The sequence below is a fragment of the Dryas octopetala genome, chromosome 2, assembly GCF_963921425.1.
Source record: "Dryas octopetala chromosome 2, drDryOcto1.1, whole genome shotgun sequence".
NCBI classification, from domain to species: Eukaryota; Viridiplantae; Streptophyta; class Magnoliopsida; order Rosales; family Rosaceae; genus Dryas; species Dryas octopetala.
The window spans coordinates 2,988,047-3,060,135 of record NC_141367.1 but is presented as its reverse complement, the minus strand read 5'-3'; the positions used below and the strand labels follow the sequence as shown (position 1 = coordinate 3,060,135).

Here is a 72,089-nt window from a genome sequence, read left to right as displayed (position 1 = left end):
TTCAAATCATACAAATTCAAATATTTGATTTTCTTATATAATTTTTTAATTACCGCTCAAACAAAATTGTTATGCATTAAGCAAGCATACATCAAAATTAGCACAAATACATAATATAGGTTTACTTTCAAACAAATACATAGTCATTCAACCAAAATAACACAAATACATTACTCTTAAAAAATCATTGACATTTAAATTTTTTAGTGAGAGAGAGAGAGAGAGAGAGAGAGAGAGAGAGAGAGAGTTAAATACGCCAATTCTTTTTTTCTGAGAATAAGTTATTTATTCACCAAAATAATTACATAGCTACACTAGCAGTTACAAAGGAACCCAACATCTACCAAGTAGAATAAAACAACAAAATATATTGTACCAAACTAGAAGACCCAGAAACAACTAAAGGAAAACTACAACTAACAAAAAGCATACACAACCAAGCAAAACTACAACTAACAATGACCAGAAACAATTACATTAGTTATTCTGAGAAATGGCTTTGAGCCTTAATGATACTTTCCACTAGAGCACACCCCAGGGTAAATTAATAACCAATTTAGAACTGCAACATATCTCTTGTTGTTGGCTAACCAAGTGCCCACCTCTTCCCAGAAGGAGAAATGGTAATTGGTAGAGCAATTTGTAAGAAATATGTGCATTATGTAAATTCTCTTATAGTTCACCAGTGCTCAAATGAAAACGAAATCAGAAAACTCATTAAGGATGCCAAAAAAAAACTAAAAAGAAAAACCAATGCAATAAGCAATACTTAATCAAATACCATTGGAGTACAATGAAAACAAAGTACAATTCCTCACAACTCACAAGCAACAAAACCCATTTTTGTTTGTTGAAGAAGAAAACAAGAGGAAGTAATCTCATCATCTACAAACTCTCTATTTTTGAAACTTCTCTCTAATTGTCTACCCACTGCTCATCTCACCCAAAAAAACTTAAAAACCACCCAACCAGAGTGATAGAAATACCAAGCATCATCACCAACTAAAGAGAAAAAATAGAGAAAACCTATAGCTTCAAATCAGATCTGACAACCCAATTCATACAAAAATTCATGTGTGCAGCCAAGTAAAGGGTGACACTCATCTCTGCCACCCCCAAATCCACCATCAGAAAACCCTTAGCCTCCAGCACAAGAAAATAGTGACGACTCCTTTACTAAATAGCATGAAAATAGTGATGACCCTTAGTTCAAGGTCACAGATCACAGAAGGGGGTTTTTCACAGAACACAGTGAGCAGAAATGGACAAGGAAAATGAAGAGGGAGAAATTTGTCCGGTATAATCTAACCAACCTCTCAGAGTAGGTTTGTTGTCCTTGCTTATTTGGGACTAGATCCTTCTAAAGAAATGTTAGTCCGGTTCATAATTATGGCACCAAACAGATTAGAGATTATTGTCAAATTTAATTGTCTAGTCTCACTGTTATCTGGTGTCCCAAACAAGGCCTAGACGGTCAATGATTGGACCAGTGACTTCCCAAAGTCGAATAGTGTCATAATTATCTTATTAATTTATTTCATTAAAAAAGAAACGACAAAAAAATATGATTAAATCTTCAATTATTTTACATAAATCGTCAAAGCCCTTTGCTTATAAGTAACAAATCTTCAAAAATTATTCATAATTATTTTTTCTTACATAGAATACAAACAAACCAATGATTTTGTGCGAAGTAAACCAGTTCATTCACTGATAATATCCAAATCTGATTTGATCTTTATTATTGTTGAAAAACTTTTTAGTACTATACTATATATTTATATATTATTATTAGTTCTTACAATAACTATACCGTATTTATATATTATCTTTATTAAATGATTTTGAATAAAGATAACAATTGAATGCTTTCATTGCACGTTGTTCTTACATTGGCATTCTAATAGCTTTCAAGGCCAATGTAGGATCACTAGCAGAATCCCATGTAGATCATACAAATTATAGAAGTAATATTTCGTGAGACCAACCCTATTTAGTTTTGTGTTTTCAAGATTAAAAGAAATCTGAAAATTCTATTCCAGAGATAATATGGTGATGTTTTCAATGACTTGTCTGGATTTGGTTATTTGTTGTATAGTTCTGAGTTAGCCTATAATATTCTCATTTGCATTTATTTAAATTGAAACTTCAACAGTTCAGTATGAAAAATGGAATCCGCAAGCACTCAAATTGCAATTATTTATTTAATCTAATTATAAAAATTTAAAGACCTCTCCCTCTCTCTTGTTTATGTTAGTCCTTTTCCTCTTACATATTTTCTCACTCTACCATTATATTTGCATTGACATTTAATAAGTATATTAATTATATATAAATCCCTTCTTTTAACATAATTTTTTAGTTATTTTAGCTGTACAAAATATTTTTAATTCTTAAAACTTTAATAAGATTTGTAACAAAATCTTTATATTTTAATCCCAAAAGTAAAATATATACATATATGTATTTCTCACTTTAGCAAGAAATTTCGTATCTAAATATAAATGTTTTTTTCATAAAATAAAAGTTTTTTATGGAACTTTTGGCCAATATAAATTATTAAAGAAAGCTGGTAATTCCCTAAACCCTAAAATCACACGGGTTGGACGTTACTTCATGTATGTTCTTTTTTGGATACCCAGAAATCCCCCAAACCCACTTCGCGGACCCGGGCTCGAAACGGGGGCCTCCTGCCAAACCCTACAATCTTTAGGAGGCAAGAAACTCTAACAAGTAGCTAGGTAGGTACCTTGAGGGGATTTGAACCCCATACCCCAGACACTACTTCATGTATAAAATTTGGGACAACACAAATCAGGCCTCAGATTCCCAAAACATAGTATTTCCTGAGTTTGTCAGTTTATAAGCTTATGAATATCTAAGAACCACATGATTTTTCATAAATTAGATACCAAGAAGTTGCTGCAACATTTAAAATATTTCTTGATTTTGAAGTATGACAGACAAAAAGCAGTTGGAAGTGACCATTTCTTAGCAATGAAACATACCTAGATTTCTCTTTTGTTTCCTTCTCTTCAACATCAACTCCATCAGCTTTTAGTTTCTTACTTATTTCTGCTGCTCTAGCTGCAGCTAACTCTGTTGCTGTCTTCATGGTTGCAGCTCGGTTAGCTGCCTGTTGAGCAGTCATAGTTTGCTGCATAAGCAAAGCCTGCTGGAATTGCATCTGTTGCATGGCAACAGCTTGCTGCATCACCATGGGCAAAGATGAAGAAGCTAGTGCAGAATTCGCAATAGCTGGTTTCTGAGGAAGTGATTTTGCCATCTCAACATTCAAAGGACGGCCACCAACATCCATATTATTCAATGCCAAAGCAGCAGTTGCTTCTTCTGGTTTTGAGTATTCTATATAAGCAAAATGCTTTGAATCAGTGATGGTACACTCAAGAACTGTGCCACAAAAGCTAAAAAGTTGTTTCAGCTGTTCCACAGTGAGAAGTGGGCTAAGATTGCTAACTTGAAGCGTTTTCTTCAACACATCAGCCTTCCCAGCTTTGTCAGGTGACCCTAATTAAAAGATCAATATTCAGCAGTAAGAAGTTAATAATATGCACATATCAAAACCTCACAGTTGCAAACAAGAGAAAGCACATTTTAAAATAAGAATTAAAACAGCAGAAATAGAAGTAAGAAACTGGCAACTTATAAATCATATTATATTCATTGCCAAACAAAATTAGAGAGGTATACCAGAAGAGTCTTTGTTTGACTGAGCTTGTGCTTGCACCTGAGCAGCATGGGCTTGAAGAGCTTGCGCAGCAACAATTGCCTGAGCAGCAGCCATTGCAGCTGCAGAAGGTGCCATAGGCACTTGACTGACGTTACCCATATTGGTTGTTGCAGCTAATGCAGTCATTAGCAGACTGTGAGGTGGGTGGTTCAACTTACAATCAGTTTTGGCACACCGACCACTAAGGTATTCTCTACAAACTTCGCCAAGAGAGGCTCCAATTCCTGGCAAAATAGCCCCCCCTGAAGCACCAGGAACAATGCCTGGAATCATTCCCAGTAATCCTGGGAATGCCCCTGAAACAGAAGCTGAATAGTTTGGCATGTTAGGCATGGTTTGATTAACTAGATTTGGAAATGAAGATGCAGGAGCCAACCCCAGCAGTCCTCCAGTACTAGTAGTACCTGCATGACAACAAAGAAAAACTTTAAAAGACTATGTCATGAAGATAATCAGTAACTCGTGAAAAATTATAGATTTATGTGAATAGGTAAGAATATTCAATCAGAAATACTTCTTGCAAAGGAGTGAGAGAAATAAACTATAGTCCTTCAACCAAAGAAAATAACCCTCCTCCCCCACCCCCCCCCCCCCCTTTCGGTAGCTTTTTCTTTCTAGGAAAGGATCTTTTGGTTTCTTTGTATCTCTTTGTGATTTCAAGTTTTATTGCCTTTAATCTTTCAGGTTTTTCCTAGAAAAGTGCACCCTAGAAGCCTTATAAGCCACATAGGCTGGAAACACCTACCAACTCATAAACAATCAACCTGCAATACATTTAAATAATGCCTGAGTAATCACATTAGCATCAATACATAAAAGCTTAGCAACTGTAAGTACCTGCACTGAAGAACACTGGGAATGGACTACCCATGATGGGTTTTCCATTGCACTCCACATTCACCATATAATTCCCTCGTTTTGGCACAACATAAGTAACCGTATATGTCCCGTCACCCATATCCTTCACCATGCCTTCTTGCTCCGTTCCCCCAACTCCCACTCCCGGCATAACCTTCACCTTAATCTGCGCACCACCATTTGGAACCTTCCTCCCATCAGAGTCCTTAGTCACTACCATAAATGAAGATGGGGCACAAGCTGTGCCACCCGCAATGCCAGCCCCAGCTGCAGTGCACTTTGTGGGGTCCACCGGCCCAATAGGCTTGTTAGCCAAGTCCTCAGCTTCTTCAGATTCACTATCCGATCCAGCCACCACCTCTTTCTCTCGGCTCTTATCCACGTCTTTGAATGTGGCTTCAAAAGCAGCTTTTGCCGCAGCCGCTTTCTCAGCCTCGCTCTTGAGCCTCGCCTCCTCGGCTTGCTTCATCCATATTGGTTTAGCAAGCGCAGTGTTTCGATCAGCCATCAATACCCTACTGCCCAACAATTACCAAACGTCACACAAACCCTAAAAGCTTATACCGTCCTTCAATTCAAGGAGTTCAAAACTCTAATAAAGATCAATCAGCCAAAGCCTCCATTCGCACCGTTCTTAGAAACCCTAAAACTAAACAAAAGCAGATGAACCGAAACTTCGACAATGCAAGGAACCACAGAAAACCTACGCTTGTAATGTCCTGCTTGGTTGCCGAGATAATTGACGAAGATAAAAGAGAAGAAAACAGCTATCAAAATAAATAAGATACACAGGCTTGTTCTCTTTCCTTCTTTCTCAATTTTCTCGGGAGCTTTAATCGACTTTCTCAGCAACCAAACACGGAATATGATGTAAGAAATTAGGCGTGGAGAGAGAGCGTACCTATTCGCTGTTGCAGACGGCGTAAGATTTGGGATCGCGATAAGGTGGAATATTTTGAATAGACGGATACCCTATCAATTTTTATGAGAAATTTACTAAATAACCCTTTTTATGTTTAACCCATTTGTGAAATTTTTACTTTTCTAACCCTTTTTCAATTTGAAATATCTATAATGTCCTTGATGTAAATATTAGGGTAAATTATAATTATATACCTCAACTATACATCACTTTTCAACTTGGTACCTCAAGTTCAAAAAATTGCATTAAAGTACCCCAACTACGAAACTGTGTCAATTAGGTACCTCCGTTAGTCTATCCGTCAAGAAGACCGTTATCTGATGACGTAGCACACGTGGACCCCACTATTAAAAGGCTTAATTTCAATTTAGTACCTCAATTTTATCATATTTTTCAAATTCATACCTCAAGCTCAAAAACTTGCAAATACATAAATATTTTCTAGTTTTTATCTCAACTTCACCTCAACTTTTGACTCATCAAATTTTCACCAAAATCAACAATCTTATATTCATTTTGAAGCTATGAATCTCTTCTTTATAACCATATAGAAATAATTTAAAAAGAAGCTATGAAACGCGAGATAAGTGATTACAAATTAAGCTACCCAAAATTGCCAATTTGTTTGAAAAATTTGGCAGTTTCGGGTAGCCTACTTTGTGACCAATTATCTCGGGTTTCATAACTTCTTTTTGCAATTTTATATGGTTGTAAAGAGAAGATTCGTAGCTTCAAAATAAGTATAAGATTGATGATTTTGGTGGAGATTTGATGGGTCAAAAGTTGGAGTGAAGTTGAGATAAAAACTGAAAAACATTTATTTATTTACAAATTTTTGAACTTGAGGTATAAACTTGAAAAGCATGGTAAATTTGAGGTACTAAATTGACATAAAGCTTTTTAGTGGTTGGTCCGCGTGTGTCACGTCATCAGATAACGGCCTTCTTGACGGCCAGACTAACGGAGGTACCTAACTGACACGATTTCGTAGTTTGGGTACCTTAATACAACTTTTTGAACTTGAGATACCAAGTTGAAAAGTGGTATATAGTTGAGGTATATAATTATAATTAACCCTAAATATTATTATCAAAGGCAAAAAAAAATTGTCATTTGTCTCTCTTCCACTCTAACTCTCTCTTTCTTTCTCAATCCCAAGATCCTTCGCAGATCTGAGACCAAAATAGATAAAGGGCTTGTTTGGGAGTGCTTATTTAGGAAGCGATTTTGCTTAGTGGCGCTTTCATTAAAAGCGCTTTTGTTAGACATTCATAGATTTTTTGGAAAAAAATTCAAGTGCTTCTTGTTAATATACTTGGAAGTGCTTTTTAAGAAAGCAACTGAAGCAGCACGGAAGCGCTTCTAAATACTTTTAGAAACCAAGCACGCTTTCTTTTTTTTTGCCAAACATAAGCAAAAGTGGTTTTGACTATTTGAAAGCGTTTTTTTGCTGAAAGTGTCTTGATTGTACCGTCGATAAATCTAATTTTGTTCTTTGCGCTGAGAGCGATGCGCATAGAACAGCACTAGGTGCCATAATTATCTTCAGTCAATGGTTTGGACACAAGAAGCATCCATGGATGATTTGAATTATGGATCTAATAAGGACTTGAGAGATCGTTTGTTCCTTGCTCCTTATATTTAGTTTCTAACTTGGTAGGATCACCCATGGTGATGTATAAAGGGAGAGAGGAAGCGATCGATCTCTCAAAGATAAAAAAAAAAACTAGGGCTGAGAAAAAAAAAAAAAAAGACAAAATAAATACAAAGGTCTTTGCTCTGATACCATGTGAAACTATAAAGAATAAGAAATTCTGTTATATTGGTCTATTCACAATTGTACAGGAAAGTCTAATATATAGAAGCCTACAACAACTAATTACATTGATTCCTCCAATAATTGAGCAAACTCATAATCAAAGGAAGAATTATATACACAACTGTAATTGATTGTCAATCTCCTCAAATCTTGCTCATTAATTCTTAATTTCGTAACAGTCTTTGTCCAACTTTTGCGGCCCTTGTGCTCATTATTATCTACTATGTTAAGGTGTGCTTTGAAAACTTTGGTATTCATCATTGAGAAATTTGGTATGAGAGGCTTGTTTAATATTATAATTGCATGTTTATGTAGTAAAGTATCTTAAGGACAGAAGTTATAAATACAACTGAAAGAAAACTCTATCTTATTTGCATGCTAAATTATTTCCTTACTGTTTGTGGGAAAACCCACATCGACCCGAACAGCCAATCACAGCTCGACACATGGCTGGTCAAACATCCACCTCGGAGTTGATTCTCAGTGGTCAAACTTTGACTTCCACGTCATCACTGATCAACACTTCCTCTACCAGCTCAGACCGGATCTCCACACCGCCCCTCCTTGTTCGGTCCGAGCCGAACCGATGATCTTCCATGGGGTCCAGTGTCCATCTTCCCACGATCATCGGCGCTCGGCTCGGCTCGGCACAAGAGATGGCTTCCTTCAGAGTTCTGGCGTCGACCAGTTAGGGCTCGGAAAGACTCCAATCTATGGACCGGCTCGGCCTGGATTCCCATGCCCGATCCGACCACATATGGACTTCGTGTCTTCGCATGGGAACATGTGTTCATATTGGCTCGGCTCGGCTCTCCGCCGCCATTCCCAGGAAGATCACGCTGGGACGAACCGCCACACTTAAATGCACCTGACACCTTCTTCTGACAGATAGAATATCAGGCCTGCATTCATGAATGTTGGAGCAGTCTATCTGAACCCTCCAACCTTGCATTTAATGGAGCATTCAATGCAGCATTGAATGCTGAGGAAGCAAGCAGCTGAGCATGCAACTAGGTCTGACCAGGTGCGTGGGTCTTTGGCAACCATTCATTCACATGCAGGTATCTTACTCATTAAGGTTTCCTTTGCTTATATATACCAAGTCATATGTGCAAAATGAGGCATCTAGCAATCTACAAACATACACGCAAAAACACTGGTATTCTTTTCTAGAACTAAAGGCCTACCCAACTTGCTGAGAATAACCCAGAACATTTACCTTGTTCTTCCCATTCTCCCAAGTTCTTCCTTTGTTCTTCCTCATCCACCATCAAACACCACCACTGATTTCGTCATCGGAGTGTGTTTGGCTGGTACCACACCGGTCCATCTCCTTTGATCTTGTTTTTGTCTACAGGAAGATCTCAACCAGCATCCACTTCATCATCCAGCAAAGCACCTGATCAGCCAGGTCAACTTATCTAAGTTGTTGTATCTACCTTACGAGAATTTGCATCAACAGATTGGCGCCGTCTGTGGGAAGCTGACTTCAGCCGTTGTGTTCATCACCGCAAGCGCTAAGCTCTTCCTCCACGCAAGTCATCATGACTACCATATTTCGGGACACCAGTTCTTCTTCAGGAGCGTCTCAGAATGACGAACAACATCAGCCTGAGACACCTGAGAAAACGAGGGGAGCACAACTCCCCAGGACACCAAAGTCCAAAGGTTCCTCCAAAATCCGAGCCGCTCACAAACTCCTTAAGGAGAGTCAGCGACACCTGGCCGCTGAGAATGCACTCCTGAAGCAGAATAACGAGCTGCTCGCAAAACAAGCCGAGCTGGCCGGGGAACTTGCACGCCATCGTGCTCAGCTCGAGAACAGTGGGGGATCGGGTTTCCGATCGCGCCGGACCCGAACCGAGCAGGAGGTCCTTTCACCGTCTCCTTCTCGGCAAAGCATTCCTGCCGAGCCGAACGACCAGAACGATCGGCAGGATTCTGATTACGTCTTCCCGGGCTTCGGAGACATGCCCCCGGCCGAACAGGCCGAATGCCTGAACGCCCACCGTCTTCTTCAGCAAAAACAGGCGGCTTTCGGGAAGCATGCCCCCAGGAACTCGGGCGGAAACCGTGCCGACCCGAATACAAACCGACGACCCCCGGCCCAATCAAGATTGGGGGCCAACAGCCCGGCCGGTTCAACTGAAACCAGGGGCCCGATTCGGGATAGACTCGGCCCTATCGCCAACCAGGATCCTTCCCCATCAGGAGCTCACTCGGGGAGGCGATCAGTGAGCGACCGACTGGGATCTACCATGATCATGTCCGATCGGCAACCGGCGAGCGAAAGGCTCACTCGTCAGCCGGTGAGTGAGAGACTCGGCAACCGGGCCGAGTGCTCAGGAGAGAATGTGGCCGAGCCGACCCCACCCAATGTGGAAAATCTTGTTCGGACTTTGGTCCAGGACCAAATCCGAAGCGTCCACGATCGGCTCGGACATGTCGAGGTCTCCAGGGGGTACACTGGTAGGGCCGACCACGGAGAGGAACTCCCCCTCCCGTACACCAGCAGAATTATGGATGCTGAGGTCTCTCGTGACACCAAGCCCCCCAAGATGGACCAGTATGACGGGACCAGGGATCCCTACGACCATCTTGACAGCTTCAGATACGCCATGGAGGCCCGCCAGGCATCTGAAGCCACGAAGTGCAGAATCTTCCCTTCGACCTTGAAGGGCTCGGCTCGGAGTTGGTTCCGAACCCTCCAACCGAACTCCATCGACTCTTTCCCCGACCTCCGGAGAGCCTTCCTGGCGAGATATCGGGTTGTATCCGAACGACTCTACAACTTGAACGATATGTCGCTCATCAAACAGCAGGAAGGGGAGAGCCTCAAGGCCTATCTAATCCGCTTCAACATCGAATACACGAAGTGCGACGATTGCGACGATAGGTCAGCTAAGAATGCCCTCATGCAGGGTCTGCACGCCGGGGGACTCCGCTCCCACCTAATGAGGAATCCTCCCTACACTTACGATGAGCTTTCTGCCGAAGCCACTAAGTGGGCGCGGGCTGAGGAGTGGGACGCTCGGGTGGAGGCCCTGAATCCCAGGCCGACCTCGACCAAAAGGAAGGAGGGAGAGGTCGCAAGTCCCAAACCCCAGGTCCAACCCAAGAAGACCAGGACCGAGGAGCCACGCCAACTTCTGGGCAAGGGACCCAAGTTTGTCCAGTACACGGAGTACACTCCCCTCAACGCCGGTCTGGAGACAATCTACTCCAAGGTCAAGGATCAACTCCCAGTCGCAAGGGAGATCAAGGGACCACCTCCGGACAAAATCAAGGAGGGCGTCTTCTGCAAATACCATTCCAATCACGGCCACGTCACGGGTGATTGCTACGCCCTCCGCGACGGGATTGAGACTCTTGCCCGGGCGGGTAAGATCAATCAATTCCTGGCCGGTGGGCCTAGGGTGCCCAAGGCCGCGCCGAAGAAGCCCACCAACACCATCGAGGTCCAGGATGCTGCCATCGGATCAATCGGCGGGGGACCAACCTTCGTGGGAAGCTCTAACCGATCCCAGAAGGAGTATGTCAGACAGGCGGCTCAAGCTCACGAGTCCCTGTCGATCCAGGCAGATCAGCCCAACACTTCAAAAAGACAGCGGAAGGACTGGGCGCCGGTCACCTTTGAGCCGAACGAGGCAAACGAGATCATCTTCCCCCACTATGATCCGGTCGTCATAGTGGCTGAGGTGGCCGGAACAACCGTCGCGCGTTCCTTCGTCGATGGAGGGAGCTCAGTCAACATCCTCTACCACTCTGCGTTCGCGCAGATGGGCATCGGCGAGGATAAGCTGGAGACCGATACACCTGCCTTGGTCGGGTTCGAGGGAGAAGTGGTTCAACCCCTCGGACACATCTACCTTCCCCTTTCGCTCGGGAAGGGGCCGATCAAGAAGACCTGCATGACGTACTTCATTGTCGTCAAGCGGCCGTCAGCCTACAACATCATTCTGGGCAGACCGGCTCTAGTCGACCTTGACTGCATCGTCCATTACGCCAACCTCCTCATCAAATGTCCGGTGGGCGACGACTGCATCGTCATTCAGGGAGACCAGTGCTCGGCTCGGTCATGCTACGCCGCTTCGATCAAGCAGAAGGGTCAGCTGCCGAACTCGCAGGAGCTTGACTCCATCGCCGATTCGGGCAGGTGGCCGAGGGCGGAGACATTCGACTTCACTCCCGAGCCGAGCTCAGATTCTCGGCCCCTCCCCGCCGAGGCTTGGGAGGAAGTGCCAATCTCGGCCGAGACACCGGATCGGCTCGTCCGAGTGGGGACTCAGGTCAGCCCCGAGCAGCGCTCCGCCATAATTGACTTCCTCCGTGCCAACGCGGAAGTGTTCGCCTGGTCTTACGATGACATGCCAGGCATATCGTCTGACGTGATCACCCACAGGCTGAACACTGACCCGGGATGCAAACCGGTCCGTCAGAAGAGGAGGTCATACGATCCGGTCCGATACGCCGCCATGGCTGAAGAGGTAGCCAAGTTACAAAACAACGGGTTCATCCGGGAGGTCAACTACCCCGACTGGCTCGCCAACGTGGTCATGGTGAAAAAGAACAACGGGAAGTGGAGGATGTGCGTGGACTTCACCGATCTGAACAGGGCTTGTCCCAAGGATAGTTTTCCCTTGCCCAGAATAGATCAGCTCGTCGATGCAACAGCAGGACATCAACTCCTCAGTTTCATGGACGCCTACTCTGGATACAACCAGATCCTGATGCACAAGTCCGACCAGGAAGGCACATCTTTCATAACTGATCGCGGCATGTACTGCTACAAGGTCATGCCCTTCGGCCTCAAAAACGCCGGAGCCACCTATCAAAGGCTGGTCAACCACATGTTCAGATCTTCCATCGGCAAATCCGTAGAGGTTTACGTGGATGACATGCTGGTCAAGAGCGTCAAGGCGGACGATCACGTCAAGGACCTCTCAGACATGTTCGGAGTCCTAAAAGAATACCAGATGCGGCTGAACCCAGCCAAATGTGTCTTTGGGGTTCGGTCAGGCAAGTTCCTTGGCTACCTGGTCAGCCAACGGGGAATTGAGGCCAACCCAGAGAAGATCCAGGCTTTGATCGACATGAAGTCCCCAAGGACACGCAAGGAAATCCAGAGTCTGACTGGAAGAGTTGCCGCCCTGAACCGGTTCATCTCAAAATCTACTGACCGGTGCCTCCCTTTCTTCAAAGTCTTAAGGGGAGCAGGGAAGAGCATAGAATGGACCCCCCAATGCGAGCAGGCCTTTCAAGATCTGAAAAGGCACATGGGGGAACCTCCCATCTTATCCAAACCAGAGGAAGGTGAAGAACTTTTCCTCTACCTCTCTGTCTCTGACTCGGCTCTCAGCTCGGTTCTGGTGAGAGAGGTCGGCGGTGTACAACACCCCGTCTTCTATACGAGTCGAGCCCTCGCCGATGCCGAGACCAGGTATCCAAAATTCGAGAAGATGGCTCTCGCCCTGGTTAGCTCGGCTCGGAAATTAAGGCCCTACTTCCAGGCTCATTCCATCGTTGTCTTGACGGACCAGCCGCTCAGACAAATCCTGGCAAAACCAGAGACTTCGGGTCGGCTCATCAAATGGTCAATCGAGCTCGGCGAGTTTGACATCATCTACCGTCCCAGGACGGCCATCAAAGGTCAGGCCATGTCGGACTTCATCTGTGAGTCGACCACCTCGACGGAGGATCCACCACGCACCGACGCTATGACAACAGCAGCCGATCCGAACACAATCGGCGAACGCGGCCAGGTTGATCTCCTCACCTGGACCCTCTATGTGGACGGATCTCCCAACGCCATGGGAAGCGGAGCCGGGCTTGTTCTGATCTCCCCAGAACAAGTTGTGATGGAGTATGCTCTTCGCTTCAGATTTCAAGCATCAAACAATGAAGCAGAGTATGAGGCACTCATCGCCGGGCTCAGATTGGCAAAGGAGCTCGGCGCGACCAAACTAAACATCTTCAGCGACTCTCAGCTAATCGTCAATCAGATTTTGGGGGAGTATGAGACTCGAGAACCTAGCATGACTGCCTATCTCGAGAAGACTCGTCTGCTGCTTGGGAACTTCCATGAGTACAAAATATCTCAAATCCCGAGGGCAGAAAACTGCAGAGCCGACGCCTTGGCACGTTTGGCTTCGGCCACAGACACCGGATCCGCTAGACACGTTCCAGTTGAAATCCTGGACAGACCTAGCATCGCCGAAAACGAAGTCACCGTCATGCAAACCGAGGCCGAGCCGAACTGGATGACGCCGATCATCAATTACTTGGTCTCCGGGATCCTTCCCCCGGAGAGAGAGAAGGCACGTCTCATCAAGACGAGCTCGGCTCGGTTCAGCATGATCAATGGTCAGCTCTACAAAAGGAGTTTCTCCCTGCCCTACTTGCGGTGCGTCACTCCCCAAGAAGGTCAGGATGTGCTGAGAGAAATCCACGAGGGGATATGCGGAAACCACTCTGGAGGAAGAGCCCTCGCCTACAAGACGATCAGACAGGGTTACTTCTGGCCGACACTGAACAAGGACGCAGATCATCTGTCTCGCGCTTGTATCAAATGCCAGCAATTTGCCGCGGTTCCCCATCAACCTCCCCAGTTGCTGACCTCCATATCCAGCCCCTGGCCGTTCGCGCAGTGGGGACTTGATCTGATCGGCCCTATGCCGAAGGCAAAAGGGCAAGTCACCATGGCAGTGGTAGCAGTCGACTACTTCACCAAATGGGCCGAGGCCGAGCCCCTAGCCACAACCACAGCCGAACGGATGGAGACCTTCGTCTGGAAGAACATCATTTGCCGGTTCGGCATGCCGCACACCATCATTGCGGACAATGGCAAGCAGTTCGACTGCAAGAAATTCAGGAGTTTTTGTTCACGTCTGAACATCAACTTGCGCTTCACCGCGCCTTACCATCCGCAGTCGAACGGACAGGTCGAGGCCATCAACAAGATCATCAAGAAAACCCTCAAGACTAAACTAGATAATGCTAAGGGAAATTGGCCTGAACTCCTGCCAGAAGTACTTTGGTCCTACCGAACTTCCTATCGCAACTCCACGAAGGAAACACCCTATGCATTGGCGTTCGGAACTGACGCTGTTGTCCCGGTCGAAATGGGGACTCCTTCATTCCGGACCGGCACGTACAATCCCGAGACCAATGACGCCGGACTTCGGCTCGGCCTGGACATGATCGAGGAGAGGCGAACCGACGCCAATCTCTGCCGAGCCGCCTACCAACAGAGGGTAGCCAAGTACTACAATCAAAGGGTCAGACCCAGAAGCTTCGGATTGGGCAATCTCGTCATGAAAAAGAATCCTCTTGCCATCAAGGAGAGCTCATTCGATCCGAACTGGACCGGACCATACAGAATCACGGGCATAGTCAAGCCCGGCACTTACAACCTGGCCACCCTGGCTGGTAAGCCTCTCAAGCATAGCTGGAACGCTGAACACTTGAAGACTTATTACCAGTAAAAATGTAGTTAGGATCGGGGACTGTCCGACCTAACACTCATTCCAATCAATGAAAAGATGAACACATTTCTACTCATTTTCCTACTTATTTTTCGAAGCAAACACTGGGGACTCCACTCCTATACACTTCTAACAAAGAGGAAAGATCTAAGTGTTTCCTTCGAAAAAAATAGTAAACCCATGTGCCGAGCCGAAGTGCCATTTTCGGCCCGACGCTCGGTGCATTACAGACTCATCAGGTCTATAAACTCATGTGTCGAGCGGGCGCGCCATTTCCGGCCCGATGCTCGGCATATTACAGACTCATCAGGTCTATAAACTCATGTGTCGAGCGGGCGCGCCATTTCCGGCCCGATGCTCGGCATATTACAGACTCATCAGGTCTATAAACTCATGTGTCGAGCGGGCGCGCCATTTCCGGCCCGATGCTCGGCATATTACAGACTCATCAGGTCTATAAACTCCCGTGCCGAGCTAGCGTACCACTTTCGGCCCAATGCTCGGCATGGTACAGACTTATCAGGTCTATAAAAATCCCTGTCTGAGCCGAAGTGACTTCCTACAGTCCTAACGTTCAACAGGATATTTCTAAAAGAAAAATATACACTCCAACCAAAACTTTCATCGTGCATACCGAGCCGATCTGAAAGTAGGTTTGAATATTTTTCTCAAAAAACTGCATTCCTAAATATCTCAATGGGTATGCCGAGCCCATCCGAGATGACTAGGGTCTTTAAATTTTTACTTATCTTGGTTATGCTTATCAAGCTGATCCGAAGACAATTTCTAATTTATCATTACCATTCATTTTCATCGCGATCGGCATGCCGAGCCGATCTCAAAATGCCTTGGTTTTTATTATGTTTTTCACTTTTATCATTTTCTTGCCCATGTGTTATTAGTTTTGTCTTTTAGCTTAATTCCCGAGCCGAACTGACAGCAACTTGTATCATAAAAAGAAATACTGATAAATAAGTAACATAAAACCAAATACAATCTGTTCCAAAATTAGTCAAACCCGAGCCACACCTCGGCTCGGGAAGAAATATAAAAACAAGACAACATAAAAATTAAATAAAATCAGCCATCATGCAGATCGCTCGGCAGGGCCCTCCTGGATCGGCTCGGTAGACTCCTCAGGCGTCTCCTCGCCGAGCTGCACCACCTCAACCCCGCCGATCTGCATCTCATCATTGGGATCGGATTCGGGGACTGGGGGAATCGGGGTCGGCTCGTGTGCAGGCAGTGGAGGATCTTCCGGAGTCGGCTCGACTTCGGCGCGGACTTGGCGATCGGGAGAAGGAAGCTCATCCTGTTGACTTCCCTGGGTGTCTTCATCGTCATCGGACTCGCCAAGGAATGAGACATCCCAGTCCGGCCTCTTCGATTTGATCGCCTCCAAGAGCTCCTGATACCCATCAAAATGGGCATCAGCCAGTGCCTGGGCGCTCGGCACTTCAGCTCGACGTCTGAGTTCGGCATTTTCGACCCTCCGTTCGGCAGCCTCGACGTCTCGCTGAAGATCGCCGACATAATGCCTCAAGTCCGCCACATTTTGCTCCGAGGAGGCAAGCTCCTTGCCGAGCCGACCGACCTCCTCCTCCTTCCTGGCCAGCCTGGATTGCAGACCCTCCGACCGTTCGCGCTCGGCATTGACCGTCCGCTCGGCCTCGGCCAACTTCTCTTTCAGCTCTACGACCCGTGCCCGAAACCTCTCCAGTTTCGCCTCGGCATCGACGGCGGCCTTAGCAGCTTCGAACTGCCTCATGGCGAGCTGCAAGAGAAACAAATTCATCATTAGTCCGAACCGAGCGAATAGACGAAATCCGAAGTAAAAGATACTTACCAACATGGCCTGGCGGGATGCGATCAGAGCCTGGTGGCTGAAGCCCGGCTCGCCATGATCGGCCCACAGCCCCTCCTGCACCCTCGCGGTCATCACGCGCTTGAGGCCCATGACGAACGGCTCGAGGCCGGGGTCTACCTCCACCGCCTTCAGGGGCGCCGAACCGGATGCTCCGACACCAGAACCGCCGGGCTCGGCCCGAGCCCTCTTCTCCACCGGGGCCTCAGCCTGGGGAGCCTTCCTTTTCTCTGCTTGCCGAACCGGTCTCGGCGCAGGAGATCTAGGCTGGGCTGCCGCTGGGGCAGGAGCCTGTACCGGCTCGGCAGGGGGCCGCCCCGCTGCTTTCTTCTGGACGCTCCGAGCCGCCCTCCTCCTAAGGCGAGTCTCCAATTCGGTGGGCGCCATTCCCTTCTCGGCTCGTGGATTCCACCTGGGCACAAACCAGGAGATCCCGCTCGATCGGATCTGAGTCTCCCCGAGCAGAAACTTGGTTGACAAATACTCTGCTGGTGAATCCCTGATCGTGGCGATCTGATCCTTAAGCTCGCCTCGGAGCTTGAACTTGCCCCAGCTAACTGCAAAGACGAAGCCAAAAAGAGTTAGACAAAGAAAAAATGCAATTATTAGCAAGACGTAAACGAATTGTCCTCGGACCGGCCCCAAATTCCCAGTACCCACCTGGAATTCTAAAAGCTCTGGGGACCCGAGCCGAGGTGGTTCTATTCGGATCGGCGAACTCCCAATCCCCAGAAACAAAGAAGTATCTTTTCTTCCATGTCTTCTGGGAGGAGGGATTCCCACCGAAAAGTGGCCCCGAGTATGCCTGGAGGTTGTAGAATCCGAGCTCGCTCTGCTTCGACCTCAGCGCGTAATTGCAGAACAGGATATCTTTATCCGGCTCGCATTTGTGCACCTTGTACCACAAAATGTGCATGGACAGGATGATCCTGTACACGTTGGGATTCAACTGATGTGGCGCCGCGCCGATCATGGCCAACCAGTCCTGCAGGAATGGATGCAGGGGAAGCCGAACCCCATTCTCAAACATTTCCGGGTACATGGTCACCCATCCCTTAGGAGGTCGGCTCGGCTTCTCCCCTTCCATCGGCAGTCTCATCCGCACGGCCTCGGGAACGGAGTACCGAGCCCTCAGATCCTCGAGATGAAACTCGGTCATCTCGTTTTGGATCTGATCGGCCTTCCACGCCAACTCCTCGTAAAAGTCCGGGTCGATCGGACTCCCTGTCACTTGCCGAGCCGAGGTCGACGCGTCGTGACCCCTGTCCCTTTCACTTGGGCCCGAGGTTAACCTGCTCGGGACAGTCACGATCGGCTCGACGTCAAGGGGCTCTTCGTCGTCGCCCTCGGCCGCCTCTTGTTCCCGGTCGGAACTCGGCGCTTCGAGGTTTTCCCGATCCTCTCGGGCTCGGCGCTCCTCGCCTGGGTTGCGATGCAATGCCGAGATGACCTCGTCCAACTCTTCGGACAACCCATCCCAACTTGCCTGGCCCGCGGGAGGACTTCGGCTCTGATCGGCATCACTGTCTCCATCAAACGCCTCCCCAGAGCCGAGCCGATCACTCGAATCGGATTCAGACATTGCTAAAACACCTTTTTTCCGTTTTTCTCTCACTTTTTGGATTGAAAAGTGTCTTTTTCAAGAACACTAAGAACAAACCCAGAAAAACCCGAAAAACACAAAAAACTCAAAAGTGGACAGAATCACTTACTGGTTTTGTCCGGCCAAATCCCTCCGCCCCAAACACCCTCGGAATCACCTCGCCTATCGCCGTACCCGGTCGATGTTGGGATCGGACTACCACTCCAACGACGGTGAGAGAGAAGATTTCACGGTGAGAGAGAGAGTTTTTGCAGGAGAGAGAGTGAGCTTCAGGAAAATGAAAGGGAAGAGAGAGAAATTGCCAATTTATATCCTCATGCAGACCGATCTCAGCCCTTCATTTCTGGCGCTTCAAATGCCAGATCTTGACACCTGTCAAGCATTCAAAAATACCCATAATGAGGTGACCCTTACGTTCCCCCATGCAGAAATCAAACGTCCCTTCACCTGTCCCAGAGATTTTCTGACCAATCACAAGTCGTCATGTGCTCGGATCTTCGGGAACATGGGCTTGTAGGGTTCGGCTCGGACCGAGCGAACACGCCATCTTTGGGATTACACTTCAACTTCCAATCCACCACTGCCCGCTCGGATCGGAAGCTGGGGGACTCCTGTTTGTGGGAAAACCCACATCGACCCGAACAGCCAATCACAGCTCGACACATGGCTGGTCAAACATCCACCTCGGAGTTGATTCTCAGTGGTCAAACTTTGACTTCCACGTCATCACTGATCAACACTTCCTCTACCAGCTCAGACCGGATCTCCACACCGCCCCTCCTTGTTCGGTCCGAGCCGAACCGATGATCTTCCATGGGGTCCAGTGTCCATCTTCCCACGATCATCGGCGCTCGGCTCGGCTCGGCACAAGAGATGGCTTCCTTCAGAGTTCTGGCGTCGACCAGTTAGGGCTCGGAAAGACTCCAATCTATGGACCGGCTCGGCCTGGATTCCCATGCCCGATCCGACCACATATGGACTTCGTGTCTTCGCATGGGAACATGTGTTCATATTGGCTCGGCTCGGCTCTCCGCCGCCATTCCCAGGAAGATCACGCTGGGACGAACCGCCACACTTAAATGCACCTGACACCTTCTTCTGACAGATAGAATATCAGGCCTGCATTCATGAATGTTGGAGCAGTCTATCTGAACCCTCCAACCTTGCATTTAATGGAGCATTCAATGCAGCATTGAATGCTGAGGAAGCAAGCAGCTGAGCATGCAACTAGGTCTGACCAGGTGCGTGGGTCTTTGGCAACCATTCATTCACATGCAGGTATCTTACTCATTAAGGTTTCCTTTGCTTATATATACCAAGTCATATGTGCAAAATGAGGCATCTAGCAATCTACAAACATACACGCAAAAACACTGGTATTCTTTTCTAGAACTAAAGGCCTACCCAACTTGCTGAGAATAACCCAGAACATTTACCTTGTTCTTCCCATTCTCCCAAGTTCTTCCTTTGTTCTTCCTCATCCACCATCAAACACCACCACTGATTTCGTCATCGGAGTGTGTTTGGCTGGTACCACACCGGTCCATCTCCTTTGATCTTGTTTTTGTCTACAGGAAGATCTCAACCAGCATCCACTTCATCATCCAGCAAAGCACCTGATCAGCCAGGTCAACTTATCTAAGTTGTTGTATCTACCTTACGAGAATTTGCATCAACACTTACTATAAAAACATGTTTGTTTGCATATCAAACTATTCTGTTAATATTATAATCATAATATTGTAGAATAAAATATCAGTTTGTTTGTTAAAACCAACATACTATTAAAATTAAAAGATCTTGAAAACATAAAAGTTTGTTTACGGGGGTATATATATAACTACCTTATTCTTTAAAAAAATTTATGATATATTATTTAAATCTAGAATTAAACGAACATCAAAATAAAAAATTAATTTTAGATCAAAATATTTTGCTCTGTAATTTTCCTAACTCTCAAAATAAACATATTTTGCACAGTAAAGATAAACAAATAGAAAACAGTATTATGACTTATTAATTAATTTGTCAAAAAATATCAAGTTAGAACAAAACAAACAAAATAAGTCAATAGAACTTTTAAAACAAAATTTGGACTAAACAATTCATTTACTGTCATAAGAAAAAATTTGGACTATATTACTAAACAATTAGAAAAAAATAATAAAAGTATACAAAAATTCCCTTTAATAATAGAACAACATAAAAAACAAGTACAACAAATACAATTAATGCAAAAAGAATTATCAGAACAAGTAGAAACAACTTCTTTAGTAGAAGAAAAAGAAAAGATTTTATTAGATAATTTTTGGAGCTTGAGTAACTCCCAAACTGGCCTAACAAAATTTGCTCAAGAAAAATTGGTAAGAGCATTAAAATTTTTTACAGAATAACTTTTTTATAAAATAATTACAAAATCAGTTTTCAACCTTTCAAACAAACTTTTTTGGGCTAGATAATAGCCACGCACAAAAAACTTTTGAGACATTTTCATGTGTTGAACTTGTAGAATTGAGAACTTTTACTAGTAGAAAAATATCGATATACATCAGTGCAAAACTAATGTATAATCTCCTATTCAACCGATGTCTCTAGGGGCGATATCTAATGTACTTTTGACATCAGTTTTTCAATGATGTCTAATATTTGTTTTAATATTGTATTTGTTTTTATTCTGATATTAATGATGGACCAAATACATCAGTTTATATCGTTTCTGATGACTAAAGTAAACGAAAACCAATATGTTAGATATCTAGAAATCTTAAATTATTTTGGAACTGATATGACTACCTCCATTATACATCCATTTTTTTTACCTTTTTATGATATGGTAGAGTCAACTTAGTCAACTATTTCCAAGTATATATATATATATATATCTATCGCATTAGCTTATGTAACTGATTTGTAAAGTTGTTATCTCATCATTTATTTGTAAGAAACAGATATAATAAGTAGTTTACATTTCAATTTTTAACATATTTTAGATGTTAAATATGTTGTTTTTTCCTTCATTCACATCAGTATAATTTCTAAACAAGTGATATGATTGACAATAGTACTTGAGCACAGCTGTTGGCAACAACTTTGTGCAATTTCAAAATACCTCATTCTCATAAATATCAGCCATCCATACAATAGCAAATGAAAATACTTGGTCAAATTCACCCGGAAGTGATTGTTACACAATATTCCAACTAGCTAGCATCTACATTAAGCTACCATATATCTTCTTTTCAAACACATTGAATCAAATCTGCCTCTATTCGCAAAAAAACAAGCATGTCAGTAAAGCTTGGCCTAAATTCCAGGTTCCCTTACCAAAAAATGACATGGCAACAACCACAACTTCTTCATCTATTGCCCACATCTGTAAAACAATTATCTCCTTGAGTATAAATTGAGTTGTAATGCACCTTTGCCCAAAAACTCAAGAAAATAACTACACAAGACATTAGAGCAATTTGAAAGCTAGGGAATACAACCTGTTATTTATACATAATCAAGTTCGACTTCTTCAAGATCAGTTTCAAAGATGGAATACAATAGGGAAAATTTTTCAAACAAGACACCTATTTTGGGGTCAATCTTAGTTTAGGACACCAGTTTGAGTTTGTATTAGTGTAGAACACATATTTAGGATTTGTGTTAGTTTGGGACAATCCGTCAACTCCGTTAACTTTTCCGTTAAAAAAAAGATAATTTGGTTATTTCATTTTTTTAAAACAAAAAAAAATTAAAAAAAAAAACTAAAAAACTAAAAAACAAAGCTTACTACCTAAAAAAATCAAAACTTTTTTTTTTGGAGGAAAAAAAATAATTGAAAAGTTTAAAACTAAAAATTAATTTAAAATAGATTAAAACTAATAACAAAAAAAAACTGAGATGCAGTAGATCTGGACTGCACGGCCTATTGTTGACAACAGCTTACCCGTCGGGGAAGGCCTTACCTACCGACTCGACCCCAAGCTCCCCCTTCTCTCTCTCTCTCTCTCTCTCTCTCTCTCCCTCTCTATCTCTCCCCTTTCCGCCCCCAGCCTGCCCAACCACCTGTCGCACCCCATTCAACCCAGCCCCAACCTGGTTCGCCCCCTCTCCCCAGCCCCAGCCCCCGTCGCACCCCCCCCACCCAGCACCAGCCCCCCCGCCCACTTTCTTCTTCCCCACCCAGAACCACTCATGCCTCTCTCTCCCCAACTCAACCCGGTTTGCCCCCTCCCCCTAGCCCCCCCGTCACACTCCCACCCGCATCGCACCCCTCCCCCCAGCCCCCGTCGCACCCCCCACCCAGCACCAGCCCCCCCGCCCGCTTTCTTCTTCCCTACCCCTGCCTCTCTCTCCCTAACCCAACCTAGCCCCTCCCCGACCACCCCCTTCACCCCAACCCAGCCTGTCCCGCCCCTTTGCAAGCCCCCCCCACCCAACCCCGAGAGCGAGAGAGAGAGAGAGAGAGAGAGAGAGAGAGAGAGAGAGAGAGAGAGAGAGTTTAATTCTTTTGTTTTTTTTTTCAATTTTAATCTTTTTAGTTTTTTAGTAGTAACTTTTTTTTTTTTTTAGTTTTTAGTTTTTATTTGTTTTAAAAATATAAAATGACCAAATTATCTTTTTTTGGACAGAAAAGTTAACGGAGTTGACGGATTGTCCCAAACTAACACAAATCCAAAATATGTGTCCTACACTAAGACAAACTCAAACTGGTGTCCTAAACTAAGATTTAACCCAAAATAAGTGTCATGTTTGAAAATTTTTCCCAAATACAATATCAAATTAGTAGAATGAAAGTTTTACCCATGACAGAAGAAGCTGGCCTGCTGTTCTCTATGTAACTTTACCTATTTATCCACAATCCCTTTCAATTTCCTAGAAAACAGAGAAACCAAATGAATAAAGAATTGCATTTTCCAATGACCAGGAACTACCCATATGGGCCGCATCAGAAAAAACCTTTTTAGAAAAAGAACATACCATTTTTTTAAAACTCTAACATAGAAGGAGGCTGAGAGAGAAAGGGATTTCAGTGTTCCTTCCCAATGTTATATATCTTTCTGAAAATCCAAATAAAAACAAAAGGCCATAAAATTTTAAGAAACCTTAAAATCAAAATCCCAGAAACTAAACCCAAAAGGAAAATTTTAAGAAAAAACTAAAAATTTTAAGTTGGTATCAAAGCTCTTCTCTTTCTTGAAAATTTGAAGGTTATGAATGTATGATATGATATACTTGTATAAAAACAAAAAAGAAGAACCGGAGACTTCAAAGTTATTGAAATGATATTGATCATAAATGCAACATAATGTGTAGAACTTATTACATGTGAAAAAATATCCATTTTGTACTGGGGATACGTACATAGTTAATATCAACCAAATCTCCTTCACGAGCTACTGGTCCTTGCCCTTTAACAATCTATAGAAAAAGGAACATGAATAATGTTACTTAGGAAATAGCAAAACTACATATGGCCAATGAATAAAATTTCAGATTTCGAAGAAATTTCAATGAAAATTTCGACGAAAATTTAAAAGGTGGGATTTTTAAATTTCAATAAAAATTAAACGGAAACGACGGAAATTGCTATCAAAATATGAAAAATTTTGAATAAAACTTTACCATATGTTTATTTAACATATTATCTACTATATTGATGAAAAACATTGAAGAAACCAAATTATATAGTAAGTTTCATATGATATAACATTAATATAATGCGCACTGGACTCAAATACTATTAAATAAAATTAGTATAATAAATAAATGAAATTAGTATATTCTTTATACTTTATAATTTATACACTAAATCCTATGATATAAGATATTAAGGTTTAGGCCCTTTAAGGTATTTTTAATTATTTTTATACAGAAATGCATTAGGGTTTAGAATTTAAAAACAACTAAACGAAATTTCAAATCTTTTTTTTTTTCTTTCCAATTGCACAAAGACCCCAAATCCCAATCAACCCTAAACTTTTTTTTTTTTTTCTTTCCTTCCTTCCTTCCTTTCTTTCTTTCTTTCTTCCCGTGACTTCTTCTTTTCCTTCTCATTTCATCTTTCCCACTGCCCAGACACCAGACCCACGCCCACCTTCTCTCTCCTCCCTCTTTCTCATTCTTCCTTTTTCCTTCTTTTCCTCCTTCCCCGGTCTCCCTCTCTTCCTCATCTCCCTCCCCGATCTATTCTCCTTCCCCAATCGCTTCTCTCTTCAAGATCTCTTCTCTCTTCTCTCTCCTCCCTCCCCAATCACCCTCTGATCTCTCTTCTGCTGCCTCTGGCAACGGCTAGCGACGAGGCCAGCTCACTTCTTCCTCCCCTCTCTCCCTCTGGTCTCCGCCTCCAAGAGCCGAAAAAGGGAAATTTTCAAAATTTTCGGCGAAATTGTCGAAATTAGAACGAAATTATTTTTGTTGGGTGTTAAAATTTTCATACCCTTAAAAAATGAAATTTTACTCTCTGAATATAGCTAGATGCATGTCATTTTAACCATTGAGAATCTGACTAAATTCTATGTGCAAGGTTTCAATTCAGCATGGCTCAGATTACATGTAGTAGACTCATGGAAATACCACAACTCATATCTTAAAAGGTCATGCATCGAGTACCAATATATGTATGAAGCAAATGAAATCCAAGTCATATATTAAGCAGCAACAACCATTTAGAATATGGAGAAATAATAATGTCAATTGGTAATACTGAATAATCATATATTCAAGAATTTATTAGGTTATCCGTGAAAATTATTACTAGGTTAGAGGGTAAGACCATATTATATTCAATGAAGTTCACCTATTTTAACATCCTAAATGTACCCAAATCATTATTGAGCAAACATTATGAGGATTTTCAGATTAGAGAGAAGAAGAATAAATTAACTTGAAGATCAGAATTATGATATGAATACTATATAAAGCCTTTGTTAAAAATATAAGGAAAAGAAATGCAATATTTAGGAAAGAACAAGCAGGGGCTAGATTATGTACCATCCTTTTTTCCCTTTTTTTTTTTTTTTTCATCAATAACAGAAAACAAGTCAAATGGAATACCATGGGCAACAACATGATCAATCCTTCTTTCAGCACACAAATTTGCAAAATTACAGTATAAACTCAAATATAGTCATTGTAGAGACAGTTGTGTGAGTTTAAAATTTATGAAAGCTTGTTATAAAAAATACTGCTTGAAACTAGTATGAGTCACAAGTGTGAATAAAGAGAACTTTACTCGAAATTTGTATGAGTCACAAGTGTTAACGGTCCCTTTTAATCGACCTTTATTTAAAAACAAAAACTAGTCCGGACGTGTGGTGCGATCTAAGCCTTCCTTTTCATTTGACCATTGGTAATTAATGGCTCCCATTTAATTACCGTTATAATTATAATACAAAAATACACAAAATACGTAAAAAATACAAAATAAAAAAAAGAAAAATTAACTTAAAAATTCCAATGACTATTTCATCATTTTTCATATAAATTGAGCATTCTCACCCCATTTTTTCACACATTCATCTATCTTTTGCATACTAAATTGTTGTAGAAATGTTATTTTTTTACACTCTCTTTCAGAATGTCTTTCACCGACGAAATAAGTTGAAAGACAATTTGGTCAAGAAAAAAAAATATAAATTATATATGAATCATAAAATAAAATATATAAATATATTCAATATTGACCTTAAATTAAATATTTCATTAAAATAAAACCAATAAAATAAATTTTATAAGTATTTAAATTATAAATTATAAGTTAACCATTAAATAATTGTAATTAGACTTAATTTAATTAGATAATTGTATTACTCACCCTCACTACTGTGGCCTCAGACCTCCCGCTCTCTCTCAGTCTCGATCTAAAACACAACACCAGTCCCTCTGTCTCGCCGCTCTCTCGCCCACTCTCTCTCAGACTCTCACTCTGTCTTCTCTCAGAAACCCAGAAACCCACTCTCTCGCCGAAGACTCTCTGTCTCTCCGCCCTCTCCCCACCCGGTAGACCACTCCCTCCTCCTCCTCTGTCCAGAGGTCCACCGTCGCCGCCGCCTCGCCACTTTGAACCCGTCGACCGTGAAAAGGTCCCCTCCACTCTCTCTAAGTTTTCTTAATTTTTTTGGTGTAATGTTTGAGAAAACGGGGTCGGGGATTCGGGGCGGGTTCGGGGACGGGGAATCCCCGTTTAAGTACCCGTGGATATGGGGCGGATTTGGGGAATAAAAAAATTCCGGGGCAGGGGACTGGGGTAGCACCCCCGCCCCCGACCCGCCCGCCGGGTTGCCATCCCTACCTCCATACCAAAGGCCCTGTCAATATAAATATAACTGAATTTGATGCAGTCTTATCTGAAGATGGTTCTACATGTATTTGTTGTCTCTGTAATTTCAGAGCTTTAATAAATGGAGAATGTTTGCACACTTACACACTAAAATTCAGTGCTTTGGCAACCTTGGCAGTTAACTTGGGGTGCTTCATATTGTTCAACATGTCGTCCCTAAGGAATGCTATTAGCAGAAGGGCTCACAAGGAACGATCTCAACCGTGAGTGGCCGCATTCCCTCTATTGTTATACCTTTCAGATAATATTGTTTTGCATCAGATGATGGGATTTGTGTTTTTCTTTTTGTTTATACATTTTTCAGGCAATCAAGGAAAAAATTTGGGCTGCTTGAAAAGCACAAGGACTATGTTGAGCGTGCACAAGCATACCACAAGAAAGAGGAGACTTTACGGGTATAAATTTTGTTACTTGTCTCTTGGATTTTCATCATTTTAAATTAATCTGGTAATTTAACTTCCAAAATGACACATGCTTTGGGTTATGTCTCATCTGTCTTGTCACTTAACAGAGACTGAAGGAGAAAGCATCCTTTAGAAACCCAGATGAATTTTACTTCAAGATGATCAAGACGCGAACTGTTGATGGACTCCATAAATTAGAGTAATATAAAACTCTCATTTAATGCTTCTTCATTGTTTTTCTCACCTGCTACTCAAATGACTTATAAGCTTTTGCTACAGGAGTCAGGCAAACAAGTACACTCCAGAAGAGCTCTTGCTTATGAAGACCCAAGATCTTGGATATGTACTTCAGAAAGTGCAGAGTGAGAAAAAGGTTAAGAATATTTTTACCAAGAAGCTATGGCTTATCAAGTGGTTTATGAGTTTAACACTTTAACCTGTTGGTAATAATAATGCCATTATTCGATGCAGAAAATTGAAAAGTTGACTGCGAGCCTACACTCTATTGATAATCGGCCTTCAAACAGACATGTTTACTTTGCTGAAGACAGGTTTGAGCTTCCTTCTTTTCTTCTTGTCCTTAGAGAATCATAATTATTACTTAATAAGTTGATTGTTATTATTATTATTACTATTTGTAATCGGACTTGTATAGTGGTAAGAGATAATTTTTCTGTTTTCTGTTATCTTTTATGCACAGGTGTTCTGTTTTTATTATTCCAATTGATCTATATTTCGTTATATTCCTTGAACTTAATTTTTGAGATGTGTATTTGCGGTGTTTTAAGTTTGTGGTTGGAAATAAATGGAAGATGCTTTGACAATAGGGGGCAGGGGGTGGAGGTTTTTTTGGACACGGTTGATTTTGGTCTTCTTTGTAGGTTTTGAATTTTGATCGCTGTATAGGAATATTCCTTTTCTTGCTATCTTTGCTGATTGGAGGGTAGCCTTTCTGTAGGAGGAATTGTTGTCATATAATACATGTTTTTTATTTTTATTAGATTTTAAATTAACGACACTAATAGATGGGAAGATGCATTTATAAAATTTGATCATTAAATGAGTTTCCTAATGACTGTGTGGACTATATGAGAAAATTTTCATCATGTTTAGTAACTTTAGTTAAGAATATTTACAAATTTGTATTCCTTCAAGAAGGGCACAAAGTATATAACAATACAAGTGAGTATAAGCATGCTATTACAAATCTGCAAACTACTACTTTTTTGGCCCATATATTTGTAGAAGTTCTCATATTGGTAAGAAGTTGATCTTTAATTTCCAACAGGACTATGCTAGAAGATCCTCATGGGCTTCTATTGGGCTAATGTTCACAATATTGGTAATTGTTTATCGGGAAGATGCTATTCTTCCCAACTCCTTTTCAGCTCTCACATGGGGTAAAATCTATAGTATTGTGGGATTCCTGAAGGACCCACTTCTATGTGAGAGATTTTGGAAGAAGAGTATTTCCTTGCTTCTCATCATTTCTGTTCCTCGCACAGTCCCTGCCCCACCTGTTTTGTTTCCATTTTGATTCAACCTCTTTGTTATGAACTTCAACAGAAATTTAATTTTTTATTTTTCTTTTTATATATATTTATCTCTTCCATTTTGTTTTGGTAGGGAGGAGGCTAAACAAATTCAATCAAGTTCAAAAAGTGGAACAGTGCCTGCTTCGGAGGACATTCCTCGTCATATTAGAAGGTATAATCAAAACTTTCAGTGTTTGGGGACACATATTGATTATTTCTGTTTATTCTGGAAGTTGGCCTTTTTATTTTCATCATTGTAATTATTGAATGATCTATTATGTGTTTCTATACATTACAAAAATTGTAGAAACAAATTCATATTGATTATGTTGATAGAATTTTGGCTATTGGTGATTAGTTTGCACTTTGCATATATTGTGCTTGTAAAGCAGTAAGATTACTTTGTAAGACAAATTCATCAATCCCTAAGAAAATGAGTAGGACTTGAAAGGTTTGGTAATAGGAGAAAGGTTAGAAGCAAAACAAGTCTCTTAAGGTCTAGTTTAAGGGAAGCCATATGCCTTTACAATTATAATATTATTGCGATTTGTGAGTTTATCGCAAAAGTTGCTGTATTGTTAACCAATGGGATAAACAGCTCTTTGCTGCTATGTCAGCCAAAATCAAAATCTTTTTGCATGTTGGACTGTACGTGGAAACCACCTGATTATAGGCTAGATTTTGGCTTAGAGATTGTCAAATTTTGAATTGACTCAACCCAAAGCTCGAAATAATAAACTAGAAGTTGGTCCGAGGCCCTACTATCAGGTGCTAGTTGGAATTCTAATTACAAGTTGAAAATTAGGTTGTGTCACTCTCTCTCTCTCTCTCTCTCTCTCTCTCTCTCTCTCTCTCTCTCTCTCTATATATATATATATATATGAAACTGTTGTTTTTTGTTAACTAAATTCTTGATTATCATGATATCTTCTGTTTTCATCTTTGGATTTCTGCTTCTATGCTATTCTTGTCCTGAATTCTAGGTAGCTCACTCGGGTTTTAGAAATTCTTGTTATTCTTCAATTTCTTAAATATCACCTATGCTACCCTCTATTGGTGGAATGGTGGTTACTTCTTCCTTCCAGTCTCCATTACCATTCTTGATTCTTGGTAGCCCAATCTTATTTTTCAAAGTCTTATATCCTTTTGTCTTCAATGGGTAGGAAAACGGCTGCTTCCTACAAAGAGTTAGAAGCAAGGAGGAATAGAGTCAATGAGTTGGAGAAAATCTATATGGATATGGCAATGCAGAAGGAATTACAGGTATTGACATTTTTCTTTGATTAGATGTGGGTTTTGTGCTGTGCATTGAAAATGTTGAGAAAAAAAAAACATCCATTTAAATTAACAGAAGAAGGGTAGAAAACGCAAACTGCGGGAAGATGAGATTGTCTGCCCAACATCCAAACCTGTATTCAAGTGGCGGGCAGAGCGGAAGCGTTGAAAAGGTGTGTATTGTATTTTATTCAGATTCTTGTGTGTAGGTCTTCTTGATTCATTCTCGGTTAAACAGCATGTACTTTTATTTAATCTGAAATCATGTACTTTACTCGGCATGTCTTTGTGATTCTGCAGGAATGAGGCTGCAACGGATGTCTGATCCAAGAAAATAAATCTGGACCTAATGTGCTAGCAGGGGCGGAACATAGAACAGACTAAAAGGGGCCATGGCCCCTTCAAACTTTTGAAAATAAGTTTATGTTATAGAATACCAAGGTGTTGAACATTTGTCACTTGTAAAAATATTGTCTTCTCTTCTATTCTTTTTATGAACATTACATAGCTTCTCTAAATTGGAATTCTCATTAATTGAATCAAATACCATAATTTAAACCTCGCAACTTCATTTGGATACTTGATCTTTATGTTATGGTTAATATGGGTTCTTTTGGTTTTAATTGATTAAGATTCCTTTTGTTTTGTTTTATTTTTTGTTAAGGTCCGTTTATTTGAATCCAATTATTTTGTTTATTGATTTTTGACCCAACTTCTTTTATATAATTTATTTTTCCCACATTATTTTCGTAAAAAACTGCAACCAAACTACCATTCCTCTCTCTATCAACCCGGATACGGCCTTGAGTTATGGAAAAGAAGGAAGTTGGTTGTAGTTTTTGCAACGGTAAATGTGGAAAAAAGAAATTACATAAAAGTAGTTGGGTCAACAATCAAGATACACATGGTTTTGTTAATCTAATTTCTATTTCCTTGTTTTGGATGCATTTTCTTAATATAAAGCTCCTATTTATTTGATTGAGACTTCATACACAAAATAATTAGGCTTATTATCCGTTTTACCCCCTATAATTACATGGTTTTCTCAATTTACCTCCTATAACTTATTTTTTTCCACTTTATCCTTCACAACTCATTTCCGTGTCTCACTTAACCCTTCACCGTCAAATCTATCTCCCATTCCATCAATTTTGATGATGTGGCATGGGTATTTTCATCATTTCACTTTAATTTTGTCCACCTAGACTCTAATAAGCTATTTAGACCATATATAAATTGCCACATGTACAAAAAAAATTCTAATATTTTAAAAAACTTTTTTTTTTGGCCAAAATATTTTAAAAACTTTAAATAAATTAAAATTTTAAAAAACCCTAGATCTAGACCCCAATATACAACCCAACATGGTTGCAAAAAATCGGAACCAAGCCGGTCCCAGCTCAAGAGGAGACGCGGTGGTCGACGGCCGGCCTCCCCTTCTCTCTCTCTCTCTCTCTCTCTCTCTCTCTCCCCTCTCTCTCTTTCCCTTTCTCCCCTCTCTACCTTTCTCACTCTTCTCTCCTATGTCTCTCACCCTTTCTCAGATTTGTTGCAAATCTTGGCCAGTATGGAGGCCGACAAGCTCGCCTGCGACAACGGTGTCACACAGTGGGGTCAAGGTCGGCGTCACACGGTGGATTGGTGTGCTTGTGTTAAGAAGCCAGAGAGATAAAGGGAGAGAAGAAGATGGTGTAGGAGTTAATTAATTGCTACTGTTTGGAAGTGACAATCATTGTTAATGTGAGACAATAACTATTTAAATTGTAAAAATACTCTATTAATTGCCGCTGTTTGACAGTGGCAATTATTGCCTGCGGCATGGCCAGACAATGTGAGTGTGTAACAATGACAATTTGCTTAGTTTTTTTTTTTTTTTTTTTTAAAAACATAACGTGAACTTATTTGTATAAAGTGTGGACTTTATTTGTATAAAATGAACCTATTTATTATTTCAACTTTTTAGGTGGGGTTTTTTGTTGTTGTACAAATGGCTCTAAAATAGACTTTTTAGTAATTTACCTAAAAAAAATCTCATCCCCTTCCTCCCCTTCCCCCAGGGGTGGGTTTTTTGTCCGACAAAATCGAAATATCGACCGACACCGAATCGATCGGTTTGGTAGTGTTTTGTGATTTTTTGGTATCGATAGGATTATCGAACCGAACCGCTACACTCGACGTCAGAAACGATGTTAGTCTCCCCAATGCCGATACCTAACTGTTACCGAACACGTGGTTTCTTCTTCTACTTCTTCTTTTTTCTTCTGGTTTCTTATTTTCTTCCTTCTCCTTCTTCTGCTTCTGCTTCTTTTTTTTTTTTTTTTTTTTTTTTTTTTTGCGACGCCCAACCCTTTTCTTTGTTTTCCTTTCTTCTGCTTTCTACTTCTTCTTTCTTCTTTCCCTTCTTCTTCTTATTCTTCTGCAACCCTCCAAAAAGAAACAGCACCCACCCAGCCCCACCCTTCCCCACCGCACCCACCCAGCCCCTCCCCCCGACCACCTCTATCCTCCCCCTTTCACTCGACCCACCAACCAACCTAAAAACAACACCACCCAGCACCACCTCGATCCATCCATCATTGTTGCCTCTCTCTCCCTCTTTCTCTCCATCCCTTTCTTTCTCTCTTTCAACTGAAACCGACTGTCACAGACCGAAACCAACTAGAACCGAAACAGTCTGTAACCAACATTCGGCGGTAAGGTGATGGCTCCGTTTTGTGTCATTTTGCTGACGTCGGTTCGGTGGTCAGTTTGGCTAATTGGTTCGATTACCGAACTGATTCCACCCTTACTTTCCCCACACGAGCACCCCTACCCAAAACCACTAGCTTCTTCATCGCCAGCAGGAGGGAGGGATGAGAGATGTGGGTCTTTGGAAAGAGAGGGAGGAGAGGTAGAGAAAAAGATAGGAGAGATAAAATGAGGTAGAGAGAAAGAAATGAGAGGCAGAGAGAAAATGAGGCAGGGATGACTCTCCTCTCTTTTTCTCTACCTCTCATCCCTCCTCTCATATTTATCTACCTCTCCTCTCTTTCTCTCTGTCTCATTTTCTCTCTCTTCTCTTTTTCTCTACCTCTCCTCCTTCCCTCTCCAAAGACCCACATCTCTCATCCCTCCCTCCCGTTGGCGATGAAGAAGGTAGTGGTTTTGGGGTAGGGGTGCTCAGGTGAAAAAGGTAAGGGTGGAATCAGTTCGATAACCGAACCGATTGGCTAGAACCGACAACCGAATCGATGCCTGCGGAATGGCACAAAATGGAGCTGCCACCATACCGCCGACTATCGGTTATCGACTATTTCAGTTTTGGTCGATCATAGAGGAGAGAGAAAATGAGGCAGAAAGAAAGAGATGAGAGGCATAGAGAAAGGAGAGGCAGATGGAAAGAGAAGAGAGAGAAAGTGGGGATGATAGGGTGTGAATGAGCTACGTAGGGATGGGTGGGGCTGGGTTAGGGACTGTGAAGGGGCTGGGATTGGGGATGAGAGGTGGGTCGGGGCTGGGGTGAGGGAATGGGGAGGGGGAAGGGGAGGGGTGGGGCTGGGTGGTGGGGGGAAGGGTTGGGGCGGGGGAAGGACGGAGTTGGCTGGGGGTGGCACCGGCTCTGGTTTGGTTGCTGGGCTTGGTGGATGGCGAGGTTGGGTGGGGTGCCTCGGTGGGGGAATGGGAAGGGGAAGGGGAAGGGGAAGGGGAAGGGGAAGGGGAAGGGCTGGGGGGCTGGGTGGAGGGGGAAGGGGAAGGGGAATAGGATTTTTTTATTTATTTTCTTTAACTTTTTCAAATTTTAATTGTTTTTTTTTTGGGTGATTTTTTTTTCTTTTATTTTGTTTCAAATTTTAATATTTTTTGTGGGGATTTTTTTCTTTTTAATTTTTAAGTTTTAAATTTTTTAATTAAATTAAAGAGTTTGTTAAATACTATTATATTAATTTTTTTGTCCAAATGAATGAAAAGACGAAAATACCCATGTCATGTCATCACAATTGACGGAATGGAAGACATAGTGATCGTGAAGGGTTATGTGAGACATGAAAATGAGTTGTGGGGGGGGGGGTAAAGTAGGAAAAAATAAATTACAGGGGGTAAAGTTACATAACCATGTAATTACGAAGAGTAAAACAGAATAATATTAAAATAAACCAGACAACAAAAACAAAATTTTCCAAAGAAATTTGTTTGAAAAGAAAGTAGTATATTTTTCTTTCTTTGGTGAGAAATGAAGTATAATTTTCATATATTGATCGGAGAAAATGCTAATTGTCCCACCATTTTTTTTCAACTTTTTCTTCCTATCTTATGTACCATCAAGTTATTTGACAAGGTTTACTCTTTCTTTTCTTTTCTTTTTTTCATATTTTTTTCTTATAGTGTCCAATTTATAAATGCTATATAAGTTGAGAAAAATTGTTGGAGGAAAATAGCATCTTCCATTAATTGGAATAGGGTTGGGTCGGCTAACCAAGAAAACTGATCCGAACACCATAACTGACGCAACCGCTCCGAACAAAATCGTTCTGATGAGTGACCGACTCCAGTAATCCAACCGATCCGACGGTGGGCGGTGGCGGTTTGGAAATCTCAAACTGTCGGTATACCAATACCGATCCGACCTTTTTCTTCTATTCTATGGCTTCCTTTCTTCCCGTCGACCTACAAGCTCAACCTAATTACAACAACAACAAAAACCCAATTTCCCATTTCAAACTCAATTTCCCAACAACAACAACCCAATCAATTTCCCAACAACAATAACAACCCATATGTGAATCAACAATCCCAGAGGCCAATCAACCCAATCAACTCAATTACCTATATACGATCTGAGATAAAGGAAGAGGGAGAGGGAGAGGGAGAGGGTAGCATGATTGCATGAGACAAAAAGAAACTTAGTGAGTACGGGGCTACGGGGCTGCTTTGCAATCTAGACCACAATAACATCAACACCCTCTTCCTCTACAATCACCGCCTCCATTTTCCCGTTTTAAGACCCAAATCGATGAGTGTTGTGTTTTGCCAAATTGAAGGTTCACAGGGAGGGAAGATGACGGTGGGAGTTAGGGAGAGCAAGAAAGAAGAGAACTGAGATTTTTTTTTTTTTTTTTTATCAAAGAGAAAAAATTGAGAGTCTGAGAGATAGTGAAAGACTGAGATAGAGATTGAGATGGTAAAAGAATAAAATGTTAATTGTTTACTTGTTTTGCTATAATCCCACATCGGAAAAAAGCAGAATACATTAGCCTTTTTCCTATTATAAATAAACTAAGTGGCTCTACTATCAGAAGCTTGTATTAGACCTAGAAAATGGGCTTATGGGTTGGTATATGGGACTTTTTGGTTGTTTTAAACCCAGAAAATGGGCTAAAAACCTCCTAACTTTAGCCCAAAAGGCCCATTAGTTGGTTCGGAATGGGCCCATATCGCACTGACCCAACCTGACCATGTTGTCGGTAAGACCGATTGTCAATTTATTGCCATTGGTGGTAGCGGTGGCGGTTGAGAATTTTCTCATTCCGACCATAGTCCTAAATTGGAATACAAAGTGGGTTTCTCCATATTCTATATATATATATATATATTTCCTATAATTAATAAGCTCCTCATTAATTGCAGAGGTTAAGTCTCGCAGTCAATTCATCCATAATTCTCTAATTATTATAATTAAGCTCCTTTATCAATTATGTAGAAAGAAGATGCTAACTCTTAATAATTTTACTGGGAGAAAATACTTTTATTCAACTTCTCACACACCACTGAACTTGTTACAAAGTTACAGATTTAAAGCCTTTCAAAGACCCTTTCTACTTCCTTGTACTTTAATGAAAAATAAACATTCCCCCAGCCTAATTAAAACCATAACTTAAAACTTAAAAACTCAATTCATAGACATGAATGAGGAAAAACATAACAGAAACATAAATGAGAAAAATGCATAACTAAAAAACTTAAATAGGGAATTCATGAGGCTGCATAATTTTGTTTAATTTTTCAACAACGCCTCCCGTAAACCAAATTTGCTTTTGACACCCAATCTTGCAACATTCTTCTTGAACACTTGACCTCCAAGTGGCTTTGTGAAAACATCAGCCATTTGATCATCTGTCTTGCAATACTTTACTTGAATAGCTCCTTCACTCACAAGATCTCTTAGAAAATGATAACGCATATGAATGTGCTTTGTCCTCCCATGAAGAACTGGATCTTTTGTAACTGAAATTGTAGAGCTATCATCACAAAATAAACTTGTAGAGCCATTTATAGATGAAACTTGATTATTATTTATGGTTTTAAAATTTTAAAGAGTTTTGAATTTTGAGACTATTAAATAATTGTGCTGGTTTATTTTGTGTGACAAAATTTCAGCATTTTAGTGTATGATTAATTTGATTAATCATGGGTCATCTATATATGTATTTTAACGGGGTTAAAGTTTTCTACACAATTTGATTGCATGAAATTTAATCCATGACTTATATTTTGCGGGCATTATTGACGCACAAAGTGCGCATTTAAATACATGCATGGCAGCCATCCCGTGCACCATGCAAGATGGTGTGTGTATATGTATGTTTCCTACAATTTAGACGGACGAAAGGTTAACTAAAATATTGACCTATGTGAGTATTGATGCTCAAATAATTGAATGATTTTATTTTATGTGAAATTTGATTCTATAAAATAAAGGGTTGATTTAATATATGTCCTATGCGACTTGGTTTACAAAGAACCAAATTTAAGAGAGTCTTAAAATAAATGATCACACTAATAGAATTCATTATTGAGAATAATAAATTAAAATCACACCAAAATAAGATTTATTATTTGGAATAATGAAATCTTAATTTTTCTCTTGCAAACATAAAAGGTTATGTTACGAATATTGATGATATTCATCACTCTCCATCTTACAATTTTGCGACGCTTGAAAAGAAGCATGCTAGATCAATAAAAGGGTTTTTTTATTGATCGGATAACAAGTTTCCTAGTCCAATAAATTGTACATTTTGACATAGAATTTTATGTGACAAGATTATCGATCAACTTAGTATAATTTACATTGTCTTGTAAATTGTTTATTTGGATCGAAGTGTTCTATCAAATAAAATATTAAGATATCTTGGACTACATAAAATCAACATTATAGTTGAAGATTCCTAGAGCATACCGAATTCATGCAAAGGTTCGACATCAAGTTGAATATTAGACTTTATTCTATCTATACAAGCATATGGAATAAATAATATTCAAGGATGAAATAATGAGTTGTTTCATGCCTATATTAATTTACTAAAATTTGATTCTTGGTAGAAAATAATTTTCTTGAATCATGGCATTAATATTCAAAGTATTGTAACTAGAAATTATAACATGATATATCAAGAAAATTTTAATATTGTTGAACAAATGGCAAGACAATATTTTGTCTAGCTAATCTCATATAATAATTGTGAATTATCACATGGGATAAAATGTGCCATATAGTTGTCATTTAATTATGACAAGGGAATTTTGAGAAAATTCATATGACACAAAGTTTAGAAAAATCTTGACAAACGTTAAGTAGTTGATGCTTTGATTTCTCTGATGCTACGGATGACCAATGCTAAATGGAATAGTGGGAGCTGTGATTCAAGTAATTGAGAGAATATTGTGTTCATGATAGATGCATAAAATATTACTTAATTACAAAGATCACTATATTAAGTGATGTTGATATGTATGTTTCCATACATATAGGATTGACAAGATTTGAGTTATATAATCCAAATCTAGGGCTCACCAAATAGCCCAAGGCCCGAAGCCCGCCCGGCCCATTGGGCCCGAAGCCCGATTTGGCCCGACATTTGGGCCGGCCCGGCCCGGCCCGAAAATTTCTTGGGTTGGGCTTGGGCCATCCCCTTGAAGCCCACGGCCCGCCCAAAGCCCGGCCCGCTTAGGCCCGCCCAAAGCCCAAAGCCCGTTTAATATCTTCAATAAAAAAAAAATATAGGATTTTGGCTATATTATGAATTGAACTTGAGACCTCATAGAACAAATTTCAACTCTCAACCAACTGAGCTGACTAGTTTATTTGTCTAATTTGTGAATCATAACATATTTAATAGGTTTTTCGTTTGTTTACTCTAATAAATTATTAATATGCTTATTAAGTTATTATATAATTATATAATATTAGTAAATAGTAATAGTGTAAAGTGTAAACTATACTATGTAATACCATAAATAATAAACTTTGAAAATTATATACAACATTACAAATTTACAACTATAATAAAACATAAATGTATATGTATATATACAACTTTTATAATACAACTATAATTAAAGTTATTAAACCATGATTGTTCATTAATTTAATAATTTGAACCATTCAATTTATATGTTGATAGTCAAAGATTATCCTTACAAAAAATCGGCCAAATCGGAATTCATTTACCCATTCGATTATCATTAAAAAAACCATGATCATTCATTAATTCGACCATCGTTACGTCACTTTTACATATAAATACACTTGAAGAGTTGAAGAGTATAATTCTAATAACTTTCTCGTTGAAACCTTATTGTTTTCATAATTGTGAAGACCACAACGTGATTTCAACAATCTGAGCCGTTCATTTTCTATATTCATAGTCAAAGATCATCCTTACAAAAAATCAGCAAAATCAGAACTCATCTACCCATTCGATTATCATTAGAAAAATCACGATCGTTCATAAGTTGGACCACCATTATCTAATTTCTACATTTCCAATTGAACTAATTTTTTGCAGGGATGATCTTTGAGTGAAAAACTAAAAAATGAACGGTTCGGATCATTGAAAACTTGGAAACACGATCGAGATGTGAGCTTCTACATATAAATACACTTGAAGAGTTGAAGAATATAATTCTAATAACTTTCCGGTTGAAACATTGTCGTTTCCATAATTGTGAAGACCACAACGTGATTTTAACAATCTTAGCCGTTCATTTTTTATGTTAATAGTCAAAGATCATCCTTACAAAAAATTGGCTATATCGGAATTCATCTACCCATTCGATTATCATTAGAAAAACCACAATCGTTCATTAATTCGACCACCGTTATGTCACTTTTACATCTCCGATTAAGCTAATTTTTTGCAAGAATTCTCTTTGAGTGGGGAACTAAAACTTGAACGATTCGGATCGTTGAAAACACGATCGATATGTGAACTTCTACATATAAATACACTTGAAGAGTATAATTCTAATAACTTTCCCGTTGAAACCTTATTGTTTCCATAATTATGAAGACCACAACGTGATTTCAACAATTTGATCCGTTCATTTTCTATGTTCATAGTCAAAGATCATCCGTACAAAAAATCGGCTAAATCGACATTCATCTACCCATTCGATCATCATTAGAAAAACCATGATCGTTCATTAATTCGACCACCATTATGTCACTTTTACATCTCCGATTAAGCTAATTTTTTGCACGAATTATCTTTGAGTGAGGAACTAAAATTTGAACGGTTCGGATCGTTGACAACACAATTGCATCGTTTGTTTATAAAAATATGTAATAAAATATATAATAAAACATATGTACATTTATGTTTTATTATAGTTGTAATGTTGTATATAATTTTAAAAGTTTATTATTTATGGTATTACACTATTACTAACATAATAGTATTATAGAATAACTTAATAAGCATATTAATAATTTATTGAAGTAAACAAACGAAAAAGCTATTAAATATGTTATGATTCACAAACTTAACAAATAAACTGGTCAGCTCAGTTGGTTGAGAGTTGAAGTTTGTTATGTGAGGTCTCATGTTCAAATCACAACATAGCCAAATCTTATATTTTTTTTTAACATATATATGTGTCTAAACAGGCTTTGGGCCTATTTGGGCCGCCCGTTTGGGCCTAGCCCGGCCCGGCCCTCCAAGCCCGCAAGCCAAAGCCCGATGGGCGGGCCTTGGGCTTGTGTATTAAAGCCCAAGCCCGGCCCGGCCCGGCCCGAAAGCCCTATTGGGCTTCTATCATTCAAGCCCGAGCCCGGCCCGAACCCGAAAAATTTGGGCCGGGCTAGCCCGGCCCGGCCCATTGCCGACCCCTATCCAAATCAATGAGTCTAAGATGCACATGTCTGGTTTCTAGTTACACAAATATATTTTCTTAAATAACATAAGGAGTTTTATGTTATGCTGACAAATAAAAGGCTGATTACAAAATTAGAATCATTTGAATTCTAATTATATGATCAAGTTCTTTTCTTTATGTTCTAAGTTTAATATTTATGAGATAAATATTTGCAAGACCTAGTGCAAATAAGAAATAAATGTCTTATCGCCACTGACTATGTTTGAATACACAAGTGCAAATTTATTTCTTTTATTCTTGATAAAATAATTTATGAGATAAATTTTATAGATTTCCAGTATAAATAAGAAATAAAAATCTCATCACTTTGGGCGTATCAAGTACATAATATAACGCAGCGTAACACGCAAATAAAAGAAATTAGGAAAAATCAGCGTTAATCTTAAGAAAGAATCTGGAGTCTACTAGAGAAATCTCAAAGTTTTCTAATCGAAAAATGATAATAATGAATGATACAAACAACCAAAAAGGTTATTTAAATACGTCAAAACCCTAAACGTTCGAAATTCAAAACGGAAATAAAAATGAAAATAAAGTGCAATTTAGGAAACTTATTTAAAAACACTAAATTGCTTATTTGAAGCCATAAACGAAGGAATTTGGCCAAAATAGGCCCTCGATCATCACCTATGGCGATGGATTGGATTTTTCTCATCGTTCCCTTCGAATCAGTATATCATGGGCCCATTTCTGACGCTGGGCCGGGCTGTAGCTTGTTTCTTTTCTTGGCCTTCTCGCGGTCGAGTTGTTGTATGAACCGTTCTGCCATTTGTTCTACATCATAATCAGAGTTGCCAGTAGTGGAAGGAAATATGAATTAAAGGAATTAGAATTAGTCCAATTCTTTCAATGATCGTTTCATCCTATCTAAAAAGTTTTAAATTAGAACAACGCAATTTATATGATGTAATTATTATCCTAATTCACATATAAATTGAGATGAGAAATATTTAGAGAAAATGTTTTCATATCAAAGGTTGTGTGTGATGTAAAGAAAGAACAACCTCAAACCACTAGGGAACAATTGACCAGTGGGAGTCAAGTCATTTAGCTTTTAGTGCAATTGAGAGTTAATTTGTTAGACGTATGCCGTAAAAGTTAATTTATAATTATAATTTTAAGAATTAATTAAATAAATATACAAAAGGACAAAGTTTATTTTATGTATCATATATCAGTGTATGTGATATACTGAACCAATACATAAAATGTCTGTAAATATTAAGATATGGAGAGAGTATTCTTGTGATTACAATATATGAGACTTTTACTCCTTAGTTCTTATTTCCTAAAGATGTTCTTGACTAACGGATCACACATCAGACACATGTGATTCTATATCAGCATTTGTTATATTAGCACATTTTGGGTAGATGATGAGTCTTAGATCATTTGTGTAGATTGATACTATGATGAACAAGTGGATGCTTAATCGGGGATTAAGTTCACTGAACGTGACTGTTAAAAAGATCTCTTGTATGAAGTTTTACGATATGTCAAACAAGAATCTTTAATTATAACATCATAAATAATCCTTTGACTTGAGACACTATGGGCCGCCTTGTGCATGCGTGACTAGACTTTGACTATACAATGTACCCATACTCGACTAAGGGACTTAGAGTGCTTATGGATTGGGTCTAGTGATTCATGTACGAAGGATCATAGTCGTACAACACGGAATCTGTCACCTTCCATAAAGAAGGCGAATAACCTATGCGACATTCTATGATAGTTGTCTTGGAGACTCTGGGCAGAGCATTGCATTATAAATTGAGAAACGAGTTTTCTCAAATTATATAGATTAGACAATATCTGTTAGAAAATGTTTAGACATAAGAGCATTTACAAGGGATTGACAAATAGTTATCCATACCATATTGTTTATGTTTGAGTTATTGTATGACAAAATCATATATTACGATTCGATAATAATTGAATAAATCGATTCACCAACTTTCTGGTTGTTCTGGGTAGCCATGATATTCTGCTAGGCGTCACTCATGACTTGTGGAATGAAGAATTAATTAATAAATATATTTTATTAATAATTCTTATTTTAGAAGCGTTTCTAATGGATATTTTATTAATAATTCTTATGACTCTTGATCTTGGATACCTCGGTTCCTTGTTGTAATGGGACTTGTCTCCTTTGGTTTAATCCGCGTGGCTACGCTCGGCCCACTTAGCTTTTTGGGCTGTCGTATTATCTCTGGCCCATTTCTCCTACTAGCTTGCTCTATTCTAGTGATTTCCTCCAATTATTAGGCCAGTTTTGCAATTGCCCGATACCTTTCCATTTTTGGCCCATCAACTAAAAAGCGTAAAATCAGGCCCAAATACCCATACAAGTATTGACAAAGTAAAAAGTGCAATTCCAAACTAAATTCCGAACTGCAATTATCATAAATATTGAAATGGGTCTATATTTACAAATACCATATAATTAACCAAAAAATTCACAAAACCACCATATGCATTCACAAAAACAAAACTATCAAGCCTAGTGAAATTTGTACAATAACAAAAAATGGTTGTTGTTAAATTGATCTTGCTAAGTCATGTAATCCTCAAAAAGACATTTAGCCAAACTCATGGCCTACAAAATATTTCCCAAAAGAATTAACTAGCTAACTAAATACATGACCTACAAAAATGAAGTCAAAACATATGGAGGAAATAAATTGCAATGAAACTTGTAACAGACTAGATCTACATATACTGCCCCACAAATTCTGTCTGCACTTCATCAATACATTCTTGTATGTAAGTGTTGTTTTCTCTTCTCCGACTGAAACAAACATGGATATACTAATTAAAATAAACACATATAGATGCAATCCTTTAGAGACATGAGGTATAATTACAGTCCTTTAGTTAAAATTTGAGTTAATTACACTTTCATCCTTTGAAATTTATCTTCTTTTCACATACACTCATTGAGGTTTCAAAAATTACACATACACCCCTTGAGGTTTCAAAACTATTGCGTATAACCTTCTACAAGAGGAAAAAAAAAATATTTGTATTGAGGTTGGATCTTACACCTTGAGTAATCTTATTAGGCTATTTAACCCCTTAACATGCTTTTTTGCATAATTTTTCATTATTTTTCGTCTCACTATAGAAGGTTATATGCAACGGTTTTGAAACCTCAGGGGGTGTATGTGTAATTGTTGAAACCTCAGGGGGTATATGTGAAAAGACAATAAACCTCAGGGGGTGTAAGTGTAATTAACTCTAAAAATTTTCCCTAAGAATTAAAGGTCCGTTGATTTTAGGTACCAAATTATAATGTTTTTTCATTTTAACTACCAAAATATTTATGTCATTTTACTTTAGGTACTAAATTTTAGTTTAGGTACCAATTTTAAAAAACATGGTTATATCGAGTTATGACTGTCTAACAGTCATAACTTTTTTATTGATTTGTTGTTTTTTCAATATTTGCAAGGCTTAAACTTTACTGTTTAGTCTTTGAGTTATATGACTTCATCCCTCAAGCCTAAATAAAAAAGGTCCATTAACTTTAGCTACCAAATTATAATGTTTTTTCATTTCAACTACTAAAACATTTATGTCATTTCACTTTAGGTACTAAATTTCAGTTTAGGTACCAACTTTAAAAAACATGGTTATATCAAACTGTGACTGTTTAACAGTCATAACTTTTTTATTGATTTGTTATGTTTTCAATATTTGTAAGGCTTAAACTTTAATATTAGTCTTTGGGTTATAGGACTTCATCCCCCAAACCTAAATCAAAAATATGAAACCCTTAAAAATTTGGATTTTTTATAAATTTTAAATAGTCACAACTGTGACTGTTCGACAATTACAATTATAATTGTTCGACAGTCACAACTGTATAACAAACTGATTTGTGACCTAATCCAAAATGTTTGACTCTTGGTTAGTACCTAAACTAAAAAAAATTAGTGTCTTGCTGTTTTATTAAAAAACTATTGATATTTGATATTTAATCCTAATTTTCTAAAATAAAAAATATTAAACTCTTAAAAATTTTAAATTTTTATAAATTTGAAACATTCACAGTTTAATCACAACTGTGATTGTTCGACAATCACAACTATATAACAAACTGATTTGTGACCTAATCTAAAATGTCTTACTCTAGGTTAGTACCTAAACTAAAAAAAATTAGTGGCTTGCTGCTTTATTAAAAAATTATTAATATTTGGTATTTAATCCTAATTTTCTAAAAAATTAAAGTATCATATAGGGGACTTTGAATTAAGCTAGCTCTAAAATGGGAATTAATAATAATTTACTATTAAAAAAATGTAAAAATTAAAATAATTATGAAATGTAAAATTAAAATTCTAATTTTTAAAATTGTAATGCTCGTATAATTATTCAAGGCATTTAATGAAGAACGCGCGGGATGCGGGAGGCAGCTTACACAATGTGAGTTGTATTTTTTATTCCTTTCGGAGTCCTCAAGGTAACGGACTTACCGTTGTATTGCCTCACAATCACAATCACAATCACAATCACAATCACAATCCAACACTTCTCCTTCTCTCTCTTAACGCATTCCAGAAACCATACCCATCAACCATGTTCACCAGTTCAATCTAAAAATAAGGGGAAAACCCACTTTCTTGACATCACGGTGATGGTGGGTTTTTAGCTCCCATTGCAGTGTGCCAAGAAGGGTATGGTTTTATATCCCTATTTATGATTTTTCTATATGAATGTGTGTTTTTGTTTATATATATGCATCTATTTTATGATTTGGGATTGCGGGTTTTGATCCGTTTTGCTGGGTTTTATGGTTGTAGGAGTTCTTTTGGATGTGCAATATTTCTTGGCCCTGCATACTTTGCTGGTTTCTTCTTTCTCTACATCACTTCTGTGACCAATGGGGGTATCGCTCGACAATGTTCATGGATTCTGTCTGGCGATTTCTTCAAGCATTTTTATTGGGACAAGCTATATCATCAAGAAAAAGGGTCTTAAAAATGCCGGCGCTACAGGAGTCAGGGCAGGTTAGTTTGATTTCCTTTGTATTGGACGCTTGGAGCATTGTTTAGATCAATATTCTTTTTGTTACTCAATTTGTGCTCTAATGCAATCAGGGTCAGGAGGGTATACGTACTTGGGTGAACCCATGTGGTGGGCTGGGATGATAACAAGTGAGTTTAATCATCTCTTCAATCTGCTTTTCTGGATTCTTGCTTTTTCTTTTTTGTGGGATTCTTGTTGAATCAATTTTGGGTTGTATATAGAAGAACCCTTCTTTTATTTGCTTTGTGTTAAATCATGTTGCTTTTGAGTATCAAATAATATCTAAGGTTGTAGTATAGAATCTAGTTCACATGGTCATCTAATTTGGATACTTCACGTTAACCTGCTCTCTTATGTGTTCATGTTGCTTACAAAGATAAAATGCCTTCTTTCACTCTTGATATTATTGAGTAACTTCCATTCCCATATAGTTGCATTTCTTTGTTGAATTCTGAAAAGTTGTCTGTAATCACATTTATGTTTTCATATGCATATAGGCTCATTTGTGTTAGGAGGTGTTCCCAATTTATTAACTAAGAATATGGCCTTAGACCTAGTGGATAAGAAACTTGAGATGTTATGCAAATACCAAGTAGCTCAGATTAATATTTTCTTGTTGTTTTGGTGCAACATTTATACTATGGAGCATAAGATAGAATTGACCAGAAAAGGAGAATCCTAAAGACTCGACTTAGAAAAGCTTTATTATACAGAACCCTTTTAGCTATTCTACTCTATTAAGATCTATACTTTCATCTTTCAACCATATTATGAACTAGGGCTAAACTTACCCTTAGTTATTACTCCCTACATATCATTTAATTATAGTAGTTTTAAACCAAATTTGCTGACAAACAAAAGGAATTCGCAACTCATGTCAATAAAGGATAATGTCATTTACTCAGGTAATGTTTTATATTGCTGGCTGCACGTGCTTTGCAACATCATGTGTGCAACCTGTAATATGTTGGCTGCATAGCTAAGGTAGAGTATTCAAAGGATGGCTCACAGGTTCACAGGTAATTTGTAGCAAATTCCTTGGGAACTTTTCCCAGATCTGAATATGGATTTGGATAGGAAATGAGTTCCTTGAACTCTATAGTTATCAGTTCTTATGAATTTTTCAAGAAACTTTAGAAAGTGAAATTGCATTGCCTTCTTTAAAAGTTATTTGAAATTTGCTGAGTTAGATATCATTGTTAGAGTTAAAAATTACTATGAGAATAAATAATGAATTTACACAAAGGATAGAAATAACGGATGCCATCTCTAGAATACTTCCAAATTGCAAGTTAAACTAGAAAGTTGTATGTCCTAAGAGAGTGATATTCCTACTTTCAACAGCAGTTTGGCTTTTGTGATTACACTCATGAAGTTGATTTTGCAATCTTTGTTCTGAGGTTTGGAAACACAGAGGGTCCGGATGCTCATTGATACAAAATTGTTAAAAATTTACTTTCACTTTATATTTTTTGTTGGAAGATTGAACCGTAGAGGTTGACTTTTTTAAACTACATGAAGAATGAAGACACATGCGAGATAATTCAAATCAGATGCGGAAGCGTTTTATTCTTGATTCTTCCAGCTGTTGCTTTGTTTAGTAGAAAAAGGGGGGTTTGGGGTTCAAGGGTTTAGGTTCCTTTTCATCCACACCATTTTACATGATCTACCAACCCAACTGATGCTTACATGGTCTGGATATTAGATATTATATAATTACTGATGATGTATTCAGATAACATTTTTTATTTTATGCTGGGGTATATGTGGGAGATAACAGAACAGAGACATCATTGAATTTGTCTTGCACTGGAAGTATGGAAATATTTTTTGAACCAAGGGGTTGATATTGTGGTTTCCTACCCAGGCTGTACAAAATTTGGGTCCATATGTATAGGATCTTTCCTTTGCAGAGTTCACACGAAGAGGAAAGAATTATCACATTTACATTGCAATGAGATAAATGGTGTTTTCATGGATTCCAATTGGTATTTTCGTGGATGCCATTAGATGTTCTGTTACTGTATCTTATTCAAATAATTGCATACAAGTCTATGCTAGAATTACCTTTTGATTTGTCCAACTGATTGAATAAGTGGGAAGCATTCTTGGGGTCTGAATTTACACCATTATTACTATTAAGGCACTAGATTAATAAGTTTTTCTTGTCTTAAAATCTCTAATATTGATTCATCTGACTGATGTACAATCCTTTAGCTTTCAAAAGTCTGGAGTAATGACTATCATGGGGATTTTCTTTCTGTGTATAGTAACTTCTTTGATTGATGATACAACTACACTTCATGACAGTGGTGTGGTTCAATTGGGTCAATTATGATCTCGATGTCTGCAGTTAAACACAGCTCAACCCGGTCTTTGTCTTCAATTATTAGGGTCAACTGAAAAACATTATCAGTGTATCTCATGAAAGAAGACATTGTTGGAAAAGTCAACTGCAGTAAGGTGGATGGACATATAGGAACAATAAAAAGTGGGGAGAATTTGGTCATAGATATAATATATATACTAGAAGCATCATACACATGCATAGCATGTGTGATGCGAATGTATAAGAAGTTAGAGTAGGTTAAAAGTGGGGTAATGTAAATTTAATTATTAACATTGTTTAATGTAATAAGGGAAAAATTGATATTTTCTTTGCCATGGTTGACAAAGAGCGTTTTAATAATAGTATATAAATATATACCTTCATTTTATTATTTTTTATTTTGATCTTTATATATGAGGTTTCATAAGCTTTCTAAAGTGCAACTTCCCATCAAAAAGTTATCTAGAGCATTGTGCCTGTGTATGAGCTGCAATTGTGGGGTTTTCTCTTGCATAATTACTCAAATTAGGTGCCTTGAGCTGCATGCTGAAATTTTATTTTCTCCTTTGCCCTTAGTTGCATGTTTATTTGTTAATGCTGACTTTATGCTCTTTTATAGTGATTGTTGGGGAGATAGCTAACTTTGCGGCTTATGCATTTGCTCCAGCAATTCTCGTAACTCCCTTGGGAGCTTTAAGTATTATTGTCAGGTATGAAACATCTTTGCATTGCACTTGCTGAGTAAAGAGAAACTTCTATTCTTGTTATGTATTTATTATACAGGTGCATGCATGAGCACTTGAGAAATATATTCTCTGGTATGAAAAATATATTTGTGCATGAATGTCTGTATACAACACATGTGGGCATGTGTATGTGTGTGTGTGTGGTTGTGACCGGTGTTTGCATGAGAGTTTTTATAAAGGAGACATTATTATTCAGTGCAGTGCTTGCTCATTTTATTTTGGAGGAAAAATTGCATATCTTTGGTATTCTTGGTTGTGTTCTTTGCATGGTGGGATCTGTAAGTATTGTTTTGCATGCTCCACACGAGAGACAAGCCGAATCTGTTAAGCAAGTGTGGGAGCTTGCTACGCAGCCAGGTAATTGAAGATTTACTGCAGTCTCTTATCAATTTTATTTTCTAATGTTTACATTTGATCCTTATTTATCATTTACATTAATATAGGTAAATTTGATAACATCAGAATTCTTTTGCCATGCTAGATTTTGCTTTTACATTATATAATGATTAGAAATGAGGGGTGGTTGAGCTTCTTTATCTTTTATTGATATATTAGAAGAGACATATAGGAGATGTATTTAATGAAGTAAGGTCAATGTGAAGAGCCCATGGAAAACAGTTGTTTAAGAAAATCTAATTTGTTATTTTATGGATAAATGTGAAATGCTAGGCATGTTTGTGCTCATTAGATTTAATGAGGCTTGTTGGCTTTCTTTTGAAACTATGAATTTTAACCTAAATTACCAATTTTTACTTAAATGGTAAACCCTGCTTAAAGATAGTATGCATAGTTCCTTAGAGACTGTATATGAGCATCCAAGATATGAATAATACAAACTAATTTTTGTTATTTACAGGTTTCATTGTCTACACTTGTATAGTATTGGTTCTGGTCGCTGTCCTCATTTTCCGATATGTGCCACGTTATGGGCATACCCATTTGGTCGTATACGTTGGAATTTGTTCCCTCATGGGCTCTCTTACGGTCTGTTTTTAAATTTTGAAGCTTGTTAAAACTATTACTTTAGGTTTTCTACTGAATCCTTCTCTTATTTCTGATTCATCTGTAGGTTATGAGTGTGAAAGCAATAGCGATTGCTTTCAAGCTGACATTTTCAGGAAAGAATCAATTTAAATACTTCCAGACATGGGTTTTTACATTGGTAGTCATAGTGTGCTGTCTTTTCCAGATTATCTATTTAAACAAGGTAAATAGTTCCCTAGCAATTTTTTTATTCTGTCCTAATATTGTCTCTGCATTACATTTTAAAATTCAAGTGATTAAACCAAATAATGTTGCAATGCCTGATACTAAAATCCTTAAATCCTTATGCTCACCATGTTCTCATTCTTTGTTTCCTTTTATTATTATTATTATCAGGGTTTATTTCATATTTAGTACCTAAACTTTGACCCTTGTCTTAATGTGGTACCTAAACTTTTATTTGTCCCAATTGAGTACCTAAACTTTTATTTTATGTCTAATAGGTACCAAAATGAATTTTTGTTAAAATTGTCAATAAAAATTAGGGGCAATATAGTCAAAGTATATTTTAATTATTTTCTTTATATGTTTAAAATTATTAAAAAAAAACACACAACAAACAAAAACAATTAAAAATTAAAATTAAAATATAAATTTTTTGAAGTGACTATATTGCCCCTAACTTTTGTTGAAAATTTTAACAGAAATTCATTTTGGTACCTATTAGACACAAAATAAAAGTTTAGGTACTCAATTGAGACAAATAAAAGTTTAGATACCACATTAAGAAAATGGTCAAAGTTCAGGTACTAAATATGAAAAAAAACCTTATTATCATCATTCATGATGTTGTTGATTCATATTCAGTTTATATAAATTAAATGTGTCTGGGTCGTTTCTTTAAAAAAATGTGTCTGCTACAAGTCGGGCATCCGTGTTCCCTTCAATAATTACTTAAAATTTTGCATTTAAAAGAATGTGGAATGGGGATTAATTTGGACTTCCATCATCAGAAAATGAATTTTATTTTAAATTTTTTTTATCAGCATACGAATGTTGTTTTCGTATGATGTGAATTTAAATTTAACCTAAATGTTCCACCTACATTGTGTGATAGAAGATATTTCTTTAATATTAATATTTGAACTAAAACCTGTTGTTACATGTACTTTATTCTAGGGAACTTTCTTCTTAGGATGGGAATGCCATTTCATATGTCAGTCTGATCTTTACTCCTGGAGGCAACTTGGTGCTCCAGTGTGTAGGGGGGGATATAATCTTATATCATAGATTTAAAAAAAAATAAAAAATAGCGTCTAACTAGTATGAAAGACAGGAAGAGTTTCCTTTACCATTAATGTTATATAATCAGGGATTCAGAGTTATTGATTTAGTGTTTGGACAATTACAAGATTTTTTTTTAAAAAAACAAACAAACTTTCTAACCTGGTCAAATTTATTGGGATGCTGAATTGAGAAGGCAAAGGTCAAATCTTCATAAGAAAATTCCTTACGTTGGTTGATCTTGAAGAAAGTTCCCTAATTTGGTTAAACTTGAGATATTAAAATCTTGGTTCCTGCTGCTCAAAAGTCAAAACCTTTGATAGGGCAACATATTAAAAACATACCTAAAATGAGAGCTTTAAATTTTCAAATAGGCCTTAGTGTTATTGTAAGTTGTTATGACTTCTTGATGGCATTGGGTTTGTGAATTTTGTGAAGTACTTGTGGTTTGAGGTCTCGATCTCTAAGTAGGGACGGAAACAAGTCGGGTTTGCAGGGTCAGATCTTTTTAATTTTTTTTTCTTTTTAAAATGATATCAAATCAACTCAAATACATAATATAGTATAGACAAAAGACACTAAATCATATTACATTACAACAACATTAAATCATAAAATAAAGGCTTTTTATCACCAATAGTCCATCTACTTTCACTCAAACATCAAATTGGTCCCTAAAGTGCATTTTCAATCAATTTCATCCCTCATCTTTGTCATCGAACATCAATTCGGTCCCTAGACACACTTTGAAAATTCATCAAAAATAGCTCGGGATACGAAAAAATTCCCCGAAAATTCCTACGAACTCGTCTTTACTACTACTATTTTTATATGGGGTCAAATTATCAAATTGATTTTCCAGAAAATTCAGAATTCCCAAACTAATTCCCCGAATTTTCTGGAAAATACTAAATGTTAATTTGATAATTTGACTCCATATAAAAATAATAGTAGTTAAGACGAGTCTATAGGAATTTTCGGAGAATTTTTTCATATCCTGAGCTATATTTGGCGAATTTTCAAAGTGTGTCTAGGGACCAAATTGATGTTCGGTGGCAAAGATGAGAGATGACATTGAGTGAAAATGCACTTTAGGGATCAAATTGATGTTTTGGTGAAAGTTGAGGGACTATTTGTGATAAAAAGCCTAAAATAAAACTATTAAATTTAAAAGACAAACAAAATATAATTATAAAAATATACATGTATAGTATATTTATTAAATTAACAGGTATACGGGGCAGGGCGAAGCAGGGAGTGGTATTCCCATACCTGATTTATTGGAGCGGGGCCCCATGCCGAAGAATTTTTCCATGCTTATCTCAAAACACAATCCTACTTGCGCTGAAGAAGAGAGTCCTTGCTCCATTTTTCACACATAAGAATTAAGTTAGATTTTTTTTTTTTGAGAAGAAACGAGAACTTTTATTAAAAATACAAAGTAAAAATAAAAAACACAGAGTGGATCAGGAATCCACAAACTTATAAAGAAAAAAATAAAAGTAAAAAACAAAACTGATCTCAGATAAGAAAAAACCCAAGACATTGCCCCAGAACTAGTCTCACTGCACAACAGCTAACACGTTCAGCATAATAGAGGATATAGAGTGTGCCCAAAAATCAGCCGTAACTGATACCCATAAAGCAGCCCAAAATTCTGCTCGCTCCCAAAGAACTTCCACTTCAACCCCCTTATAATCATCGAAAATTCTTCTATTGCGCTCCATCCATAAAACCCAAAAAACAGCCAGCACCAAGCATCTCCATAGGGTTTTTGCTTTTTTCCCCTTCCCTAAGGCCTGAAAGCAGGTGCTCAAAAGCTCAGAACTTTGTGGTATTACCCATGAAACGCCAACCTCCCTAAACAACTTCCACCACAATTGTAAAGAGTAAGAGCGATGAAGGAAAACATGGTCCACACTCTCCTCCCCCGCTTTACATAGAATGCACCATTGAGGTGAAAAACAGCTAAAAGGCCTCCTCCTTTGAACAAGATCACAAGTGTTTACCCTCCCAAGAGCCACCAACCAAACAAAAACTCGAACTTTAGGAGGGATTTTTGCTGCCCATATTTGGGGATAAGGAGAAAAATAAGGGTCACTGCTTTTGTTGCAGAAAAAAGTACTATAGGATTTGGAAGAAAAACACCCTGACCCTTCTAACTTCCATCTTCTGGAGTCCACCCTTAACGGAAACAGACGAGCCCCTTCTAGCTTCTCTAGCAAAACCACAAGCTCAGCTAACTCCAAATCATTTGGGTTTCTCCTAAACCCAAAATTCCAACTATAAGGATATGCATAAGCGTCCACAAAACTTGAGATAGAATCATGATGCTTTGTAGACAATAAAAAACAACTAGGATACATTACTTTCAATGGGCGCTCCTCCAACCAACAGTCCTCCCAAAACCTGACCCTAACCCCATTTCCCACTACAAATTTGCAGCAATGTAAAAAGGACGGATAGCCAAGAGAAATGTCTCTCCACGGACTACGGCTTGAAACCCTCAACAAAGGCTTTGTGTCCCAACCATTAACAGCCTCCCCATATTTGCTTCTTATCACATAATGCCAAAAGGAGACTGGTTCCTTAGAATACCTCCACAACCATTTACCAAGTAAAACTTTATTCCTCTCAATCAGATTTCCCACCCCTAAACCTCCTTTTACCTTGCTTTTAGCCACCACCTCCCATCTCACTAAGTGGTCTTTCTTTCCCTCCTCCACGCCCATAAGAATTAAGTTAGATCAACCTGAGAACTGAGACTAGAAGATTCAATCAGTCCTTGTTATTTTCCCTTTTGTTTTATTTATTTTCTTTCTGTTAAGAAATGCAACACTAATGCAAGTGTATTTAAAGAATAGGAGTCTACGATGATAAAACATAAGCTGAGGGAATGAGAGGACATGAGAGAACCAAAAAGAAAAAAAAAACTAAGATGAAGAACATACTCTGAGGCATATAGGTGTGAGGCCGAGCTAGGTAAGAGGTTTAAGCTTTTTTTTTTCTTTTTTTTTTTTTTTAATAAGTGGTGGGAGTAGCTGCAGGATTAGGGTTGTTTTTGCTTCCTCTGGTCAAGGGGTTAAGGTGGCAAAAGGTGAGGTCTCACAAGAGCATAATGCTTTTAATACCATGTTAAGAATAGAGCTAGATGGGAAGAAGATAATCTCTGTATTTTATTGATTCAACTGAGTAGAATACATAGACTTATATAACCTGCATTCATAAAAAGTTAAATGAAAAGTAATTAACTAAATCAGCTCAATCAGTAGCCCTTGGCATAGGCTTTATGCATTTCTTACTGAGTTTTGCTTTATTAAGGCTATGAAAAGTAGTTAATAAGAACCTCATAGTGCAATGGACACAAGACCAACAGCCTTAACAAATGTAAGAACCAAGAAAAAATAAAAATAAAAGAAGCTAAGTAATGTGGTTCCCTCTCATGATCATTTATGTTAATGATTCTCCCTTAAGTGAACTGAAACCTATTCGAAGGTGATGTTTCATGTGTATGGTTCTCCAGATGGAAGACTTGCATTGTACTTTGTCCTGTTGCATTCTAACTCCTTTTTATGGTGTAATGTGGCATCCTAACTTTGAGGTAATAGACTTACATGAATTGTACTAATATACACTGTTTGTTCTTTGTTTTGGTACTGATCCACATTCAAGCTGACATTGCCCAAGATGTCACACCATCTCTGTGATTAAACTTGACACCCCCCCCCTTCCTCCTTTTTTCTTTCAAAACCCCTCATTTTTGTTTTCTTTTTGTTGGGCTGGGGGCCCTGTTTTACCTTGTGGAGGTGGGAAGCTCCAGAAAACATTGTGGTTTTGGAAGGGTATTATCTGTTTATATGACAAAATTATGAAACTTTATTTACCTTTTTCTGGTGTAGACTCTAGATATGATTTCTAGGAAACTCTAAGGTATCATTTTTCAATATTATCCAGGCATTTTGTTACCTTCAACTTAAATATACATTGTATTGAAACACATACAGTTAGAGTCCTGAAAACCAAGCCATTTAGCATTAGATATCATGCATAAAATTGACTTAATTGTCTCTCTCAATCTTGCCGTCAGGTTAATGTTTAACCCATATCATTGATGCATTTTGGCAGGCTCTGGACACCTTTAACACTGCTGTTATATCTCCAGTCTACTATGTTATGTTTACATCATTCACCATTATTGCCAGTGTGATCATGTTTAAGGTAAATACATAGAAATTTAGATGTTTGGAATGCTTTGATTTTATTTTCCTTTCATATTATGGATGAGAATAATTTTCTGCAGATGCTATGGAAATATCAGGTTTATTTACTTAGTTTTTTGACAACTAAATGTCTTTACCATGTTTAACATGCAATTTAAGGTCCAAATTCCATCATTCAGAATGTGGATTTTGAGCTGATGAGAATGGTAACTACTTTTAAGATCATCATCTAATAAGCCCAGCTACTTTATTGTTTTCTGTCATGTGTTGATCATCTAATAAGCCCAGACTTGATGATAGACATGCAAAATTTTGTAAAGGAAGGCTTTTCAGCACCACAACTTTCAAGGGACACCAAAATGCCTCCAATTTTCAAAATATATTGTGTGGTTCAATTGTTGTCATCAAAAGGACTCAATCTTAGTCCTGGCTGTTGAAAATTTCATGCTAAAACCTGATTTATAATTTCTTGTAAAGAACAACAGTTCTCACACTTGGAATACCAGTTATTGCAAGCACAAAGGAAGTGATAGATTCTTTGATAAAAAAAATAAAAAATTGTTAGCACTAAACAAAGAAATAGAGCTAAAAACAATTAAAATTCATGTATTGGATTGCAGGAAACTTAATCTGGATTTCTGTAACATTTGAGATATTATGGGAACTCTTTTATCATGTTTGATTTTTCTGCATATGTGGAAATCATCTGTGTTTCATAACCTGTCATCTTCTTCTCTTTCCTATTGAGTTTGTTGGAAAAGATAATATGTAATTTGGTGGCTCTCACTTGTGCTGGTGTAAGCAATTCCTTACAGTTTCATTGTGATTATTTTGTTCTCTGAAACATTTCTATTCTTTTAGGATTCAATTTGGTTTTTCTTCCTTTTGATTATAACTGCAGGACTGGGAGTCACAAAATGCATCACATATTGTGACTGAATTGTGTGGTTTTATCACTATTCTATCTGGTACCTTTCTCCTTCACAAAACCAAGGATATGGGAAATGCTGCACCCAAGGAATTCATTTTCTCCCAAAGTCCAAACCGTGAGAATGCACCCTCAAATTCCTCAAATTCCCGATAGCCACAGATAGTAAAGCCTATGCAGTGGTACGGTATCATCTTTCACTTATTGGGACCCTCTGCAAGTACCAATGCTCGTTTTGAGGACCAGATTTCAGCTGAAAGGTACTTCATTGTTTCGAGGGCAAGGTGCAAAGGGAAAAAAGAAGAAAATAAATCAAACTTGACCTCATTAATGCAAAGATTAAACTGTTATTTTTAGGGACTCCCCAATATAGTTGGGGTGTTCGTTTTGGTTTCCACTTATTTTTCTTATACTAGTTGGGGTGTTCTTTTTGTTTTCCACTTATTTTCTTGTCCTGATCAACAGTTTTTTGTGTAAGTATGGTTAAAAAAGGATTTACAACATATTGGGGGAAGTATTTACAAGGAAGCTATTACAGGTTCACTAGCTTAGCAATTTGTAACAAGTTCACAACATGCATTCGGCTCTCAAAATAAATACTACTTCCTTACTCTCTATTCTCATTGTTTCACTTAACTTATAGGCTTGAGTACATAAGATCTTGTCGATAATTCGTAGGCTTATGTATCTCTCAAGACATGTGAATTTTTATTTTTTTTGGAAACTTCACAGGCGGGTCCTCCACCATCACCTTCATCGATTTCCCAGATCAAACCCAACAACAAATAAACAAAGAGGGAGGCTATGCAAACCACCCTTTTGTGCTGAGTTGACCACTCTAATAAATTTTTTTCAACTTTTTTCCTATTTTACCCTTTATTGCAAAAACATGATAAAATCACTTAGATCCATTCGGTGGTCATCTACCGAAATATCCACCAATGTTCGGCAGATAAGTGTCGAATAAATGCAAATATTTCGACAGATAACTGTCGAATGCCTTTTTCATTTCCATTCGGTAGTTATCCACCGAATAATCCACCAATGTTCAGCAGATAACTGTCGAATAACCATAAATATTTCGGTAGATAACTGTCGAATGACCCAACGAACAAAATTGAAATTTTTTTGTTTTAAGGATAAAGTTGGAAATTTGAAATAGGGTGGTCAACTTAGCAATTTAGGGTGGTCTGAATAGCATCGGCCATAAACAAATCCCTAAGCCCCTAAACCCATGTCTTCGAACAGCTTGAAGAATTAATGGGTAGCGTTCAAAAAGACGACTTTTCACAACTTGCTTCCGATATGGGCTGCAGCCCACCGCATTTTTTTGTAAAAAAAAAACAAAATTACATGTAGTAGTCTACCCAAACTCAACTAGTTTCAGCCCAATAACCCAAACATATTCATACCCAAAATCCCAAACATGAAACAATCTGATAGCTAATTTCCACCAAACACAAAAAAAAAAAAAAAAGTTCACTTAATTAATTAGACAGAGGTGTGACCATCCTCCGTGTTGTTTTTTGTTTAGATGTTCTTTATTCATTCACTCTTCTCTCCCTCTCAATTAGTCAATCCGATCTTTGTAAGTTCTCTCAACCTCTCTTTTTGAATTCTTAATATCTCTTCTCTTTTATAATTTGATATTTTTCTTTTCATTTTCTTCTCTGTCCAATTGACCCACAACCACAAGGTGTTTTTTGAATTCATCAATAACTCAGCCCCTAAGTCTAAGTAAAATGTAAGCATGCCTATTAACTTTTGTTAAATTTTGATTGAATCTCTAACGTTTGAGTTTAATTTAATGTTTTAATTAAAAATTTGAAGTTAGGGTTTTCATTAATGATTTTTGCAAGTCGTCAGATACTTACATTGGGGTCAAAAAAATCATTCATAGTTTATAGATTGATTGTTTTTTTTTATTTTTTTATGGGCATGATCTTCTTGTGAGGCTTCATAAATGTCATCATTATTCACTTAAGTAGTGCTAGTGTTATATTGTATTAGTAATTTAGCATTGTATGTTTATTTGTTGTTTAATTTATTGTCTGTTTTTTTTTATTTTTTTTTTATTTTTTTATTTTTTTATTTTTATGAATATGCATTTTTTGGGATAAGGCTTGTCCCCTAACTAGGTGTATATTTTGGTGTTTCTTAAAGAGATTCACTCGTATCATCAAATTTTGTTTATATAAATTTTATTTTAAATCAATGATGTTTTAGAAGGTAATATAAAGAATAATGCTATATTTTAGGATTTGTCATAAAAAAAAAAACAAAATACTGTTGAAATTTTTTTTAAAAAAATTAGAGCAAATTACAATTTAGCACCTCAATTTTACATGTTGTTTCACTTTAGTATCCCAACTTTGAAAACTTGCAAAAAAGTACCCCAACTTTCATTTTGTGTCAAAATAGTACCTCTGTTAGTTTTTCTTTCAAATAAACCGTTATCTGCTGACATGGTAGAGGTATTTTCGTCTTTTTCCCCATATTTAAAAATAATAATATTTTTTAAAACTTTTAAATAACAAAATAGGATTAAATACAAAAATGGTCCACAAGCTTTATAATGAGTCTCAATTTAATCCACTAACTATAAAAAGTGTCAATTTGGTCCACAAACTTTCCAAGTTGTACCAAAGCAATACAAATGCTAACTTTTATCAGAAAATTAACGAAATTGGTCACATGAAAATGTGATGAACGGACGAAAATGCCTCTAAAAATGTGGTCACATGCTGTGCACATGACTAGTTTTCGTTAAATTTTTCGATGAAAGTTAACGTTTGTACTGCTTTGATACAACTTACAAAGTCGTGGACCAAATTGACACTTTTTGTAGATAGTGGACCAAATTGAGATTCACTGTAAAGTTCATGAACCATTTTTGTATTTAACCCAAAAGAATATCTTAAAAAAATTAAAGCTTTTAAAAATAAAAAAAAATTTGGGAGGGTCGGGTTGGTGGGGTGAGGGGGGTTGGGTAAGGTGGTTGGGGGAAGGGGGTGAGTCAGGCCGGGAGAGGGGGGAGGGGGTGCGATGGGGCTGGGGCTGGGGGGAAGGGGGTGCGCGGGGGGTGTGGGGGAGAGGGGTCGGGGCGGGGGGGAGGGGGTGGGTAGAAACGATGGGTGGGAGGGGGTAGGGAGTGGGCGGCGTGGGTCGGAACGATGGGGTGGGAGGGGTGGACTGGGTGGGGGCAGGAAGGGAGGGCTGGGTGAGGGCTAGGAGGGGAGGGGACGGGGCTGGGATTGGGTGGTTGAGGCTGGGTGGGGGTGGGGCTTGGCTCGGGAAAGGGAGGGGGTGTGACGGGGCTGGGGGTGGGGGGAGGGGTGCGACGGGAATAGGGTGGGGGAGGGGAGAGGGTGGTCGGGCAGGGAGAGGGGGGAGGATGGGGGGCAAGCTGGGGAGGGAGAGGGAGAGGGATAAGGAGTGGAGCGACGAGGATGGGAGAGATGGGGGGCGGGCTGGGGAAGAAGAAGGGGGAAAATAATTTTTAAGTAATTTTTTATTTTAATTTATTTTAAGAAATATTTTTAGGAAATATTTTTATTTAAAATTTTTTAAAATTTAAAATTTTTTAAATATAGATAAAAAGACAAAAATACCCCTACCCCTACCACATTAGCATATAACGGTTTATTTAATAGAAAAACTAACGGAAGTACTATTTTGACACAAAATGAAAGTTGAGGTTTTTTTTTTTGCAAGTTTTCAAAGTTGGGGTACTAAATTGAAACAACATGTAAAGTTGAGGTAATAAATTATAATTTGCTCAAAAAATTACTTAGAAATGTAACTTGTGAGAATTAGCTTGGAAGTCCAGCCCACCCCGTTATAAAATCATGGGTCCGTCCCTTCTTCTGATACCATGTGACCCCCAAAAAATGGTGACTTTGAAAATGGCGTATGCCCCAACGCCGACTATATGGATGGATCAAATGGTCGACTATATGGGACAGTCAACGTCGACTATATGAATGGTTGAGACAATATAATATGGTCGACCATATAGGACCCTAAACTCATAAACTAAAACCAGACAAACAGTCACCGGCGACTCCTCTTCCCAGCCAACCACCCTCAACCGTTGCCCATCCTCTCGTCCGTCTCTCTCTCTCTCTCTCTCTCTCTCTCTCTTTCTCTCTCTCTCTCTCTCTCTCTCTCTCTCTCTCTCTCTCTCTCTCTCTCTCCTCCTCGTCCCTCTCCTCCATGATGTTCTAGTACAGCATCCAGAAATAGACAAACCTTATTTATGCTTAGAGCGAATAGACCCAGACTTGTACGAACATACCCAAACCTAGACCTTGTTCTGCATATCCATGTCAGTAGGCGGAGTTAGATCGGTCGAAGGAGTCGAAGACGGGGACGACGTCGGTGGGGTCAAAGTTGGGGGAGAAGAGCTTAGGACATCGATGAATTCTTAATACAAAAAGAGAATTCCAAAATGTTCTTCAAGCTTATCATAGCTTTATTACTTTTGATGACAATAAGTAAAAAAGAAAGAGAGCTACTATTTGCACACCTTTTTTTTTTTTTTTTTTTTTTTTTTCTTTTTGTACACATTTTTCTCCTACACACCTCTTATCATCTTTTAAAATGTAAAATTTATCTTTTAACATACCCTTCTCATTACCAAAATACCCCCAATCTCATTAATCTTACTAAATTTCTCTTACACACCTCACCCAAATAATTCAAACAATACACATTCACTCAACTCTTTCAGACAATACACACCTCCAGCCCCAACCTCACACCTACCCGATCCTAGCCAAGAACACACCCATGTATACCAACATCATCATCGAAGCCGTCACCACCGCCGTCAACTCACTGTCGAAGTCGCCGTCAACTCACTACTGTCAATCCGTCGTTGGTGGTCTCACCACCTTACTACAACATCATAGCCATTGTTGTCAACCCATAGTTATGCCTTAAGCTAAATTATTTTAATAATATGTAAATCTAGGTTTTTTTTATCAAATTTAAATTGGTTAATTCATCCCAAGACCTATTTTTTTTTTGTTTGAGATCATTTGGAATGCAGGTTTTCTCGGTTTCAAGATTGAAATTTCGGGTTTGGGTTATAGGGTTTTGTAGGTCGTTCGGCACTGGTCTATCGAATATTTCGGTTTCGTTCGGTAGTAAGTTACCGAATATTTCAGTTTCGTTCGGTAGTAAGCTACCGAATATTTCGGTTTCGTTCGGTAGTAAGCTGTCGAACATTTCAGTTTCGTTCGACAGCTTACTACTGAACAAAACTGAAAGGTTCGACAGCTTACTACTGAACGAAATTGAAATGTTCAGCAGACCAATGCCGAACAACCTACGAATCCGAAAATGAATAACTAGAAAATTCACTCTTGCACTCTAAAAAATCTCACTCCAAATCATCGCAAACAGACGAAAAAGGTATTAGGATTAATTAACCAATTGAAATTAGATAATAAAGCATTAGATTTACATTCAAATCCAAAAATTTTAGGTTAGGGCATGCCACCAACTTCCAATGGCTTTGGTAGAGAGATGATGCGTGGCGGCGATGAAGGCGGGTTGACGGTGGGAGGTGAGTGTCGACAATTTTGGGATAGAGGTGGGTCACGGTGGGGTGTTTTGGTTGTGAGGTTGAGGATGAGGTGTGTAATTATGGTTTAGGAGTGTTGAGTTTGGGGTGTGTAAGGAAAGGTTTTTTTTTTTTTTTTTTTTCAAATGATGTGGGTTGTGCTTTAAGATAATTTTCTTTTGTGTCAATTAAGTAATTTCATAAAATAAGTTGGTGAGGATGTGCAAAAAAAAAAAGATGTGCAAATAGCAGCATTCAAAAGAAATCACGACTTTATGAATAACAATATTATTACAAATTGTTTTTGAGAATTCATTAAACAATTAAACTTCAATATTATTACTTTCAATGGCAAAAAGTAATAACAAGAAAATGCAAGGGGCATTTGAGACTTTTTATGTCTAGAAAGTGCTATTTCTGTAAAGATTATTGTTGAGTGTTAGATTCAAAAACGCTTTATGAAAAAGTGTTATTGACGTCTATTTCCAAATAATGTTTACACGAGAGTATGAGACTAAATACGTGCAACACCAGTTAAGGCTAATAACAAGCTCATTACAATCAATTGAGCCTAAAAAGATACCAAGTTATTCATCCTAATGAGGTTTAACAACACTCCCCATAAACTTGATATTATTAATGGACGAGTTTAGAACAATTGAGCTGAAAATTAATCATGTTCATTGAGTTTGTGCGATGTAATAAATTCATAACATACTTGGTCTAAGAGAGATAAAGTACTGCAGTCCAGTACTTTAGAAAATATCTCTACACCCGAAACTTAGCAGCAAGAGTTGAGATAAAAGAAAGGAGGCAGAGGGGAAATACTTAGGTCCTCAGTTTTGAGGACATTCGATCTCATCCTCAATTTTCGATGTGGATCAATAAACTTATAACATATGTCAATATTTTGAAAAAACAATAACGTACAATTACTGACTTATGAGATAAGCTTATTTAAATTTAATTACACATGTTATAAAATTATTGGTACTGAGGATGAGGAGGTCTTCAAAACTGAGGACCCAAACCTTTTCCCTTTAATAAGAGTGGCGCTATTTCCGCCTATGAATTTTATTTCTTCACCTTTTTTTTAGAAAATTTGACAGGTCAAAAATTATGTAATTATGGTATCGACGAGCAAAATATTGATGTTGTCTAAATAATTCGAATTATGAAACTAAAATATGGAGTGAACTCCATCATATATATATATATATATATCCCTTATTCTAAATGAGGTTCTTTAAGAAAGTTTCCTCTATATGTCAGTTGCTCAAAAGAGATATTAGGAATTTTCTTTTTCTAACTCATAGCATACTAGTAAATTTAGGGGAAAAAAAAAAAAAGCAAACGGCTGATAGTTTTATTTTTCATTTTTATGAAAAGAAAATAAGGTACATTGATTTTAATTACTAAATTTCAATAACTTTTTAGTTTAGGTACCAAAATTAAATAACATTTTAGATTAGGTACTAATGGAAAAGTCAAACAAATTAATAAAGTAAAAGGTATTATAATTTACAAATTTTACATCACATGCCACTACAATAAAAAAAAAAATATTACATCACAAATATTACATTAATTTATACTATATTATATTAACAAAAAAAATCAATCCAGTCACAACTTAACTGTGACTTTCTTGGTAAATTGAAAGAGACAACTCACATCACTATATTATGTATTATTTTGAGTAAATGTATTGTTTTAACCTCTATTTATATTATATTGTAGTATAATTTCTCTAAAAAAAATTCAATTAAGTCACAACTTAACTGTAACTGTCTCACAACTTAGATGTGACTGTCGTTCAATCATAACTAAATTTAAAGTTGTGAGCGTCGTACAGTCACAACTAAATGTGAAGTTAAGACTACATTAGTAAATTTTCAAGATAATATAAAAGCTTTAAGGGCAATTTTGTCAAAACTTTATAAATTTTAACTAATACTTACCATATGTGGGTCAAAGGATAAAAATGTCAAATGAAAAAGGCTCAAATCAAAGGGGCCAACATATTTGTGACATAATCTAAAAAACTACATTTAAATTTGGTAGTTCAATTGAAATATTATATGGTCTTCATGCTATACCAAAAAATTATTAAGATTTGGTATTTAATCCTAATTTTCTAAAGAAAATAATAGATATGCCCACTCTACAATCCTCAATGTTAAATTAACTCATCTAATGTTTGTAATGCTAAAAACGACCACCTTCTTTTTCAAAAGTGATAAAGAAACCCTCATTTTGAAAATGAGGGATTGATTAAAGTATTAAATAGGGCAAACGCTTGATGTGTCCTTGTATTTTGGTACCAGAATGATTGCCACTAACATGTCCGATAGTGGCAATCAATAACAACCATTGTTATTGTTAAAACTTGAATTCTTTATTTTATGTTGGCTTATTTAATTTTCACATGTTTATATAATAGAAAGACAAAAGGAATAGGGTTAATTTCATTTATATACCTCAACTATATATCACTTATCAACTGAGTACCTCTGCTTCAAAAACTTTCATTGGGGTACCTCAACTTTAATATTTCGTCAACTTAGTACCTCCTTTAGTCTGACCGTTAGGAAGACCGTTATCTGCATATGTGGCGCTGACGTGGCACACGTGGACCCTACTATTAAATATTGACTTGGCATTTAAAAATTGCCACGTAAACCAAAATTAATAAAAAATTAATAAAACTTTGAAAATGATATAAAATATTAAAAAATAATTGAATTTAAAAAAACAAAACAAAACAAAACAAAAAGCCCAGAAAATCAAAAACCCAGCATCCCCGCTGCCTCCCCCGCACAGCCACCCAACTTACCCACCTCCCTGCCCCACTCTGGCCATCGCCCGAGAATCTCCTCCCCCCGCCTCCCCTGCACAACCACCCAACTGGTGCCTCTCTCACCGACCGCCGCCCTCCCCCTTGCGTTTGGATGCCCAGAAAATGCAAAAACAAAGATGTGGTTGCGTTTCGATGGGGCCTAGGGAGGGGGGAGGTGGGTGCAACTGGGTTTTGGGGGAAGGTGGGTGCGACGGGTTGGGGCGCAAGAGGCTGCGATGAGGGTTGGGACGGTGCTGGGTGGGGGAGATTGGGACTAGGAGGGGGGAGAAGGATGCGATGTGGGGTTGGGACGATGCTGGGTAAGGGCGACGGGGCCTAGGGAGGGGGAGGTGGGTGCGACGGGTCGAGGGGTAGAAGGGTGCGACGAGGGTTGGGGCGGGGCTGGGTGAGGGCGACTGGGGCTGGGGAGGGGGGAGGTGGGTGCGACTGGTTGAGGGGGAGGGTTGGGTGACGGGGAAAGGCTGGGTGAGGCTCGGCTAGGTAAGGGGGTGGGGCTGGGGAGGGAGGTGGGTGGGGACGAAAGGGGCTAGGAAGGAGGGAAGGGGTGTGACTGGGTTTGGAAGGAACGAAGGTTGGAGGGAGGAGGGTGTGACGGGGGCTGGGGTTGGGGCTAAGGGTTAAGAAAGACGTAGGGGGGAGGGTGGCAGTCGGTGAGAGAGGCAACAGTTGGGTGGCTGTGTAGGGGAGGCAGAGGGAGGCGGAGGTGATGCTGGGTTCTGGGCTTCATTTTTCTTTTTTATTTTTCAATTCAATTATTTAAGTTTTATATATTATATTATTTTAAAGGTTTATTAGTTTTTTATTAATTGTGGTTTAGGTGGCTATTTTTAAATGCCAAGTCAATATTTAATAATGGGGTCCGCGTGTGTCACGTCAACGCCACGTATGTAGATAACGGTCTTCCTAACGGTCAAACTAACGGAGGTACTAAGTTGACGAAATATTGAAGTTGAGGTACTCGAATGAAAGTTTTTGAACCAGAGGTACCCAGTTGATAAGTGATGTATAGTTGAAGTATATAAATGAAATTAACCCAAAGGAATATATCTACAAGTATGCCCCTTTTAACAAGGGATCCCTCATTTAAGGCTAAATAATGGATATCTTTGTGGCCAATTTAACATTATAATTTGACAATCGAAACCATTTATTTTTTACGTGTCAATAAGGATCAATATTGAAAAAATTTGATAAATCATGAACTATTTAATCGTTTGATTAAAGGCTCATTTCACGATTTACTACCCAAAATTGTTTTCCATTCTCAGATTATCACCTGAAAATTTTTTTTATCCCAAGTTACCACCTATAACTTACACTCGTGTCTCATTTTACCTTGTTCTATCAACACCTCTGTAAAAAAATGTTGACGTGGCCGTTAATGCTGATGTTGCGCTCTGGATGTGTGCCACGTGTCACATCTTTATTTTATTTTCGGATTTTTGCTGTTTTCATATTTTTATAAACTTTGAAAATTAATTAAAAATAGTTCCGGACTCAGAAAAATATACGGAAAATTCTTACAAACTCGTCTTGACTAGTGATATATCAAATATTTAACACACTTTGTTTGCCTTTATTACTTATTAATCTGCTATGATCTTCAATGAAACTGTTTGTTTTAGTGTGTTTTGTGCAAGTTTTGTAGTTTTGATAATTTAGGGAATATCAAGCTGAAAAGGATAAAAGTCACGATGATTGAAGAAATTGAATTGGTGTCGCGCATAAAGGGAAATCCAAGTCTAGTCAACGTTTCACCAATTCATCAAGGAAAGGAAACTTCCAAAATTACCAGGAAAAGCTTTCCAATTGTGGAAAGGAAAGAGGTCTCTCAAAGGAAATTAATTCTCATCTACACAAGGGCCCAGCTCTATTCCAAGGGTATCAAGGATTGATGAAGGCCCTAGATGATTTAGGAATTGTAATCTCGTAAGGATAGGAATTTGTGGTGTCTTTGTAATAGTATAAATAGGGGGTGCGGTACTAGGTGGGGACATATGGAGAAGGGCTGCACAATTTGGATTGGAACATCATTATTATTTTTGGGTGAACATCATGAATTCCTACACAACATCCATGTCGCTTATCACCTTCATCATGCACTAAATTTCTTATACTAGGCTACGATGTAGCCTAGCTATGAATTCCCTAAGTTTTTCTAACTCAATTTAATTCTATTTTTATTCATGCATGTTGAGTATTTATTTCTTGGTTTAATGCCTTCAATTACTTGATCACTGATTGATTGCCATGAAGAACTAGATTGAGACTGGAAGGAGATATCTAGTAAATAGCTTCTAGGAATAAATACCATAATCTGCATAGTTTCATCGGAAGAGGAAAATATGGGTTGTGTTTTCATTAAATGTTTCTTATATATGGTCTTAAAGGGTTTTCACCATCTAAATTCATATCTAGGAATAGATTGGGTTGATGGGATTGAGAATACAATTAGTATATCTAGGAATAGAATACTAGTGAAAAACGTGGAAACAATTAGCTACATGCTGGGTAAAAATAGGATTGATTTGTTGGAAAGACTTGGGATGGAGTAGTTATGGTGAAATCGTTGGCCTAGTACCTTGTCATATTATTTTAATTCGTTACTTTGTTGTTTACTCGTCTTATACGATCTTGCATATTTCATTTTCAATCCTTATAATAGTTTCCTTGTTTATCCAATTTTATTTAGGCGGAAATTACACTGGTATTTAATAGATTAACTAAATCCCTGTTGGAACGATACTTTTCTTATTACTATATTACTTGAGCGATATTGTACCCTTGCAATTATCCACATCAACTAGTACTCATTTAATATGCGGTCAAAATACTAATTTTCCCTCTGAATGTTTCTAGAAAATTTAGAAAGTCCAATTTATTTATAAAAAAAAAAGAACTCTAAACTCTTTGGAAATTCATAGGATAATCTCCCGAACTCCAAAAAATACGAGATCTGCACCGTTGGTCTTCTAACAACTTACAATACCTATTTCGTGAACACTTGCTACCCAAAATACTTTCTGGTCTTAGAAGAAAATAAATTTCCCTTTATAAAATAAATTCTAGAAAATTTTATAATTTATGTAAAGTTTCGAAAAATTATCTAAAACAGGTTTTTGATAATTTCTAAAATATTTTTAACAATTCGTCCGAGACTTTACGAAAATTCTAGAATTTATTTAAAAGAGAGAAATTTTGCTAGGCCTCACCAAAAAGCCCAAGGCCCAAAGCCCGCCTAGCCCATTGGGCCTAAAGCCCGATCTAGCCCAAAATTTGGGCCTGCCGGGCCTGGCCTGAAAGTCCCTTGGGCTAGGCTTGGGTCATCTCCTTGAAGCCCACGACCTGCCCAAAGCCCATTTACATATATATATATATATATCTTCAATAAAAAAAAATAAAAAAAGATTTTAGCTATTTTTTTATTCGAACATGAGACCTCATAGAACTAGATTCAACTCTCAACCAACTAAGCTGACTAGTTTATTTGTTTAATTTGTGAATCATAACATATTTAATAGGTTTTTCATTTGTTTACTCCAATAAATTAGGTTTTATATAATTTATATAATGTTTTAATAATTTAATATATAAGGAATCTCAAGTTTTGTATTAAACATTTAAATAGATTATTTGGGGTTTGGATTGTTTTAAAAGTATTATTTGGGGTTTGGTGAGTGTTTGGGGTTTAGAGTTTTTATTACATATGTTTTATAAACATACCATGCAATTGTGTTTCCAACAATCTGAACCTTTCATTTTTTAGTTCTTCACTCAAATATTATCCCTGCAAAAAATTAGTTCAATCAGAGATATAGAAGTTAGGTAACGGTGGTCCAACTTATGAATAATCGTGGTTTTTCTAATGATAATCGAACGGGTAGATGAATTTCGATTTGACTGATTTTTTTTAAGGATGATCTTTGACTATGAACATAGAAAATGAACAGCTCATATTGTTGAAATCACGTTGTGATCTTCACAATTATGGAAACAACCAGATTTTAACAGGAAAATTATTAGAATTATACTCTTCAAGTGTATTTATATGTAGAAGCTCACATCTCAATCGTTTTTTCAACAATCCGAATCGTTCATGTTTTAGTTCCCGGCCCACCCAAAGATAATCTATTCAAAAATTTAGCTCAATCGGAGATACAAAAGTGAGGTAACGATGGTCGAATTAATGAACGATTGTGGTTTAATAACTTTAACTATAGTTGTATTATAAAAGTTGTATATACACATATACATTTACGTTTTATTATAATTGTCATGTTGTATATAATTTTAAAAGTTTATTATTTATGGTATTACACTATTACTAACATAATAGTATTATATAATAACTTAATAAATATATTAATAATTTATTGGAGTAAACAAAGGAAAAAACTATTAAATATGTTATGATTCACAAGCTAGACAAATAAACTAGTCAGTTCAGTTGGTTGAGAGTTGAAGCTTGTTATGTCAGGTCTCATGTTGGAATCACAACATAGCCAAAATCTTATATTTTTTTATTGAAGATATATATGTGTGTAAATAGGCTTTGGGCCCATTATGGGCCTAGCCCTGCCCGGCCCGGCCTGGCCCTCCAAGCCCACAAGCCCTGAGCCCAACAAGTGGGCCTTGGGCTTGTGTATTAAGGCCTAAGCTCGGCCCAGCCCGGCCCAAAAGTCCAATTGGACTTTTCTAATTCAAGCCCAAGCCCAGCCCGAGCCCGAAAGATTTGGGCCAGGCTAGCCTATTACTGACTCTTAAATTTTGCTTAATTTTCTATAAATAAATTGGGACTCCTCAAATTTTCCAAAAACACTCAAAGGGAAAATTGGTATTTTGACCCCATAGTAAATTAGTACTAGTCAAGAAGAGTTCATAGGAATTTTTTATGTATTTTTCTGAATCTAGAGCTATTTTTAATTAATTTTCAAATTTTATAAAAAATTACAAAATAGCAAAAATCCGAAAAGAAAAGAAAAGATGTGACACGTGGTGCGCTAGAGCATTAACGGCCACGTCAGCATTTTTTACGGAGGTGTTGATGGAACAAAGTAAAATGGGATACGGGTGTAAGTTATAGGTAGTAACCTGGGACAAAAAAACTTTCAGGTGATAATATGGTAATGAAAAATAATTTTGGGTGGTAAATCGTGAAATAAGCCTGGATTAAATAGTCATCATTTCAAGTGTTTATCTAAAACAATATATTCATCAATTTATTTATTAAAGTTAGATATCTTAATGATTTTCGATTTGTTTAATTTTTGGTATAGATGATCTTTGAATAGAGACCTAAACATAAACGGCTCAGATTGTTGAAATACAATATAGAGGGGGCCCTATAAGGAATCCCTTAAATAAAATTATTTGAGGGATCCCTTAATAAAAGAAGCATGTTTCTATAAGTTCATTTTTTATGCGATGATTGAGTTGTCACTTATCACACCACGAATCCCGGGTATGCAATCGATGCACCTATCTTGAATATCCCAAGAGATTAATGCCACTAATTAAGCATTAATCCCCCAAGACACCTAAGGCGGGTTGAGCAATTTAAATTAAATGAACCGGGTTTGATCATAGATAATAAATAGCGGAAAACATGTGAAGTAAAATTAAAACTTCTTTATAAAAACCAACCCCCAAGGTTATGGTAGTTCATTGCAACCTTGAACGAGTATATAAAAATACATAGCAAGCATTAAATAAAGATTTTAAAACTACGCAGACGTATAATTAAAGTAAATAACTCAAAACTCATGTCCAATCAATATGAGGAAAAATCAACAAAACATACTCGACATGAGATATCAATTAAATAACAACACCAATTGAATCCAAGAAGTTGATAAGTTTCAAGATGTTGCTTTGCTCGACTATCGTCCAAGTTCGTCTCTTTACCATGCTCGTACCTATAAAAAAACATCTAATATACAAAGAACACAAAAATAATTTAGGGGGTAATCATCTCATACGATCATAACTTCCTTCAAGAGACCTTGCTAGGTTTGAAAACCAGAAAACCATTTCCATTGAAAAATATAGTGAAAATTCTTTTATATCGAATTCTTAAATCACCTAAAACAAGTTCTTTAAACATTTTTTTTGAAATCATTTCAAAACATTTATGACTCGGATGTACAGTAATATGATTATAAACATGCAATTTTTCAACAAAGTGTTCATACATGATGGTCTATATACGTTAGGTACAACTATGACTAACTATTAAAAGAAATAACATCTATAGTGAGAGTACCATGATAAATAGAAATAGAAATTCGCAATTGAGAAACCATGTTTACTACCACCAAATCAATCATGGGTCCCCGCTTTGCACAAGCACACGTAGCCACGTAGCCATGTATTGGCTTGGCTAAGCTCCCCATAATATACTGATCAATTCTTCTAAAAGGTTTAGAAATTTGAACTCAAGGTCACGTACTACATTACTCGACCTCTTAGACCAATCATACAAATATAGCATGTTATAATAATTTAAAAACACAAACACACACAAAGTTCATAGTCAGAAATATAGGATAATCCCCCTACTTGGAATCCAATGCTCTTCACGTATTCTCTTACATAGCCTATGCATTCCATCCGTCTCGAATCCATCGCCTTCTTGTCACGTCACAAAGAAATTCTTCGGTAACTGGTGTTTCTATTGTTTGACAATACGACAACTTAGTCAAAAGTTAAGTTCAACACAATCTCGTTATGACTTATCCTTTTAGGTCACACGTTCTTAAAAACTCTAGTCCTAAGTGGACTAAACTCTACTCTTTAGGGTTTCTAAGTTTCAAGTTAATTTTAAAGTCACACCACTTGACTAATTGTCTTGGTTTAAAGCAATTCCACAAATTAATTTAGGTTAGAATGAATCAAACCTAAGTATTATTCAAGTATTTAACTAATTAGTATTTCTCCAAAATATTCCATTTATTAATCAAGCTTGAATAATAGCTTAAATCTAATTTAATCTCTACAATTTAATAACCTTTAATTAAATCTCCAAATTAAGGTTACAACTAATCATGCTTAATTAACCAAATAAATTAAACAATTAAATCTCCAAAATAAATCTAGATATGCTTAATTAATAAATAAATCCCAATTAATTAATCTAAGCATGTAACATAATATTAAAGCATAAGAAAAATAAATAAAGCAGAAAAATAAATAAAAGACTTACCCAGTTGTAGACTTCCAAAGCTAGACTCCATGAAGCTCTCCAAGCATGGGTATTCTCCTCCAAGAGAAGACCTAAAAATATTTTACTAGGAGAGATGTTCTTAAAAATATGAGCTTGCTCTAGAATAGAAAGGATAATAATCTTTCTAGAGAGAGAAAGAGAAACCAAAGTTAGAGTGAGAAGCTCTCAAACTCTCTATTTGGTGGTGTAAGTGAAAATAAGGTACAAGAGTCTCTATTTAGAAGCACTTGAGAGTGGAAAGTTTCTCTAATTTTTCAATGTGGGATAAGATGCTCAAAAGTGTTAAAAACACATAAAAACTTGAATTGGGTCTCGAATACGTGGCGGGTCACCCGGATTGTGAGAGGAAAAAGGCCGGGTCGCCTGTCACTGTGGACACGTGGGTCTGCTGGGCTGACCGGTTCTTTGAGAAAGAATCAACAGCTGAGATTGAAAGCCTTTAATGAGGTCCAACGACCAAGATTAGAAGGTGGGAGAGAGATAGTGTGTGGCCGATCTTATCGCGAGCTCGTGAGCTCATTGACTCAGTGCTCAGTGGCGCCGTGTCATTGCGCCTGGGCCATTCATTCCGCGCATGTCAGTCCCAATCAGCATCTTTTCATTTATTTTAATTTCCTATTTTGTTTCTAATTCTCCAAATTTTAGAAATTCACCAAAAATAGTTCGGGACTCCAAGTAATTCTCCGAAAATTTTACGGACTCATATTAATGAATGCTAATTTTCTATAGCCTCAAAATAGTCAAATCATTTCCAAATAATTATGAAAAATCATTCTCTCATAATTTAATTATGAAAAATGAAAATAAATAATAATCACCAAATTCTTGAATATCTTTTTCCAAAATTCACTTCCACACAACTAAATTCTAGAATCACAACCAAATGTCTTGGTTAGTTAAAACAAAGTTAAGGAAAATTTCAATTCTTTTAAACAAAC

At 38.0% G+C, this 72,089-nt stretch overlaps 3 protein-coding genes across 8 annotated transcripts in view; 2 read left to right on the top strand and 1 right to left on the bottom strand.

Annotated features, from left to right (window-relative positions):
• LOC147292515 (RNA recognition motif (RRM)-containing protein) overlaps nucleotides 1-5,531 on the bottom strand; it is a 9,872-nt gene extending 4,341 nt beyond the window's left edge. For 3 of the 4 annotated variants that reach the window (XR_015120493.1, XR_015120495.1, XM_086232913.1), the window contains exons 1-3: nucleotides 4,589-5,504; nucleotides 3,712-4,155; nucleotides 3,009-3,528 (exon numbers count right to left, since the gene is read on the bottom strand). Coding sequence is in view for 1 of the 4 variants with exons in the window: in XM_086232913.1 (XP_086089039.1) it covers nucleotides 3,009-3,528; nucleotides 3,712-4,155; nucleotides 4,589-5,117 (1,493 nt within the window). In the remaining 3 variants the exon portion in view is untranslated. The other variant, XR_015120494.1, reaches the window with a different exon arrangement.
• Nucleotides 5,532-26,106: 20,575 nt separating this feature from the next.
• Nucleotides 26,107-30,421, top strand: LOC147292514 (putative U3 small nucleolar RNA-associated protein 11). Of its 2 annotated transcripts, none has more exons than XM_086232568.1 (10): nucleotides 26,107-26,373; nucleotides 26,749-26,833; nucleotides 26,935-27,025; nucleotides 27,142-27,233; nucleotides 27,314-27,407; nucleotides 27,506-27,585; nucleotides 28,661-28,741; nucleotides 29,733-29,832; nucleotides 29,921-30,017; nucleotides 30,145-30,421. In XM_086232568.1, exons 2-9 carry the CDS (start codon nucleotides 26,778-26,780, stop codon nucleotides 30,011-30,013), a joined length of 687 nt encoding a protein of 228 aa, XP_086088694.1. In that variant the 5' UTR covers nucleotides 26,107-26,373; nucleotides 26,749-26,777; the 3' UTR covers nucleotides 30,014-30,017; nucleotides 30,145-30,421. The 2 variants fall into 2 exon arrangements, with proteins under 2 accessions (XP_086088694.1, XP_086088695.1); XM_086232569.1 differs by having other exon boundaries at nucleotides 26,729-26,833.
• Nucleotides 30,422-44,415: 13,994 nt separating this feature from the next.
• On the top strand, nucleotides 44,416-56,110 carry LOC147292513 (magnesium transporter NIPA (DUF803)). Of its 2 annotated transcripts, none has more exons than XM_086231372.1 (9): nucleotides 44,416-44,443; nucleotides 44,784-44,990; nucleotides 45,081-45,137; nucleotides 47,958-48,048; nucleotides 48,281-48,441; nucleotides 48,941-49,068; nucleotides 49,154-49,291; nucleotides 54,478-54,570; nucleotides 55,474-56,110. In XM_086231372.1, the coding sequence occupies exons 2-9, from the start codon at nucleotides 44,864-44,866 to the stop codon at nucleotides 55,654-55,656; spliced, it is 978 nt and encodes a 325-aa protein (XP_086087498.1). In that variant the 5' UTR covers nucleotides 44,416-44,443; nucleotides 44,784-44,863; the 3' UTR covers nucleotides 55,657-56,110. The 2 variants fall into 2 exon arrangements, with proteins under 2 accessions (XP_086087498.1, XP_086087497.1); XM_086231371.1 differs by lacking the exon at nucleotides 44,416-44,443 and adding an exon at nucleotides 44,523-44,657.
• Nucleotides 56,111-72,089: the final 15,979 nt, after the last annotated feature.

What these genes read in the sequence shown, in the direction of transcription:
- LOC147292514 (XM_086232568.1), top strand. Translation starts at nt 26,778, where the DNA reads ATGTCGTCCCTAAGGAATGCTATTAGCAGAAGGGCTCACAAGGAACGA. An exon ending in AGAAAGAGGAGACTTTACGG is followed by an intron (nt 27,026 to 27,141) that starts GTATAAATTTTG and finishes GTCACTTAACAG; the next exon opens with AGACTGAAGGAGAAAGCATC. An exon ending in ATTCCTCGTCATATTAGAAG is followed by an intron (nt 28,742 to 29,732) that starts GTATAATCAAAA and finishes TTCAATGGGTAG; the next exon opens with GAAAACGGCTGCTTCCTACA.
- LOC147292513 (XM_086231372.1), top strand. Translation starts at nt 44,864, where the DNA reads ATGGGGGTATCGCTCGACAATGTTCATGGATTCTGTCTGGCGATTTCT. An exon ending in GCTTTAAGTATTATTGTCAG is followed by an intron (nt 48,049 to 48,280) that starts GTATGAAACATC and finishes ATTATTATTCAG; the next exon opens with TGCAGTGCTTGCTCATTTTA. An exon ending in CCCTCATGGGCTCTCTTACG is followed by an intron (nt 49,069 to 49,153) that starts GTCTGTTTTTAA and finishes ATTCATCTGTAG; the next exon opens with GTTATGAGTGTGAAAGCAAT.